Source organism: Vigna unguiculata, chromosome 1 (genome assembly GCF_037176805.1).
Source record: "Vigna unguiculata cultivar grain cowpea cultivar isolate G323 ecotype 2 chromosome 1, ASM3717680v1, whole genome shotgun sequence".
Taxonomy (NCBI): Eukaryota; Viridiplantae; Streptophyta; class Magnoliopsida; order Fabales; family Fabaceae; genus Vigna; species Vigna unguiculata.
Genome location: NC_140792.1, coordinates 40,272,079 through 40,344,167, shown reverse-complemented (window position 1 = coordinate 40,344,167; position 72,089 = coordinate 40,272,079). Strand labels below are relative to the sequence as shown.

The following is a 72,089-nucleotide window of genomic DNA, read 5'->3' as shown; positions in this document are numbered from 1 at the left end:
TAAAAAATACTATTTAAGGTTTCCATTCAAAGATAAAAGAACTTTCAACCGCAACTCTCAAAACAAAAATGAAATAAGACCTTATACAGATAGAAAAGATAAAAAAATTAATTTAGTTTTATGTAAAAGCTAAAGTAAAACATGTGTTTTAAAATCAAGATTTCTTTTTTTTTTTCACAAATATATATAGTTGTTTCTTAAAAAAAAAAAAAACTATCTGGTACAAGAGATATATATACAGATAGAACAGTAAAAGCTTTTGACGTCAACTTCAATGATCAAATGTGCCTTCAAATTCATCCCTAAATAAATATATAAAGAAAAATGAATCCTAAGAGATTATAGTTACGAGAAATGTTATAAATGATAATTTTTTTACACATAAAAAAATGTGAACAGTGACGTTGTTGGAGGAATGTAACAGTAAGTAGGAGGTGTGTAGATGGAGTGAATTTAGAGGCAATTGGATATCTGTCTTTTCTTTTGGTTTATAAAATTTAGCGTTATTTTTGTCACATTTTGTTAGGTAGCGTGATGATATACCCACACATTTTTTCTAGGTCAACTAGGGAATATAAATCTCCCATTTTGGCTATTTTATTAGGCATGATAGTTAGGAAAACAGACATGACGTATAATATTTTAAACGTTAGAGTTCAATGAGAACATACTAAAAAAGACTAGGGTTAGGTTCAATTCATGATTACAGAGGGTCCCAACACATAGCTAATGCAATAACGTTTTTATTAAACTCTCCCTCTCTCTCCTTCAAAACATTTTTTTAATATTTCAAACCCTCTTTCTAACAAATTATACATTATTATGGTCACAATATTAGTCACAGTGTTCTATTTTTCTTTAAAAGAATAATCCTAACTATTCTTACTGGAATCTTAAGGTGAATCTGTGATAGACGATAAGATTTGGATGATTTTTACACACTTTGATAAGGTATTTTTAAGAATTGAGACGCAGAACAAAATTTACATGTAACGAGACTCTTTAATATTCAGTTCAGTAAGAGAGTGATAATCTTGTATAAGAGTGAGTATGAATATATGAAAGTATGAATTAGAATGAGTATCGCTTGAAGAATACTAGGTGTATTTATAATACATTTTTAGACCTTTGACCCATGTGATAAAATAGGTAACATGATATTAACCAGTATCATCACTGAAATAAGAACTTATCTTGAATAAATAATAACAATGATTATAATGTGATACATTATAAAATATACCAAATATCCTATAAATATTTAGTATTAAATAATATCGAGATACAATCACACTGACGAGATTTGCTACTATGTTAAGATCTCTCCCAATAAACGTATCTTAAGATATTTTATAACCTTTTGGGATGGGGCCAATTGGGCCTTGTTGGATTGTATTGATTAACACCATTTATTAGGTCGGGTAAGTACACTTCATTTTTATAAATCCCTGATAATTGAAGGACATCGTTTGCAATAATCATGTGTTCAAATACTTATGTTGTACATTTGTTCACTTTTAGATAAATATAATTCCTCATCTACTCATTTCATATATATTGTTAGCGAAAAACAAATATGATTTGTGTACACTATTAAAAAAAACTTTTTACGTATTTTATTTTAGGATTTGTATGTTGCATGTCAAATGTAATTGTGGGAGATATGTAAATTCACGATTGTTGTAATTATAACTTACATAAATTTACTTTTATTGCACTGACAAATATAAATATTTATCCTTTTTTTTTCTTCTTCTTCCCTTTCTTTTCTTTTTTCTTCTCCTTCCCCTTCTTATTCTTCTTTTACTCGGTTTTCCATTTTCTTCTACGAGATCTAAAATTATATAAAAGTAAAACATCTAATAAATATAAAATTAATCAAACATATAATCTAATCTAAAAATCATAAAAAAGCAAATTCAAGACAAATAAGAAGGACATACATACATAATAATGACTTTATTTCTCCAAAAATAGTCACGTGCGCCAACACTATAGTGGGACTGAAATATTAACATTGATGCAAAAAAATATTGGGACAAAAAGATTCACGTGCCGAACAAAGTGAGGAGAAGTGGCATTGTAGGAACCTGCAGTGCTCACTGTTTGAGCTCTTGCTCAGACGAGAACGCCTAGCTTAAGAGGCTTCTGTCATTTAAGCAAAAGCTTCTAGCTTGAGCGATATTGGTGCATGGACGTGCCCCCATGTTGTTCTCTTCCATGTTTTGATTGTTTGGTTACATGATTGAATAATTTACCTTAAATGCATGAAGTATGATGTCATGAATGGTTTATGAGATTGAATGAGGCTGAGACCTTGTTGTACTGTGTATGGAATGAATCTTGATTAATTGGTTGGTTGAGCATTGGCTTGAAAGTATATGTCTTGAGATAAAAAAATTGTGGTTATGGTGTGAGAAACAAGAATGTGGTGTGGTGTGAGATAGACGTAATTCCATGAGACTCTTGGTGAGATTCCATGGTGGTGTTGTAGTGTATATAATTAGATAAGGATTGCATCCCGAAATTCTAAAGAATCAGTTAGTCTCACGTAGAGCAGACTGATTCAAGTGGTGAGAGTAGCGGGAGACCCTAGTCTTTGACTGGATAATGGCTCTAGATGATTGAAGGCTAACTTTATGTATGGTAGGGTGAAACTCATTGACAATGGCTCTGCAGAGCAGTAGAGGCCACCACAAGTGCAGACATCCAGTGAATCCAATCTTATTATATGTGTCCGGACAATTGACTCATAGAGTCCTCCTGTTTGATTGCTATCACATGTTTGAGTGTCTACTGTTTTGCCTGTTTGAAGTCTGTGGAATATTACTTGCTCAATGCTATGTTAAAAATCAATTTTTATCTCTAGCTTACCCTTTTTGTTTGTGTCTGTTTTCTTGTGTGGTGTTCCTTTTTGCGATGATCACTAAATCCTTAGTGTGAGCAGACGTGGAGATTTCTGGGGATCGTTCGGATGGTAGTGATGTTGCTGCCTAGTTTTGGGCATGGTAGCCGATGCTCTTTTGAGCAACTTTTGTCATACCGTTTTATTTTGCAACTCCTTGCTCTGTGAGCATAAGTTAAGTTGTTTCATGTCTAAGTTAAGCTTATGGCCAAAGTTGTGTGTCTTAGTACTCTTCCTTCAGTATATTATGGCTAACTTTAGAAGGTAACGCTTATATATTTTATGTTGGACTCTATTTTATACCATAAACATGTGATATTTTATTTCTTAAAATTATTTTACTAAAGTGAAATATATCTAAAAATAAAATGTGGCGATTAATGAGCTTTGTAAAGAGTTTATTTAAATGCCCGAAAATAGTTTATAAAAGTATAAGACATTTTTTAATTTATTTTAATAAACTTTATAGTGAGCTTATAACGTAAACTTTCATAAAATAATTTTTTAAGAGATTAATTTACCAATTGAATCTACAATCTATAAAGTAATATATTCCTGCGAAAAATATCAATGAGATAATGTTAATTTGATCCAACCATTTGTACATTTTTTTCTGCAAAAAGGTTTAGTGATAATTTACAATAATAACTCACTAAGTTCGGAATTATAGGAGAAGATGAAATTCTAGTTTTTCACTGTTAGCATTATCGAAAAATAATAATAATAATAATAATACCACGAAGAACCGACCAATAAAAACTAAACAAGATGACTCAAAATCAAAACTTCTTAAAATTTGGTATAAAATATATCCATTGGTTCAAATGGCAAAAGAAAAACTTTAGTTTCTTAAGTAAGGTGTACTCTTGTTAAAAATACTTTAACAAACTTGCATTAACTTGACTTTCAAAGAAAAGAATGAGACAAATTATAAAAAAAAAATTAAAGCCATTTAACTAATATTTATATTTATTTAACAAAAAATGGTGGCAACAAGAGAGAATCTCACGTCCTAGTTTCATGGTGGTGAGAGCAAACACTAAAAAAAATATTATTATGGGAAGCAATAGAGTCTCACATGGTAGAGCAGCATATGATGATAATTAGAAGTGACATATAAAAAAAACCGAACAAATAGGAAGAAGATCTTAAGAAATCTATGAGGTCATAATAAGAACCTTAAAAAGATTTTAGAAGATCTTCGTTTTCTCAAAACATGATTTGTTGTTCTTTTATCTCGTGACAAACAAAAAACTTACAATGTTTGTTGTGGTGACAAATTATAGCGACTTTTTCTGGAACGGAATATTTTGTGGCATGTGTTTGGATATGTGAGATGAGAGAACCAAATCTTAGTAAATATGATAGTTATTAAAATATAATTGGGTGGGATTTTTGTCATGGAAACCATTATCAATTAGATTGGTATGAAGATTAATGTAATGCTTACCCATTAATTAGACCACGTCGTCAAACAAATTCAAAGCCTAATTATTTTAATATCTTTATCTTTTATTTGTTATCATGACCATATATACCATTTTCTCCCACTTTTTACCTACAACAGTAATAAAGGCTATGACCTTTTTTTCAGTTTACACATTTTTTTTTTCAATATTTTTTTTTCAACTTATAAGAGTAGTTTTATACACTGTTAAAAATTGAAATAGTTTTTTTTATTACTTAGCTATTGTGTTAAAGAATAATTTGTATAAAAAAATATTTCAAAATACGGTCATGATATAATGAAAACTTTTGATAAATACAGTTTTCTTGATTTCTAGAATTATTTTCGGGTCTCATTTTATCTTTATTTTAAAGGTATGTTGATAAAAAAAATTATTGATCAAATTTACATATAATATTTTAAGTAATTTCATTAGAGATATAAAATATTCAAATCCGTAGAAATATTAAATAAAATTCGTGATAAATACTAAATGAATATACTTAATAATTATTTTTGGATAATAGATATCATAATTTTTCTTTTATAATTATTAAAGTTTTATTTTATTACTTTTTTTTAAAACATCAAGTGCGTAAAATAAAGTTATTAATGAAAAAAATATTAATTTATGAAAATTTATGAAAATTTAATTTCATATATATTTTTATTTCTTATTTAGATCTATGCAATTTAAGTTATTTTTAAATGATTAATTTTTTAAAATTTACATTTATGTGAAACACGTTCAAATTTGTATTATATTAATATTTTAGTTAGTATTTAATTTCAATTGTATTTCAAGTTTAATTTTTATTTGGTTATATATTTTAAAAATTTAATTTTAAATACGCTAATTTAAGATTGAAAAAAATAAAAAATAAAATATAGGTGTAGTAGTATCTATAGATATTTACAGATATAAAAAATTTGACCAATAGTTTTTCATAGATACCTAACATATACGGAATGAATAATGAGACATTTTTTTTTAAAATAAAACAAATAACTGATAAATTTTATCCGTATTCGACCGATTACGGTCTCTAAATTTTATCACTATGTCCAAATAAAATTTGAATAATCTCAATAATAATATAAGCTTTTATTTACAACTTTTATTATCAAAAATAGTAATGGAACATGCCAACTTTATATTTTCACGTTAGCGCGGTACAAAACACTTGACAAAATAATCATGATGGAAAGTTTGTTTTATATAACAAAAACATAAAATGCAAGAGAGAAAAATTCACATAAAGATAATTAATTATACCAAAAAGACTTCTCCTTTTACATACATTCTCACCTTTTCTCTCTTTTTGAGTTATTTTTGTACTATTTTTCCGAGAAACTGGTTTTCTTTTTCACTTCAAATACATTGCATAAGTGTAAAATCTATTTTTCAATAAATGTCACAAATATTAAAAACGAAATGGCAACATATATATTAAAACTCATGGTAACTTTTCAATAAGACATGTTAAAATTTATCTCTTCTACGTGTTTTCCAGTAAAATAAAACGTTTTTATGCCTAACTATTGACACTTTAATTATTAAAAAACACTTTATAGATGTTTTCATCGTGAAAATACATTTATTTATATAATATAGTTTATTAGTGTTCCACAGATTTTAAGTCTTAGTCATCATGAAAACAATAATAGTAAAAGTCGCCTTTGTTCGAAAGTTTTTCCCTTTTTAAATAGAGTTGTCCACATATTTCGGTCGTGCAATCATATGCATAATATTGACATTGATTATGTTTGTAAAAGTCAAAAGGAGCACATCATTTTTTAACCAAATACATTTCAGAGGACTTCTGCAACTTGATGTAAGCAAGAAGATAAGAGGTGGAAAAAATTGATACCAATAAATAAAATAAAAAATATTTTACGAAGTTAAATTATTTTAAACGAAATAATTAAGCGCACTCATAGTTGGAGCAATGCGTAACACAGTTTTTAATTAGACTAGTAAATATTTATTTTTTAAAATTCCACTTTATTAGTTCACTTATGGTATAGTGAGTTATACTTCATATTTTTCAAAAAAAAAAAACATTTTATGAATATTAAATGTAAGGGAAAATAATATGAAAAATAGCATGAGTCGGCAATTTTTTGACGAGGACATGAGTGGAAATGACATAAGCAACAGAAAGTAAGTTGGTGAAAAGAAATGTGAATGTGAGAGATATAATTTAAAATGAATATTCCTTCCTAATTATAATAATTTATTAAATACATATTGAGTTTGGCAATTAATGTTTTAATTTGAAGTAAGATTGAAGTGTTGTTGCAGTTAGTGATAAGCATGAGCACGTTAGGGGCATTGCACCTGGCACAACCATGGCTTTGCATGTGGCAGCCATTGCCATGATTTTAAGCTTTCATTCAAATATATTCCGTCACTGTATCCTAGGTGCCGCCCTCGTAGACCCTCTTCCATGGTTCCATGCGCACACATTTCAAATCATCCACTTTTTCCTATTAATCCAAAAATATTAAACTTATTGCTAAAAATCAAAAGAAATGTTAAGGGTCTTAACATTGTGACACTATTATCGATTAATGTTCCCACATATCGGGAGCAGTACTTAAGGTTAAAGAGGTTAATTTGTGCAATAACATGTGCAGAGTGAGAATACCTATGTATTACCATTACCGAGTCATCGAAGAAGGAGAGATTATAGTTTTTGTTTCCCAAGAAAATTCCGTGTGTGAGAACGAAGAGAGTAAGTAAACGTGGTTGAGAATGATAGAATCGAGAAAAAAAAGTTTGGATGTCTACGTGGCTCTTACGAGTGCCAGAAGATTCATGCACGTTCCACGTAGCCCTACCCACTTTCATGCACTTGCTTTCATTTTTATTATCATTATTTTGTTCGGTGCTTTATTCAAACCATCTTTTTTTTTTCAATTAATTATATTATATAATTACACAACATGTAGAGCAAATAATTAGCATCAGCACATTATTACTATTGATTAGGATTAGTGAGGAGTTTTTGTAGGTTATAATAAAAAAATATAGTATTTGTTGTTTGGTATAATTTTGATGCAGTGAGTGATGATTGTTGTTTATGGTGGCCTATTACTCTCCTAAGTGAGGCAATGAGAGTTATTAGGAATTGAATATTGGAGTGAATTGAGATTATGATAAAACAATAATGTATATGGATGACAACAACATACATTTCTCTAATTTACACACCAAAGGAGTTGACCTTCAGGGGTGGTGACGTTACCCACCCAGTAAGCACCTGCATTCTCTAAACTGTCAAGATCACTGAGAATTAAATATATTTTTTTAGTTAATGAGAAATTATAATTTCTTCTTATTACCAAAATAGTTCTAATAATTTATTAGTTGATATACAAAAAAATATATTATTTTTTTATTGATTATTTTCCTAATTTAGGTAATATTAATTATTTGATTTTTATTTAATTGTTATTTGACATAAAAAATATATTTATCCTTTTAATATTTAGATAATTGATAATATCATACTTTTTTTTGTAATTTTTATTATTTAAAAAATTATTAATATTTGAAATATTTAAAGTTGGACATTTTCATTTTTAAACTTTTAAAGATACGATGAGATAGTTAAATTCACCCATAATCTAATTATAATGCTTGTTTTTTTTAATTACTATTATATTTATATATATACACTTGGATTAGAATAGACTTGCATCTTTTATTGAAATTTTGGTTAGAGGGTTTAATTTTGGGATTTAATGTAAAGTTTGTTATATATTTAATTTTGACATATGAAAAGATATATTTAGAAGAAGGAGGCGTAATTTTTGGAAGCACATGGAAGGGCATTATCCGAGGAATGTGTGTGGTTGCCTAGAAAAAATCGTAACCGTCCTTTCACTTTCATGTGCATGTGATCCATTTCCTTCATATTTTCACACTTCCCAAATTACAAATTCAATTTCATACTTCTTTTCTTAACTCAATTATTATCCATTTCCTTTCTTTTACAACCTACTTTAATATTACTAATCAAATTATCCTAATCACAGCTTTGTGTTAATATGTGGATAATTAGTTTCTTTTAAGACTATACTGGCCATTCATAATTCTTAATTTCGAAAATTATATAATTATAAAAATAATATTTACAAAATTACCTTATAATTATTTTAAAAATAGGATTAAATATGTTTTTTTTTCATTGAATATTGAAATTAATTTTTTCTCGGAAACTTTAAACTAATTTAGTCTCTCAATTATATGCGTTTTTAACTAAATTTTACTAAGTTAAGTTTATTTGACGTATTTCATTATATAGTATTTTAGTTTGTTTACACCATTTGACACATTTTTTCTTCAATATTAACTAAAAAACGCATTTAAAACGTCAAATAAATATAAATTTTTTTGATTTAAATGATTAAATCTACGCATATCTAAAGATAAGATACTAAATTGGTTTAAGGTTTATAAAATGAACTAATTCTAATTTTCACCAAAAATTGAAGGAATCCTTAAAAATAATATGGAATTATCTTAAAATAGAAAGTGTTTTGTTATTTATTTTATTAAGTAAATAAATCATTTTTTACTTATTAAAAAGATTAAAATTATTCCATAAAAGATAAAATATTAAAGAAAACTACATATTTGTGTTTTATTTTAATTTTTAACATCATAATCGATATATTGTATTTATTTTAATAATTTATCATATATTATTTAATTATTATATTTTTTTATTAACATTAACTTGAATTTATTAAAATTAATATATATATATATATATATATATATATATATATAGATGTGTGTATTTGAAAAAAAAGAGAGTATATTTTAAAAATATTAAAATCACGTACAACATTCATTCATGGAACGGAAGATGTGTATATAGTTCTGTCTTCAAATATGTAAAACCCGTTATAAATTAATGAAAGATTAATAATTAATATTTCATTAAAGTTGAAAATTTCAATTGATTAAAAAGAAAAAAATAAAACTGCTTTGAGATAGAAAGTAGTGTGAAAGAATCCTCATTTCGAGTCATTGTCAAAAAGAACGAATAATGTTCAAATAAATATTTCAATGTGTGTAAATGAAAAACTTCTTCTAAAATAAAATTTTAATTATAATACTACAATATTTATAAAAATAATAGCGTATATAGATCCTATTTCGTGTGTCTTTCCGTCATTTGCTTCAATACTCTAATCAAATTAATCACTTTTTTTTTCTTTCTTATTTTATTCCATCAATTTCTTTGGTTTTACACTCCTAACGCGCTTTCAATACACAAATTAAGAAAGCAACTTTTGATCTAGAGAAATAAATAACCAAAGAAAATTAAACACTATATAACACAGCTGAAAATCATTATTTTTTTAATATATTTTCAGATCACTAAAACATCTTTGAATCAATTTGAAAAAGAAAAAAGCCCCTTAATTTTGGGAGATAAGCTCAAATTATAAAACTATGTATGATATATAGTTCAACGGTCAAACTTAGATTCATAATGTTCCTTTTCATTAATGATATGCAAATATAAATGTTTAGACCGACAGTTTATATAATAATAACATTCAGATAATTGTATTGTATTTCATATTCACATTCCTTTTGCCTTTATTCTTTATTTCTTTTATAACACTAATTAAATTTATTTATTTATTTTCTCTTCTCATTCCACACTAAGCTAAGCAAATATATAATGATAATTTGATTTATGTAAAGCCATTAAATTTTATATTGTTGGAGAATTTGAGCAAATGCATATATAAGAATATATAAGAATGATTGATTAAAATTTGAAGGTGATTTGGTTGTATTAATATAATAGTAATGATAGAAGAGTGTTTACTAATGACAAAATAACCACCATAACGGCAAAGACATTTAATGATCGATGTCTGAAGTAGTTAATTGAGAAGAAAGGAATTGAATATGGTTAGAACATGACCAGGCGTTTACCAAAAGAAAAGAAAGAACATGGGTGAAGGATTAGAGGGTTGTGAAGTAATTAATTAAATATTAAATATTAAATGCATGTTAATTATGAAAGGTGTTTTATGACTCGCCGGAGAAACACGAGATCACATGGAAGGGATGCTTAATTAAATTACAATTTGGAATATTTAAGCTTATTATAAACCATTCCTTTTATATTAATTAACAAACTACATGTGGACTCGCTACTTCCACTATTCTCATAAAATATTCTGTTTTTTCTGACCTAACTTCCACGTCTTCTCATTTTTCTTTTCTTTTCATCTCAAAATATCTATTCAAGTTTATTTGTGGGCAGTGTCAATGTAAAAGATTTTATTGTATATTTAATTTTGAATCGGATCAAGTCAAACATGAATGCCACATTTAAATTAAATTTATTTTAAGTGATTTGTAATATCAAAACAAATACGCAATTGTAATGAAAAATATAAACTTAAAATTGATAAGACAAAATGTTTGAACTAATTTAAATGTTAATGGATAGTCCGTTGGCTTAGCTGATAAAATATAATATTTTTAATAAATTTTACTAAGATAGACTCTGATACTATGATAGAAAGTGAATTTTAAATCTAATTCAATATCATAAAATCGATTTATAAAGTGAAATTTGTATCTTATTTATATACTATAAGATTGTCTTACTTCAAATAAATGTGAGACTTCTAACACTTATGGGAGTGAAGTAAAACAATTTGAGTGAGTGAAAATGTTCGTTAAATAACCTTTTATTTGTTTTGTTGCAAATAATTCATAATTATAATCATTACAAAATTAATAATTTAATATAAAATTTAAATAGTAAATGAACTGAAGTATTTAAGGGGAATTAAATAATATGATAAAAAGAAATTCTGAAAAAAATAAACTACCTCAAAATATAAATTAGAAAATACGAGTTATGTATATTGATAACATTCAGAAGAATATAAAAAGGAACACAAAATTTCCTTTATCTTTTTTTACCAAACGATTTCTATATATATATATATATATATAATTTAGATCAGCAATCATCATTTACTTAAAAGACTGTTAAATATCAATACAAAACTTAATGTATAATTATTATATTAATTTGTTATAACATTCATATTGTTACTCCTTGTTCCAAGTTTTCATATTTCACATCATGTTTTGCTTCCATATTTATTAATTTAAGTTTGTAGTCTTCTTCTTTACTTTTTAAAGGCAAATTTTAGAGATTTTAGGTCTATGTTAACATTTTTACCTTTTTTTGCCCAGACTTTTATTTTATTTATATAAACTTTAGAATTTGTGCATGGGCCTTGTGTAATATGGCTGCTGAGGATGATGGAAAGACTATCTTGCTAGTAACTTAACTATAGTGAAACTTATTTGCTCAAATTAATTAATTAAATATTTGGACATAAAATTATTAGAGCAGCAAAATGGACCGGTTTTTTTTATTTTAACTTTTTTAATTTGTTTTCAATTTTATAAATTTTTTTTATTTTTAATTTTTTTATATATACATATAAATTAACATTAAAAACAAATTTAATCAAATAAAATATTTTTTAATTTTTAATTGAATATTTAATGTTTTTAATTAGATAAATTAAAATAATTATTACATTTACATATTAAAATATTAAATTATTAAATTATAACTAATAATTAAAACTTAATTTATATGTGTTAATGATTTAAATTATAATATTATAATATATTTTTACATTTAAAAAATAATTAAAAAATAATATTTTTAATTATTTTATTTTATTTTTTAAAAACGGACCAACTGGTCCGTATTTTGACCCGTCAAATTGACGGGATGAACAGAATGGGTCATAACTGACTTATAAATTACATTTTTAACTCAAACCGTCATTTTTAACACGGACTGACCCGTTGAATCCAGTCTATTTTGCAATTCCTAAAAATTACATGTGAGATCATCTTGTTTTTTGATCATACTATGCACCTTAGGTACGAAAAATAGCACAACATCGTTATAATTAAATCAATACCATTAATTAACATATGCAATTTTTTTTTTATATAGAATGCATATTTGATGTTGAATTGAAATATACTTAATTTCATAAATACTGTTCGTTACAGATCCTTAATTATGGTTGTTTCCAATTCACAATTTTTGCTTACCTAAACAGTTTAAAAAATACCTCATGTGGGTGACCTTGTTGGTTAATTTTTGTTTAATTAATTCAGTTTCCTCTATTCATAACCCATAATTAATATACTTTTAAGTTTAAATAATTTTAAATGTACTATAAACTAATTTTGTTTCTAGTGGATATAAGATTTTCAATTTCCTAATATAAGATTTTTAATACACTTTTTATGATAAGATATTTATGTTTTGAATATTGAATTAATATTTATAAATAATTCGACAATGATTTGAAGTAAATAATATAATAAGTTCAATAAATAAGAAATATTAAGATAAATTCTAAATTAGTATAATAAAAAATTTAAGTCGTAGTTCAACCTTAAATTCATCTTATAAAATAAGGTTTATGAGTGTGAGATCTACAACAATGACTAATCTCAATAAACGGTCTCGATCTTCTTCCTTTACCTCTGATTGTGATCATTGGAGGTGTTGTAGCACTTCGTGCAATGTTGGTGGTTCAACGAAAAATGGATTAACATCAATTTATAGCGGTATTATTAAGCCGATTTTGACGCAATGGGGGACCACTACTTCAATCAATTAGAAATAAAGTAATGGGGATCATAACCACCACGGACAACCAATAAAGAAATAAACTAAAATAATACCCCACTGAACCCCACCTACTGACACAAACTACACAAAATCATGCAAGTAATTTATAAACCATGAAGAACATCACAACAATCCAACCACAAACAAACCTCAAAACAGAATTATGAAAACCATAACTCCAACTGATTCAAATGTGCAAACCCACGAGCAAACACAACTCCAAAAATTTTAAACCCACGAGCAAACACAACCCCAAAAAACCTAAACCCACGAGCAAACCACTTACCTCCTGATGATGATGATTTGTAAAATTGAAATCAACCTAACAAATCGCAAGTAACACCTGCTTCCTCTGCAAATCTGAGATCAAGAAACTCGAAGATGAAGAAAACGCCTCCAACGAATGTCAATCCCTAATTGCACTCGATAAAATACCTAATTAGAAATTTTTCCCTAAATTGAAAAGTTATCGTTAATAAGCTACATGTACAGTACACGTAACACATCCCAGTATAACATAATACAAACAGTGCCACCTATATAGTGCTCCGTTACTGATTTAAACAACGTCACATAAAAGAACTAAATTTAACACAAATTACGAAAATGAGAACCATTTTAAACATTTGGTAAAAATGATGACCAACAACAAATACTACGAAAATGACGAGGAAAAATATATTTAAGCCTAAAGTAAACAAACTGTGGTAATTAACATGTTATGCAGCTTTCACGATCTCTCTTTCTGAGCTAAGTGAATAATCTCTCCTTCTGTGTCTGATAAAAATGTTTACCAGCTGATGAAAGTGGATGATGGAAAGCACGATGGCCCCTCAGATGGAGAACTCTTCATGCATGCATTTCAAGTCAAGAAATGGGAACATATTCACTTTCTGATTTTGTTTTTGACGCAAAGCCACAAATTTTGTGAATGTAGAATAAGATGTGTGTGCTTATATATATAGATAGAGATATATGTTTCATAAATGTTACTGTGGAAAGTCATGGCTTCTGAACATTGAAAATGACCAACTTGGACTTTCCCATCACCATATTAATTAATATCACACATAAGACAAAAGCTAAGTGATCGAAACGATTGCATCTCTTATTATTGTGACAAGGAATTTCATGACACTGATTGCTTTTTCTCTCAACCTAGTTCATTATAGATTATGGTGCCATCATTTTCACAAACCCTAAGCCAAAAACTATTAATACCTTACTATAGCTACCCTACTTCAATCATATTTTCAGACTTTCATCATACCACAATTTTAGGGCATCATTCTTATCTCCTACACTCTTTTTTTTTTAATCCACTACCTAATTATTATTTCAATTTTTTTTCTTAACAATTTTTTCTTTCTAACTAATATGTTAATTAATTCATAAAAATTACAGATGTTAGGTTGCATATATTAACTTTAACTTACAGATATATATACATTTGTTTTGTTTTATTTTTTTCTCTTACTTAGATGTGAACGAATTAGAATATGCTGACAAAAATAGTTCTTTTAGAGACATTTAATAAAGAATTTTTTTTATATATATTTAGAGTGGTTTTTATCTAGTTTACGATTTGTTTAATAAATGAATCAAAATCAGCCTCTTAAAACTAATTCCTGAGCCATTTTAAAACCTAATGTTTACAGATAATTTTTTTTCCAAACTCATTTTTTACTACAATAACATACTATTTGATTGTTGAGAGTCTATACACGTTAACCTACCTTTTAATAATGATATTGAAGGTTCAATTTTAAAACTTTTAAAAGCTCTATGACATGTGTTTATAGATGATTTTCGTTTATTTAATTTTTTACGTTTTAATTGAACAATTATTAATGTAATTTTAGAAAAAACATATCTAATATTACAACGGGTGTCATTTTCATATCTAATGTTTTTCCGTTATCATTAATTTCTTCGATTTGCTTGATGCTTACAAAACTCTTTATCCTCGTGAAATTAAGCTTGAACATCTATGATGGTCCAAGTCGAGAAATTCCATCGTTTATGAATGATAAATATTGTCGATAGCATGTCGACCAATATGAAAACTTTTTTGATAGATGTAATGTCTAATCTTTTTCCATTGGCTAATGTAATTTTCTCATTTCTCTAATTCAATGACAAGAAATTATTACAGACAATTATGGTTGGTTGAACTTCATTGGATGGATGGTTAGAATTTAAGACTTGTCGACATTTGTTTCCCAGAATCATTTTCTGTCTAAATTTTAATAGGAACATTCTCTTCCGATAATATCTTTAGAAAATTCTATATATTGTCGTAATTTTAAAAATATATAGGTCGACAAATTTAACATAATGTCATGATTAAATGACAACATAAATCATAATACAGTATTAATTAATTAAAATAATAGAATAGTATAGAGTCTGATCATGAATAGAAAATTAAAAATTAGTGTATAACTTATTTTCTTTACATCAAATGAGCATGTTAGAGGTGATGTTAAAACTAAATAAATAAAAAACATGTATGGGAACAAATTGAGTACTTTTTTCTCAGAAAAAAAATACGTAACTTTAGTTAATTTTACTCAATTTTTAACTGTTTGATTTTAACTAATTTTTTTTATATAATTTATTTTTTAGATTGTTAAAATTAATTATTCAACACATGAAAATAAACTAAAGTTACGTCATTTTTTTCCGAGAAAAATAACAAAATTCGTTTCTAACTAGTACTATAAACTTATAATATAGTGAATAAAAATTGATGATAATGTGAACGAAAAGTATTGAGGGAGTTTGAAGAAGTAAAGGTGGTAGGATAGTGAGAGACATAGAAGTTATAGGTAGAATAGGGGGAGGACCTTGAAGCCATTGGTAATGGACCAAAATGTTGGGTAGCATTTCAGGGGAGCCTCGTGGAACAACAATAGTGGACCAGAATCTTAACCTAGAACAAACCAACTCTTTTCAATTCTTCATTCACAACAAAGCTTATCCAGATTCAAAAAATCCAATGTCTTCATCTTAATGCCATCATTGTGACCATCAGTTTATAAAATTAGAAAAAATTAACGAAATTTAGCCATAGGGTGGTCCAATTGAAGAATGGTCCCAAACCCTTTACTAGGGTTGCAACCCTTGTGGCAGCACCATAGGGGGAAATTTTTGGGGCCAGAGCCATGTGAATTCCAAATGGGTGGCCGAAAAAAGTTTCAATCCAAAGACTTTTTCTTAATTATTTTTTCAGAAATTAAATGTGCAGATTATTGTACCAAACATGTTTTACGTCATCAAATAGGTTCCTTTCATTAATTTTCTGTTGACTCCTTAATAGAGGAAAAACGTGGGTCTGCACTTTCCCTACGAATAAACAACACGTAAACAAATCAACACACTCAACCATTTTCCTTCAAAATCTGGACCACAGTTTTATGGGAAAAATTCAAACTCCACTCTCAATCTTTACATAATTTTGTTTGCATGGTTGACAAGTTTTAGCGTACTTGGCTCTTTTGGAATACAGAATATTATACATGCCTGAAAGTGAAGACAAATTTTACATATTTTGTGTGCCCACATCTTAAAGCCTGAAATTGAGTTATCTTTTAGTTAAACCCATTTGTTCATTTTTATTTCCAAACCACATTTTCACTTTTTTAGGTCATGATTTGATCATATTTAGTTTGGTAAGGTACGAAGCCCTAATTGGTGTCAAATTTGTAATCCCAAAGGTTCCATCCCAAACACTAGCTAAAAGACAAATAAAATAATGGAAGGACAATTTCAAATAGTTGATTTTAACGTGAGATGGACAAAAATATCCACATAGATATGTGAATAACAAAACACACAAAAAAATAAAGCTTTAAAAATAAAGCACAAGTACAGTTTGAAGTACTCTTCAATAACAGCTATAGTCCAGTTAGGCAACTTTTCGTCAGAAAGTACAAAAAAGAGGCTATTTAGTACATTTAATGATGCATGGTGGTCACTAACCTCTTTTTACATGTAAGATATATGACGTAGTAAATGTCACCTCCAGAAGTTACTAGTAACGTGACACTTTGATGCTAGAGTTCAGAGTATAGGTACACTAACATGCAAGTGTTTCTATATGACAAAGTCAAAAATTATAGTGAGCTTGGCCCCACAGAACATAAGAGTGAAACTGCTTCAATTGATCAGAAGGACAAGGAAAGAGGTAAAAAGGGAAAATACAAGGCAAGCTAACTGATGCTAAAAATATCCCTTGCCCCTATTAACAATAACATTTTACAATTGAATGCTTAACAAAAGAATGAAAAAATAACTTTACAGAATGCAGGGATATGGCCAAAAGGGTGTGAAGTTTTTCTTTTTTTTTTCTCTTTCTTTCTGGTGTAGAGAGAATAATAGAATGGCATTTACAACCAACAATGGCAAGGACCAACAACTGATTTTGTTGTCAGGCTTGAGAAGAGAAATTTAGAAGGAAGTATACACTAAGTTTTGTACACCTACTCATTCAAAAATTGGAAGGCTGGATTTTCAAGAAGCTCATCCGCTGGTTTCATGTCTGAGAAGTCCTTCTCTTGCAGTGATGTAGAAAGATCATCAACTGAGAAGGGGATGCTGTAAAGAAGCAAAAACCGTTTGTTGAACATATAAGATATTTCTTGTGAATACAAATTTATTAATTTATTTTACCTTCTTATTTTGATTATCCAATATAATCAGAAGATCATATTTCCCACTACATAGTTCTGTATTCTAATGGCAAAAGTACATGTTATTAAAAGAGCTCTCACCTAGAACTGTCATCCAACAAGAAAGAATCACTCTGAGCGTTGTTGGAGTCTTCAGCCATTAACATCCTCATGCTTGAAAGCACCTGGAGGAAGATTTGAGAGCATTAGTCAAGTATGTACAACTTCAGCAATGACTTTTGCTGTTATTGGAAAATATACACACAAACTTACATCTGGAGATACACTTCGAGTATTGTAGTTACCATCCCAGTAAAGTGTACATATTCTGTATAGCTGTTGGACACTCAAGATCTGGAGAAGCAAAAGATAAGGGGGAGAAAAATGTAAAGGAAAAGACATCAAAGAAACATATACACTATAAAAGACATTTGACAGTTTATCAGCAAAAAAAAAAAATGCTTTTGAGACCATGCACATATCAATATCCCTAGTCTCCTTTATCCACCCCTTACAACAACTGAATGAAAACATGCGTCTGAATTTCAGTCCTAGAAGTAACTTCATTCACTCCCCAGGTTGAACAAACTAACAACCTGGGCAAGCATGTCAACAACTACTAGAAGAAACAAACAGTGAATCCATAGACAGGCCATGGGTTAGGTGCTTGCATCTCCAAAGTTTTTTACAAAAAAGACTCCATAGAGAATTATGTTGATAGAGATACAGGCCTCATTCACTCACACGGAAGTTTGAGATGGATAAAGACTTACAGGACATAAATCGTTGATGATTTCATCGTAGGAAATCCTGTACTTCTGATGAATAACCTGTATATAAACATAGACAAGAATTAAACAAGATGGGAATAATTAAGACAAATTTAAATCTATATGATTAAGTCTCCAAAGGGATTTGTTGGGGGATGATTTTCTTTCTAGAACCAATATAAGAAGCATTTTTTACTAATACAGTAGTTACTTCAAACATGGAAAAGAATTTAGACATAATATTGATCTAAAAGTAAAAGCAGATGTCTTCTGTCCGTTATTTTTGCTAGATTTATCCTGTTACTAAAACTAATCATTTCAAGAAACGTCCAGATTTTTTTTATACGGTAAAAACAAAAGAAACTGCAACAGAGAATCATCATTTACCATCAAAAGAATGAACCACCGGCAAAATGTGAGCACATTGAAACCATGAAAAGGTTCTAAATAATCAAACGGTAAACTCTTACCAAGAATCCAACAGCCTGTCTTATGTGCTTAAGTTCATCCCATGATGACCCTGCATACTGCAAGTTTGTGCTCAAGGCAATTAGTTGGAGCTTTTACTAAAATGTGTACAGCAGTTCAAAAGGACGTGGAAACAATAACTTGAGATAAACACATTACGGTTAAAGAAAAAACAATTTACCTCTTCCTTTGCTTGGCAGCACCACAGCTCTAATTCAGCTAATCCAGCTTTCACATATTCCCCGTTGCTGAATGTGCAACAATCACGTCGAAGAAGAAGACTGTAATCATTTGAGAAAAAGAGGTCTTATTAGCCTTTCCACATTTCAAGGGGAAAAAAAAAAACAATCATGATGCAAAAAGAAAATGTGCTAATAGATGTACGCAAAAACTACTTACCTATTGAAAAGTTGCACATTAATATATGAGAATGTCTGACTGAAGATCTTTTGAATAAGAACTGGTGGCACCTGAAACAGAAAAGGAATATACCACATTTTAGAAATTTTCAGAAATGAAATGTAGGTGTCTAACAGAGGTAAGTGCTCAGTAATCAGAAGTTAATAGAGATTTATCTTCGTACAAAGTTCTCTTTCAATGTACAGAGGAGGGTATTTAGGGATTCAATAGTACTCTGCCAGTGAACCATTGGGGAATCTTTAGCTGAGGATCGGCTAGAACGTAACCCTCCCTTTGATGTTCTTGGTGCCTACATATCAACATGAGATTTGCATAAGGAACATGAAGAATGAAAAATATACAACAAAGATAATATTAGGCCCATAATCATTGGGAATTTCTAGAAAATGTATCTGGTAAACAATTATAACTACATGAACTAGATATATACGTTGTCCAGTAAACTTGAGTTGGAACAATTGATAAATAGATTTCAGCACACCTGGATGCATAATGCAAGGACCGCAGTTAAATCCTTCTTCAAATTATCCCGAATGATGCCATATATTTTCTCCAAATAGGCTGTCAACTGTTGCTTAAAAAGCAAGGCAGGATACTTAGCTTCTACCTTGCGCACAACATCGGATGGAGGGGCAGCAAGGTTGGCAGAAGAAGGGGATGAAAGAAAACTCTGCAATTTACCCTTGAATTAATCATTATAACATTCAAGTGTGAGATGAAAATCAGTTAACATACAATTTAAGAAATATTCATTACCATAGTCATTCTTCCAAAGAGAGATGTTGGATTAGGTGGTTTTCTAACTGGGGTAGCATTTGTTGAACTCCCAGATTTAAGACTTTGTTCAAGTAAAAACAATAACGCAGATGTATTCGACAGCCAATAGGCCATATGATCATTTCCATCTTGATTCTGTATCGTAAAAGAGAGAGTAAGAAAGAAGAAAGTCAACAATTTACTTTTGAAGAGTGCTCTAACACTTTTGTTAACAAAAACACAACTAATATTGAATATCACAAAATTAAATTCACACCATTTAACATTACAGTACCCACAAAATAATTTATTGCTCCATGAACAATACAAACAGGTTCATAAAGACACAAAGTCTACAAAGAAATGGAGGGAAGGATGACTACAACAATAAACCATGAAACTACCAAAGCAGCATTCAAGTCTGCTTATGTATTACTTCTTACCCCAGTAATTTCACAAAAAACATTATCCTGGAACGAGAATCAAACTAAAAAACGAGACACTCCCTCCTCCAATACAATAGTTGTTAACTGATAATGAACATTACATTTCACTAGACTGCTGTAACAGGTGTAAGGAGTGAGGAAAATGTGACGTCTAATGCAGTTAGAGAAAAAGTACACATAGTTAATGACTCACAACAAAGGGGAATAAGAAAAAGCACTAGACAGAAGAGAGAGAATATAAGGCTGAAGGATTATTTGTTTGGGGCATGTTGGAGGTGAACCTTCTCTTTGAATTCATATTCTGCTCTCCCTATCTCTGGACCTACTTTTTTCTAATTCTCAGGTGATCATTGCTGAATTTCATCAACCACTTGGAGCGCATTTAGTTCATATCTTTCATACTATTTCCTTATTTCATTGTATTGGACTTGGATACTATCTACTTTTCGTAGCTCAATATTAAACTATTTCGTTGAGGGTTTATACTGTTCCAACTGCATATTGAATAATTTTTGTAATAGACCACATTAGAATAATCAGCATAATTATGATGTGCAGTGAGAATCTAAAAGAGACTAATCATGTGATTTAAGTTTTCCCTAAGCTGCATTAATCCATGAAACACCCTCAGCAGGATGAAGAGTTGATGACAAAACAAAATCTTTTTGGTATAAGTATGATTTTTCTCACTAGAAAGCACTTGCTTTCCCTGGATTCAAGTTTTCAATTTTGGATTATCTAGCTGAAGCTTTTTAGTACCCAGAAATATCCAGTTTAAAGCATTAATAAAACATATACGATTAAAATGACTTTTCAAATCTTAAATCGATTAGAGATATGACTAAAATTATATGAGTGGATTCCAATTTTACCTTACAAATCAGTTTTGTAAGATTGACTTAAATTTAAAGTCCACTAAGATGCTATCAATTTATCTCAATGAAGTTTGTTGGACCTATTATGTCAACCGTATTAGACTCCCCTCTTTCTCATGCTTGAAATGTTAAATTATAGAATACAAGTAGATGCAAATCTTACTTTACAGTTTAGCTTTGTGATATTGAGTTAAACTTAAAATTTATTTTTTAAGAGTTTCATATTAATTAGTTAGTTTTATTGGTTATGGAAGAAAGAAAGAGTCCTCCATTTTGTGGTAATGGATAATCTACAGCACATATCGGCACATATTATCTTATAAAATATAATTTAGAATAATGTAATTACACTACCTCAATTTCAGAACCAATCATTTGAATCAGGCGATCAAATACACTGGTTCTTTCAGCTTCAAAAGATTTCCAGTGGAGAAGACATTTGTAAATGGTGAATGCAGCAATGGGTTTTCCATGACTGAAGCCAATATTTTTCATAACACAGTTAACAAGCGAATCAACACTCTCCTACAGTAAACAAGAGTTTAACTTGAGAATGATTTTTTGCATGAAATACCATGACAACAAACAGAATTAAATTCCTGATTTTAAGTACATACATGTTGTCGTTCAATGTAAGATCTCCTTAGTTTGAAGTCAGATTCTGTACCAAATTGTTTCACAGGCGTGACATATGTATCCTGCAAAGGTCGCTCAATTTATACTCCATTGGAAACAGTCAAGTGTTACAGAAGGCACACGAAAACAGTTGTAAAGAATACTTACAACAACTTTCTCCTCTTCTGCCACATGGTGACCATTTTCTAATTTCTGCGTAAAAAAATGTAATCATTTCATTAGATGTATATTTAGATTGAGAGCATGAGAACTTGTATACGTTAGCTACAACAAATTACCACGTCCACTGGGGAAGACAGGTGTTCTGCTATTGTTTTCACAGATGAGTTTAGTAGTGATTGCTTCTGAAGAATATGGTTTGCAGATTCCATGTCTATGAATTTCTCTTCAAGCCTATAAACAATAATTAAAGAAAAAAAAATGGCCATGATGATAGAAATCTTGTTACAGCAAATAGAGTACGAATGACAACCTTTACACTCAGGAGACAAAAAAAGGGTTCAAAACATCAAAGGATGTCAATTAGATATTTATCTTAAATCAACAAAGTTTAATCACAAATACAACCTTTGCATAGCAGTCTTCAACTGAATTACTTTTGATTCCGCATCCAAAGCTTGCTTTAACCTTTCTTCGCCAATTTTGCTAGCCTCTTCGTACTTTTTTTCTGTTTCATCAATTTTCTTTTCCAGTGAACTCACCATGTTCTGTAACAGAATTCACGAAGTACTATCTTAATAATACAATATGACAATATATCTTCCACAAAATGTATCAATATACAAATACTTTCTTGAAATGAAGCACAAATATCCATGTCATAACCACTTTACCTTGAGTTTCTCATTCTCACCACTGAGCTTCTCCAACAAAGCATGGTCAATAACTGGAATCTCCTGTATAACGGGAGCTCTCTCTGCTGCTACTTTTGTAGCCTCTTTCTCCTTTTCAAGAAGTAACTTAGTTTCTTTAAACTGAAGTTGCATCTCTTGCAAAGCAGATTGTAATCTTTGGTTTTCTTGAGCTTTTGCTTCTTCCATGTCAACCTATGCGTAATAATGCAGGCTTAAGAAGCTTTTCAAGATACTAACTAAATGATGTTTATCAATGTCATACATCTTTCTCAGAAAATGCAGAAAAAAGCTCCTTCTCATCAATTACACAAATTAATTTCACTCCAGTATGAAAAGTTTCTAAGTATTGCTACGGTGCTAAAAAGCACACTACAATATTTTGCTCTTACTAATTGGACAGGGTTAATTCATGCAACTTAAAATTGCTGGTTGACCACATTAAAGTTGCTTGAGTTAGCAGTTGGTACGAAAAATCCATAGTATATTACCCTCAAACGTTTTTCCAGCTGCAACCTTAACGTAAGGTCTTCAACTTGCTTTTCAAGCTTACTTTTGGCAGCTTGGAGAGCTCCAGTTTCTCTTGCAGCCTGCATAAAATTAAAAATCTCAATCACTATAAATTATCAAGGTCGTCAACCAGACGTTATCCATATTATAGATAAAATGGACCAAAGCGAAGTGGGATATTATTGTTTGTAGGCATAGAGTAGTGAAAATGAGAAATTTGCAGTGGAGGTAAAACCTCTGCTTGGAGTATAATTAATGTAGCTTTACAATGTTGCTACATGAAGTGAAAATTTCGTGCAGGCTAATGAAGTTTTGTACAGTACTACAATGATTATGGGTTAGCTTGGAATGTGATGAGAGAACCATAAAAAAGCTTTCATGTACAAGTCAATTCTACATATCAAAACTCAACATTTTTTTTGTCTGACTGTGACTCAAAAGTAGTAAAAATACTGCCTAGTAGTAGTAATTACTTGCTACTTAAAGAACATTATACTACAAATTCTAAAGGGCATAGGCCGCTAACCAATTTTCAATAGATCTATGAATTCACTGAAATCTAAATTCAATTTCCGTAATAACTATTATCCTGGATCCTATCAGTTGTATGATATTTATGAGCTCGCAAGTCACGACTTTCAATTTTCAAACATATTTTCATACATGGATTCAAAGGATTAAGGAGAAAAACATAAGTACATACCATCTTGAGCTTTCGCAACTCTTGCCTAGCAACTTTTCCTCTCCATGCACATTGTGTTGTAATTGCTGCTTTCTTTAGTTCGGTGAAATGAAGTTGTGCCAAGTATTTCTGGCAGTGGCTCTACAATGCACAATCATCAGTGTTGGGAATAACATACTATTTGAACCCAAAGTAAAAGTGCCAAGCTCAGTAACAATGATTTTGCAATAGAATCCATGACCAGAAATAGTAAAAGTGCTCAAAATACCTGAATGACAATTGCTGCTTTAGTCCTCCTTCTAAAGTATAGCTCACAACGAGCAGCCATTCCCCGCATACCCGTCTGGATAGTGACAGCAGTAGCATGCAAATCATTGTATGCCTTCCTAGCAATATGCATGCGGAAGCACCTCTGAATCACCAAACTAGAAGCCTCCTGCCGCATTCCCTCATACACTTGCCGAGCAAGTTGTCCTGCAGTCAGTACAAAGAAAGTCATCATACTTCACAAAGCACAAAATTTCTTCCCAAATCCAACCTGTGAGCTAATATTTCAATAAGCAATGAGCAAATACCTCTGCATGCAGCTTGAATCCTCAAAGCCGACAGACGAAGCAATATGAAACTTCGGCGTGACAAATATGAACGAACTTTTCTCTGAATAATGCTTGCTGACCTTCCTAAGATTTCACTTCTACGGGTATCTAGTTCTGCCATCTGACCAGCTCGAAGAAACACCTTTGTCTTACCAATCTGTAGCAATAAACAATACCACTAAATTAGCTAATACGTATCACCAGTATGCAATTATCTAATGCAATGGTGGATATCATTACAGTGAGTACAGATGAGCATTAATAGCAATTCATTTTTGTATATGCTTGACAAACACATGCCTTAGTGATCATTCCTAAACCTAAACTACACCTTCCAAATTTACTGGCAATATAATGGTAGTAGGAGTCAATTACACATGGGAGAAAAAGACTCCCATAGGATAAAAGATTCTCTCACATAGTAATAGTTACCTGACAACCTTCAAGTCCAATATTCTTTAGAATCCTCTTGCAAGCAGTGACCTCATCAGAACTAAAAGGAAAAATACAAAAAAGGTAAGCACTTTCAGAATAATGACTAATAAAAAGGATGCCGATTCAGATACCTTCCATCCAATGCTTCAGGTGCAAGAAGACTAAATCGATCCACAAATTCATCAAAGGTTTTTCTTGTAGGATACCCGGCACAACTTATCCTAATTGCCTCCATAACTCCCTACAACCAGACGAACTATGCTAATAAGCATAAACTTGCACGATATCAGGTTTAACTTCTATTACAGTACAAGACATATCATGCTAAAAGTAAATCAATAAAATACTAGCAGTCTTACCCCACAACGTAGTTGCAGCAAAACATTTTTATTCTCAAAAATTGCTGGCTTGAGAAGATTATTGGGTTTTACACAACGAATGTAGTGTGGCTCAGTGGAACTGAGAGTTTCAAGTAAAGATTGCAATTGTTGCTGCAAGACATATGAAGTGTTTTCTCAAACACATAGGTTAGGCAAGAAAGACAAATCAGTTGGTTTCCTAATAACCAACCTTAAATCGTGAGCCAATGGAGGAGAACTTTGATTGTTTTGAAGATTCCTCAGGTGAAGGAGGAAACAAACCCGATACAAAGGGGCATTTTGAAGCACAGAGAAGTGCTTGGTGCTCTGCAACGACATAATCTTTGTTCTTGTCGAGGAAAAATTCAGTTTGATAAGTGACCTACAAATTACAGATTAAATCACATACAGCATTCCAGCATGTTTAAATTATAAATGTATCTTCTTTATTTACTTATTATATCTGAATGAAAAAATAACAATATAACCAACTTACATCTCCAGCATAATGGCAAATTGTAAAGTCACTACGTGATAATTTAGGCTTGCTAAACCTTTTATGGTTTTTGAAGGTCTGATACAGCTTTTGGGCAAAAGTTTCATGTGTTGATCTAGGAAACATACTGCATAGAACAAAAACACAGCTATCAGAGCCTCAGTAAAAACAACAGATAGAATATGGGCTATCAGCATAAAATATACCAAGCTTCATCCAGAAGAGCAATAATGCCACCAGGTTTCTGCAAATGAATAAAAGATAATTCAAGACTCAAAATAAATTTCTAACTGTAAATAATAAATTCACTAATAGCAACCTGCACAAATACAACTACGATATCAGTGTGCTAACAGAAGCAATGGCAAAATAATGCATTGATAAAGTACATGATATTTTTCTATGTAAGGGATGCAAAATAAGGTCAATTTGGGTGAACTCAACTAGCAGTGATCATTTCAAGGTAATTAGATTTACCTTTTCTATTTCATTAAAAATTCAACCTAGTCCCTAAAACGACAGAAAAATCACATTCAATGTTTTCATTCACTTAACCCCCATAAACAAAACATTCTTCCTTTCATGTCTCTCATTTGCTTTCAGGGCAAATTTTCAAGCAGCTTCTTTCCACATCAACTTATTTTCAAAATGATTCCCCCAATGTAGTGCTTCTTTCTCTATAACCTTGATTTGTATGTCCACCCACCGATGTTCTAACGACAACACCTCGCTTATGCTCCACAAACCTATTAATTAGATTTACTAATAGCTTATGCTCCACAAAACTATTAGTTAAAGCTTCCAGCATTATGTATAATAATAATTAGATTTACTAAAGCAGAGTATACCATTCAGGGACACTTCAATCAGTTATACCAACTATATAATTTAATCCACCTAAATTGACTCCCGAGGATTACATTTTTTTTTTTTTATATCACTTTGAATGATATATGTAAGAAAACTAGATCAAGCAACCTATGCTATGTCATGATATTTTATTTTCACTTAAGCTAGTACTAGTTCACATCTCACATAACTGATATTTGTTGTTATTCAGTTTAACTACTGTTTAGAATGTTGTGACCAATATAGCAACAGAAACATCACAGCCAATTTTAAGACAAAAGCTCGATATGCCTCAACCAATGAAAATACACTACTGCACCGTCTGTCAATAAGCCAATTTAATTTACCAATTATATGTCTGTCCGCCACCACATTTAATATATAATCTTTAACCGAAATAAATGAATATCTTTGACTTAACCAAGCAACCTACAAGAGACCAAGCCAAGGATTGAAGAGTCAGAAAGGAAACCTTTTCAATGAGATCCAGAATATCTTGATTGTCCACAAATTCAATGTAACTCCAATCAATTTCCTCCTTTTTGTATTCTTCTTGCTCCATTTTGAAAACATGCTGCAGAAAAAAATATATTTGGGCGTTACAAGAGCATGAAAGTAAATTAAAAGAGAGAGATTATTGTTTGTTTCTTTTAGAAATTGGATTTTAAGCCTAATTCAAACTTACAAAACTGACTTATATAATAAAGTTTGCATCCAGTTATATACTATAATTTAGTGAAATCTTTAGTTGATGTAGAATCCCCAACACATACAACCATACCAAGGACTAAATATTTGTGTTTAGTTTGATAGCAAGTGGCACTATCTAATATTATCTTAGGGATTAAATATGTTTATAGTCCCTAAACTTGGACGCGAAATTGGACTTCATCCTTGTCCCCAACTTTAATACGTTTTGATCTCAAAACTTTAAAAATGAATGAATATAGTCATCTTAACACAATGACATTAGATTTTGTATACGTGTTAAACATTGTTCTAGAATGCATTTAAGCTAGAATGTGTCAAACGATGTAAACAACTTAGTTTAAAATGTCACTTGACAAGTCAAAAAATTTAATGAAATTAGATTAGAAACACTATATTTATTCATTTTTAAGTTTGAGGACCAAACTGTATAAAAGTTAAGGGACTGAAAACTAGGGGTGGCAAAACCAACCAATCTAGCTTGTTTTGGCCCAGCCCACCCTTGGCCTGTAAAACCAAGCCGGGCCGGCTGGACCGCCACCAAAAAACGGGCTAGAAACTGCAATCAGCCGCGCACAAGGCGGGGTGGTGAGGCTGGCAGGCTGGCACACCACTGTTTTTTTCTTTTTCAAATTTGTTTGCATATACATATAAATAAATATTTAAAGTATATTTAATCGTATAAATATTTTCTAAGCTTTTAATTGATTAATTAATATTTTTAATTGGATAAATTAAATTAGTATTGCATATTTACATTTTTATAAAAATATAATATAGAAAATTTAATCTTTTTAATTTTTAATTTAAAAAAATTAAAATAAAACAGGTTAGCGGGCCAAAGGTGAGCTAGCGCACCTTTAGCCTGCCAAATTTATCAGGCTAGGCGAGCCAGACCAAAATGGGCTGGCAAATTGAAAATTTCATCCCAACCCGTCCCGTTTTGATGGGCTAGCCCACAAGCCACAACCCATTTTAACACATGAAAACAAATTTAACCCTCATCTCAAAATCTAAACTTTAAGTCTAACTCAAATTCACAAACTAACTCATACGACAAGTTTTGCACTCACTTATATACTATAATTGATGAGATCTCTAATTGATATAAGATTTCCAACAATTTAAAATATACAAGCAAAAGGTATTCTCAATTATAAAGAAAAAGATATCTCTTTCAACAACAAACCTGATTAAAATGTTGCTGGAGCTTTTCATTGGTCAAATTAATACAAAATTGCTCAAAACTGCACATACACATAACAACCAGTCATAACATACAGAATCAGCATTTTTACAATAAAACTATAAGAAAGGAATAAAAAAGGAACGACATTTCCTGAAAATTTAGTTCAACAGCAAACCAAAATAACAAATGGATTTATCACAAACATTGCTACTACAAAACAAGTTTATAATGAACCAAGGATGGACTCAATGGCATCACAAATTCAATCTAGCATCTTACAATGTGAAAACTAGTGGAGGAGAACATCAGACTCCCAAACAATCTATAAGTTTCTTGGACAGAGTGTTCCCATGAAAACTCACAGATGTTAATTACACAACAAAAGTGCGCCAATTACAAACCTGTTAGTCTTGAAACTCTCAAAACCATAAATATCCAGCACACCAATTAAGGATTTTGACTCAGGATCCTGCCCGATAGAATTATTAATTTTATCAACCAACCTACAGAATCAAGACAGAAAATTAAAGAAACAGATTAACATGGTAACTGTAACAAAGTTCAAAAATATATATTTTTAGGGAATCTTCTTACAGGCTTACCAGTCAAACAATCGTGAGTACACAATCTTAGCCAAGGCATCTCGACTGAGTGCAGCAGCTTCTGGATCCAGCCATTTCGTAATTGTTTCATCTCGAGTAACAATTACACGTTTGCAAAGAGAATCTTCAAGTGCCTTTACATCACACCTGAATAAAAATTATGAGTCAAGGTCAAAAGGTGAAATGCAAAATCTTGAAATAATGCAAGTGCACAATGCTTTCTCACATGAAAAGCTCAGCAGCAGTCTTCAGATGGAACCAAGATTTTTCATCTCTGGGCTCAGATGAGTCTATCTCCTTCCCTTTCTTAAATTCAATGTTCCCAAGATGTAAAATTGCTGCGACAACTTTAAAAATTGCATCCTAAAGAGCAGTGGGGGAATTGAATCATAGGTCAAGCTTTAAGAAACTGAAAACAATCATAAAAAAGATCTCTATAAAATACCTGCTCCTCGGAACTTATTCCAACAATATCCATTGCTCTCCTTGTATCCCTATATTCCTTAGATTCATCAAGCCCCTCTAACTCAAAGCAATTTGATTGATTCAGATAATGAAACATTCTTGGATCTCCTAATTTGTACTTTTTAACATCCTGTCAGAAAGAGAGGACCAGATAATAAGAAGTAACAAAATAAAAAAAGAGCTGAGCACAAACATACCTATAAATAACTTTGAAAACATTTTGCCAATGCAAACACATATCTTACAACAACAAAAAAACCATAAATGAGCATACATAATTATTATGAGTGTTAAGTAAATCAGCTCTTATGTTCTATCAAAGTCCTCTATAAGTCAATTTCCAGACAGTTTTTTCTAATGGTAATTTACTTACAATTATATTGAATCCAGAAACAAATTAATTTTAAAAAAATAGCTTCAGTACCTCAGGAGGTGCAGCACAGAGCATGTAGAAACAATGATAGTTCCTCTCTGGATCTGACACCTGGCAAACACGTGATCTTTCAAGCAGATAAGTCCTGATAGCAGCCCCTGAAATTCTTCCCCTCTGGTCAAATTGAATCTCCACAAACTTACCAAAACGACTGCAGAAGTCACAGATGAGAAAATAAAATAAGACACGATAGCAAGATAATTGCAATATAACTACATAAGCAGAAAACTTACTATTATTTCCCACCTTGAATTATTGTTCCTAACCGTCTTCGCATTGCCAAAGGCTTCTAGAACAGGATTGGACTGCAAATCAATGAAGGGAAAACATAAGGGTAAAGTTGAATGAACAGAATTTAGGATTGTAAGAAATTTAGATGCAGAAAAAAGGTTAACAAGATAAATCAGCTTTGTAAATGTCAATTCTCTTACCTCCAGGACCTTTTGCTCGATAGTTCTACCTTCAGCAGCAGCAGCTCTCCCACCCATGTAAGCAAGATACCTCATGAGTAGCTTGGTACTTTCTGTTTTACCAGCCCCACTTTCACCACTAACCAATATTGATTGGCTGATTCCCTCATTTATCATAAGCCTAAATAAATACACAATAATTAGAGTAGTCAGACTCCAAAACTATTAGCATGATCCTTCTGCAGGAAAGATATGAAAACTACCTATATGCTGCATCTGCAACAGCAAAGGGATGCGGACTTAGCTCACCAAAAGCTGCTCCTTTATATTGGGCCATCATGTGGCTGTCATATAAATGAGGGAGCTTTATGAAAGGGTTCACAGCAATCAATATATTCCCAGTGTAAGTCTGGAAGCAAAAAATTAGTCAGCACTTCTCGATATGGTACGAAAGTATTTAGATACTAACAAATGCGAAATAAAGGAAACTATTCCCCCCATGCAACAGACACACACTTTGAAGAGTTGGAAACTGTAATGCATACATAAATTTCATTTATATCATATCTTGATCTCAGATTATCCAGCACTCCAGGTTCATGCAGGTATGCAAGCTTTGTCATATCATCCACGCCACTTGGTGGAACTTCAGTATCTTTATGATAGATACTAGAAGCTTCAACAACAACCTGCAAATTTCAAGACAAAAGAAGGTGCGTTGAAATTTCGCAAATTTAGGATTAAATTAAAAATGTATATCTATCATAAAAATGCAAGACAAGAACAGACAGTTTAAAACGTTCAATAAGGCACATATCTTCATTACACTATGCTTCAAAGATTTGAACCAGTTATTCATGTTTGAGAAATCAAAGCACTCAAAGTAAAAAGGACAAGTTTCCAAGAACATGAAAAAGCATTATTGAGGATTAGCTTTTAGCAAATATAACAAAGTACACTCACCGTCTTCCCTGAAGAACAAAGGACTTTAATTGCATCTCCTTTAACCTCCAAGACCTCACCATCTATCCAAGCCACATCAGGATCCTCCATCCAAATCTGGGACCCAACTATAGGATTGGCAGTAGCAGCCTACAAGGAAGAGTATCACAACTTAACTGTACTAACTACACAGAATTAAGTACCTATCAAATAATAGTTTACACATAATCAAACAACTAGAGTGAGACTCAAACTGTGGGTAAAAGGAAATATAAATCTTAAATTCCCCACAGTTGAAATATAAGTCTACACATGCAAACTAGAAAAGGTAATACAACATAACTGCTAGTTTATTACAAAAATGTAAGGGTTCGCTGTTGTGAGCAAATATGTTTTTAGCTTCATTTTCTATTTTTACAAATATCACCTTGTTTTCACTTTGCTTCCTGTTTCCAATGTTTGCAAAGGAAAGTGCAAGTGTAAAAAAAACAACCTTTTTTCCATAATTTTGCATTAAAAAATAAAAAATGGAGTAAACAATAAAAATGTTATTTTATTTTATATTTGGTAGTACACAAGAAACATTTTCTCAAACCAAACATCCCCTGACTACTGAAAAGACTACTGATATTCTAGTTCTTCCTCAAAGTTCATCTGCGTATCATAGCTTATCTAGTTGCATATACAACAAGCAAGGATTCAAGTCAAAGGAGAAGCAAAAGAGAGTAACTTTTTCATTATTGAAGGATTTGACATGAATTTTTTTCATTTGCATGAATTGTAAACTTCAAACCAAACATGCGCTTAACTACTTTCTTTTGTGGAATAGTATCTGTGAAATTTTAACTACAATTTCAGCAGTAGAGAATAACAAATTCAATGAAGGAGGTCAATCAAAGTTGCTTCACTAACAGCAATATTAAAAGCATGTTGCAACGTAATTAGAAGAAAACATATGCGCAACTACTATTGAACTCAATATCGATACTGACCAAAATATAAAACAACGCTAGTGAAATAGATGACAAACAAGCTAAAGATTCATGGATTAGTCAAGCTTCTCAGATAATAAGGAAGGAAACACTAAACAATTTTTATTAACTGAAAAATTAGTAACTCAGGAAACACTAAAAAACTACTATCACCCAATTAACTTTATTGATTGAAAATATCAACCAAGGAGGATAATAAGCAATAGCTACACCGCACAAATAGTAACAAACATAGGAAAGGAAATAAACTAGTCCTCCTCATTCACGCAGACATGCACATTAACCCATTAACTACGCTGCTTTGAAGTGAAGCACCTACATTGTCATAATAACGTCAGATCTATTCGATTAAGTTTCCTCAACACAAAATACAGTAATGTTTTATTATAATTTTGAACCAAATTCAAAACAATCATTGCAAAATCATCTAAGTCAATCAATGATACATTGCAACAAATATAATAATAGCAATTTTGCAGTACTTAGTTCAGAACAGAGGATTCAGAAGACAGCATTCACAATAGGCTTATTTTTCCCTACAAGTCCAGTTAAAATAACAGAAAATTGAAATAAATTATGATCTTCCCAGATTTAGACCTTGTGGCGTCATGTTTCTTCAAAGAACAAAATTAACATAAAAAAAAATATCCGCCATAGAATTGGACTCCTACAATGTCTGCTGGCAAAAACAACACATTCATAAAAAACTAGAAGTAATCGGTTCTAAGTAAAAGAATCGCCCAAACCTACTTTCTATGCTATAGCAGATCAGTCCACTAACAGAGAAAAACAAGAACCCCAATTTCATTAACAAAGAAGAAAGAAAGAAAACAATCTCATTTCAACAAAGTGAGTTTCACGGCACTGAAAGCGAATGGAGGACTTGAAATTGACTCCACCAAGACACCAGACAAAATTCAAATAAATGAGAAATGAGTACCATTTCTGAGAGAGATCGGATCAAAATCTCAGCTTGCAACCGGATCTACTGCCAACAGAGCCAACGACTACTCCACCTATCAAAATGAAAGATCTTGCCCCTCCCCCTTCACCACCACTTCCACAAAAAGACGCGCTTTGCAACTCCAAATGCAGAAAAAAATATATCTATATATAAATAGTATATTTACATATATGTCAAGTGAAAGACAATGCGGAGAAAAAGAAAAAACGAGTGAAGCTTAAAACCCTTCAACAAGACCAAAACTTTTGAAGAAGAGATTAAGCCCTGGTCTGCTGCGTTCAACGGCAGACCTTGCTTTGGTTATGGGTTTTATGTTATGCTGTGTTGTGTTGTTTACACTCTCTGTTTGTAATTTGTATTCTCTTCTTTTTGTTGGCTTTAAGGGCAAATAAGTTTATAGTAAAAAACAACAAAGAAGATGACGATGATGTTGGTGACATTTGTATTCAGAAGCACAGCATCGTAGGTAAATGAAATGTTTGCCAATGTGGGGGCATTTCGTAATTGCCCCTGGATGTTGGTATGAATTACGGTACCTTTGACAAACAAACGTTATTGTGTGAATGATACATTATAAAATCAAAATATTTGAGGCGCCTATCTCGGTCGCCAATATCTTCGGATGCCGGTTTAGTGGCCTCAATCCTCTTCTTTTGTCCTTACTTGCATGGATTTTCTTTTCTTTTTCTTTCCTCTAGCAGTAAAAATTTCCAATTTTTTGTGTTGCGTTGGACTAAATCAGATTAAATTTGGTGCAGAAGAAGTGATGGAATAAAAGGGTTATACTAAAAATTGTTTCTTTTTATCGACATTGATGGGTACAAGTGAAAACTATTTGTTTCTTTTAAGAGTTCTAATCATTACTAATCATGGTAATGATTAAGAGAAATTCTACATTCAAGGTTTTGAATGATATATTATTTAATCTATTATGAATGTTAAGTCCATAAATTCTAAGAATTCACATTGGAGTTGAAACAGTATGACATCATTAATGCAAGACTCCAACTTAATTATATATTTTAAACTGCATTAGCAACTTGATAATATATATATATATATATATAAATTTTGTTAAACTGTAACGTGTAAATTAATAAAATTAGATAAAGTTATAACACCAAACTAATTCTTTGACTCATTTGTCATTTTATCTATATTGAAGATCTTTGTTGACAGAAGAAAAAGACCTTTGAACAGTATGTGGGAATTTAAGAGGTAGAAAGAGCAAAATTTGGGTGGTTGAGTCACACCGAAGACAGGTTCAAACCAGATGGAGTTGTTCTCTAATTTTATATCAGATCAACTTTCAGTGTAGTAAGTAGTTTGAAATTATCTGAACAAAAATTCAGAAAATAATAAGTGGCTTCGTTCAACAACTGTTGCTTCCTATTTTCTTTGGATCTTACTTCTATTTTAATGCAGTATGAATGTGTTTTTTTTTTATGTTCAGCATCTTTTCACGTACTTTTAAAGGTTATATTTAAAATAAAAATACACCGAACTAAAAGTAAAATGAATATCGAACTATTAAAGTACTGGGTACAGTGTGGGTTTATTAGAAATAGTTGATTTATTTAAAGTGATAAAAATGATATTATAAAGATGTGTAATTACAACGACTCATATTAATTTTTTTTTTTAAGGTTAATTATGTTTTTAGTTCCTGAATTTTGATTTAAAATTGAAATTCGTCATTGGCCTAAATTTTGGTCCTTAAACTTTAAAAATAAATTAATATAGTCCTTTTAACTCAACTTTGTTAACTTTTTTTTTTAGGTTTCGAACGCAGTTCTCAGTAAATATTGGAGTTGTTTATGTCGTTTGACACATTCTCGGCTCAATATTTACTGAGAAATGTATTCGAAACCTAAAAAAGAGTTAACAAAATTGGGTTAAAATGATTATATTCATTCATTTTTAAAGTTTAAGGACCAAAACTTATTAAAGTTTTGACCAATGACGAATTCCAATTTTGGATCAAAGTTCAGGAACTAAAAACATATTTAACCCTTATTTTTTAATATGTAAAAACGTTTTTTGACCCTAATAAACCACTCTAGGACCAAACTCTTTTTTTTTTTATAAAAAAGGAAAAAGAAAGAATAACTCACATGACAGGAGTTACTTTGTTAAAATATTTTATAAATAATTTATTTGTGAAGTGTAGATAGTCTTACAGATAATTATTAATTGTTAATTATTTTGAATTAGTGACAATAATTGCTTTTTATTTTTCACAAAAAAAAAACTAACTATTAGTATTAATTAAGTGAAACATATATCATCACTTACCCTTTGGTTGAAGCCAACAAAATTAAGACTTAGATTTGAGTTTTATGATGTATGTTAAGAAAAAATTAACTTCATAAGTAAAGCTATTTAAAGTAAATTAAGAAGTCATTTTTAATAGGAAAATTGACAAAAGTATGTTGCAGAAATTAAAGATAAAAATAATAAAGATAATAAAATGTTTTATTAAACATTTAACCTAAACATGAAATGCCTTCACAATACAAGGGTATATTGGAACACGCATTCGCTCACAAGAGTGTTGCTTCTCAGTGAATTGCTTAATTTAAAATTACCCTTTTATTTAAATACTTCAAATAAATGGAACTAAACAAAAAGTTAATCAATAACAAAGCAAAATCTTGCATAAAAAAAGTAAAAGTTTTGGACAAATGTAGTGAGGTTGAGAACCAAAATTTGGGGCAGAACTAATGTTTATAAATCAAATTAAACGGTAGTAGTGATTTTAAGAACCAACTTGATTTATAATTATTAATGTTAAAAGATCAGAAGTAATTTAGATTTAACTATATTTTGAGGTTATTACCATTTTATTTGCTATCTTACTTTATTTTTGCCAAATTGATACCTTGAATCACATCACATGGTACCCTCATAAATATGACGTTAACATTTTAGTAAATATTAAATAGCAAGTTAATGGACAATAATTATGTAACTAAGATAAGTAGAATATCCCATTTGTGAAAATGTATTTAATAGAGACTAAGTCTACACAATGATCATAAAAATAAATAAAAAAACTACAATTGTGATTAAATATCTGCTTACAATTGGATTAATTAATTGATGATTGTATAGAGTAAAAAAATGCAAAATGTAAATAATCAAATATATGTTTTAGAGCAATGTTTGCTTAAAATATGTAAAAGTAAAAAAAAAATAAAGAATAAATAAGAAAGAAAATAAATATATATCTTCTCGTTCTCCTGTATTTTATTTGTCAATATTTTTTTTTCTCATTTCTATTGAATTTATCCTCAATTTTTATTTAACAATCTCTCTTTGAATAATTATGCATTAAAAATTGAATTTGTGATATTGATTATAATAATGATCGATAGATGTTTATTGTTGGACTAAAAATTATAACTATTAGTTAGAATATAACTTTTTTTTTAAAAACGTAATAATCCAAACACAATATCGATTGTAATTCAATTTATTTGACCTTCGTTACATAATAATTGGTGTCATCTCCGACAAATTAAACTATCTAACCATATTTTGCACTAAATTGGATGTGTTTTATGTGAATGTAAGAATGTATTTATAATTAGGATTATTCAAATAATTATTATCATAAATAGATACAACATTCTAATTGTATCGTTAATAATCTTTATCTTAATATTTAGCCGTGTTATATATAAATATATACAACAACTTACATTTTTTAACGTTATTCTTAGTGCAAATGCTTTCTCATTCCCCATAAGACTTAATGAAGAATCATCGAGATTGTATTATGTCACCATTGCATGCCCAACATTAAGTCAAATATTAAGTTTTTTAACGATTATCTCAATGTCTTAATTCGCAAGAAACTAGTAAGAAATTATCTTAATTTAATCTCGAGCTCATGTCACAAATAGGGATGTCAACGGGGCGGGTAGGGTACGGGTAGTAGCTCCCCCGTACCTTATTCGCTGGATAAATATTCGTCTTGTATCCGTATCCATATCCGTCGGATATCTGTTATACGTGTACCCGTCTATTTTTTTCATATCCGCGGGTATCCACAGGTACCCGCAAATATTTACAAAATTATTAAAAAAATAAACATTTAATAATAAATTCAAATAAAATAAAATATGTCATAAGTTTTAATTAAAGTTCAAACAAACTCAAGTTCATACAAGTCCAAATAATTATAAAAATAAATATAAAATAACGTTCAACATAATGGAAATTCTTTAATTAATGTTTTGATCAACAAACACACTTTTTTCGATTGATTCCTGAAAAAAAAATCAAATAATAAATCATAACTGCCACGTGCCAGATATTCTTATTTTGATTCCATCATTTGACAAGAAACATATCATAAACGTCACTGTCTTTTATGTATATGTCCAATTTTAAAGAAAAAAGAAAAAAAGAAGAATGTCAAGAGATACAAATATTTTTGACATACCTAATCACATATCTTTAGATTAATATCTATAGCATGACAAAATATATTGGTAAACGTATTTATTTCCTCTTTAAATATTAAATGGTTTAATTTCAAAAACTAATATTTGGTTTCCATTTAAATATATACCCTTATGTCTCTATGTGAACCTTGATATCAAAATACAGTAACATTTTTCAATATTACTTATTTACTATCAAGTCTTATGGGGAATGAGAACAGTTATTGGCAGTATCTCACTTCATAAATTAATTCGTTGCAGTGTAATTTTTTTGTCGTATTTATTATTCTCTCCTTTCACATTTAATATTATATAATATGCTTCTTAGTTTTGTTTTTTTTTTTACAATAATATGCTTCTCAATTATTACTAAGTAAATTACAAGCTGAATCGTAATAAATTTCACGTTAGAGAATTTATTGTATTTGTACAAGAAATAAATGTCCGATTCCTAAAATGTTAATTATGGACTTCCCAATATTATTTTTTTTTTCATATCAAAATAAATTTATTTAAAAAAACCAAATTCGCCATAACGTTGCCATAAAAAAATGGAATATTTGGGGTAACGTGTGGCCAAGCGACAACGTGTTTTAAAAAACTCAGAAAAATGCTTACAAATATTTAATGTTTGTTTGGCCATATGGTATGAACATGCATCCGGAATTAATGTAGCAAAATTCATAAATTAGACGATGCTCATGATCCTTTTTTTTTTCTATTTCGTAAGAACAAAAGAAGAAAATATTGAACTTCTTTAGTTATTTTTCTTAACATCTATGAAAAATAGAAAACCATGACGTAAAGTAAACATAACCTTTGTACCAAAAACTAAAAACAACAAGACTGAAAAGTTGAAGTCAATTGATATTTTTAACTTATTTCTTAGATTGTACGGAGAATATTATTTACAAAAAATGTGAAGCAAAATCGTAGTCATTAACATTTATTTAATTTCCTGTGTTCATTCTTTAAAATGTGTGTTCTTCTGTATTTATTGGTGTGCTGCTTTTTCAAACCACACTCAATGATACGTACCTTCTTCGTTCACTGTTGATGCTTTCTCTCACAAATTATGATTTTCATTTTTTTTTCGAGTCCTATTTTGCTATAGATTGTACGTATTTGTTAGAAGGCTCCAATTACGTGTTCAAATACTTCAAATAGTATGTTTCAAGGATCATAACATTTGTATCATTTCGCTTATGCAGCTATTGTTTTCACAAATAACAATAAAAAGAGTATAAACTTATTATTTTCCAATTACACCACGTTTGATAATTGTGTTTTCTTCTTTTGGTTGTTTTCCATTTGATGCAGTGGAAGGAAAGATCAAATTCTTTCTCTCTCTCTCTTGTTCCACATTTTTATTATAATAAACACCTCACTTGATTTATATCCCATGATTTTGGGTCAAGCCAGAATAAAGTAAGGAGAAAACTTCTATAAGAATTTTTTTTATTTTGTGATTAATTTAGTTTCTAATTTTAAAAATACATGAATTTAATTATTTTAACTAAATTTTGTTAAATATATTTGACGTTTCAAGCACGTTATGATAATATTTAAGTTATTTGACATATTTTTCTTTAATATTAACTTAAATGTTATTATGAGATGTGTTTAAACATCAAATAAACTTAACAAAACTTAGTTAAAAAGACTAAATTCAAGTATTTTAAAAGTTTAAAAAATAAATAGGACCAAAATTTCGAAAATGGATTAATTTTAATTTTTATTCAAAGTTAAGGAAAAAAAATATATTTAACCCCTTTTATAATTATAATTTTACAAAGTGTAATTCTACAATTTTATTTCTTATTAGTTTCTCATTTTTTATTATGATTTTTTATGTTATATTTCAGTTCTATTTGACGATTGAAGACTCAATTTAAAAAATCGTAAATATGATTGAATTACTAAATTTCTTGAAAAATGAATCTAGAACGAATAAACATTTCCTTAAACCAAGTGGACGACGTGTGGGCATCTAAGGAGAGTTTTGGTAGTTACAAAATGGCATCGAAAACACTTTAAGGTTGAACACATGCATTGAAACACGTGTTTATGTTCTCATTACTCATTATCATGCATCATCATTTTTTTATTGTTCAAGTTTTCTTCTAAAGAAATATAAGTAATGTTATTTGTAAAGAGTGTCACAGAACGTGTATTGCACCTTTCGCATATTTAATAAGTGAGTATCGACTGCGTATAGGCAATCATCAAACCATAAATAAAAACAATTTTTTTATTTTTTTTAATTATCAACTTTGAACAAATAGAATAAAGTAAAAAAAAAAATTGAAAACAAGAAATGTATTCTTAAACCAAATAACTCCTTAAGTTTTCAACAGATCTAAGTTTGTTTTTTCATGACGAAGATCCAAGCCTTGTACAAAAGATAATCACCCAAACTATCAAGTTGCCAAATGCAAAGCATTGCGATAACATGCGAGTCTCACATAATACAACCATTGTCAAAACAAACCAAACCTGAAGAGTTGTAATCATGTTCACGGTGTGGATAAATAAAAAATCCTCCTTGAGTGCTTCACTTGAACTATTTTTGTGATATAAAAATTCATGTAAAATGTTTTTTTTTTCAAACAAAAAGATAATGTTGCAATCTCCTAACTTACTCCCAGTCCCCATCCTTCCAATACTCTATATATGACAATATATTTGTATTGAGTAATTTGATAAAAACGGGCAAAATCTTCCATTAAATTTAAAGGGGCATTACCTACCCAACAAACTCAAGTTAGAGAAATCAATATTCTTAATTCTAAGACAACCATTTTTTGGTTTGGGTATCCAATCCCAACTCACCCTTGGGACTTTACAAGTTACCTCAGCTCCTCGCCAATTTTCTTTATGTGCCAACCAAGATGTTCAGCACCTTTTTAAGAACTCTGAAAAGAAAAGAAAAAATAAAACAAGGACAGCCTAGTTAATACATAAATAATTAAAAGAATTCGTGCCCCAAAAAGACAATTTATTTGCCCTCCCAAAACGTTCTAACTTTGTTCAGACAATTTATTTGCCCTCCCAAAACGTTCTAACTTTGTTCTCATAGTATCAATAACAAGTTGCCGAATAACTTGCATCCTAGAATTATAACAAATAGCGTTCCCAGAAATGTATGGGAGCTAACCTTCGCTACACGAATAAAGCGAGATATTACCCTAAAAAATAACCATCCACATTAATTTAAAGAGGTTTCTTTCGCTAAAATTGATCTTCTGGGCTGAAACCAACTCAAACTCTTAAGAATTGCTTTAATCATCCAAATATTTCAACAATCAGCTTCTCCCTACATATGGTATTGTCTGCAAATTGTAAAAGTGAGAATTTGACAACTGATTATCATGGTAATCCCGAAATATACCAAATTCCACAGCCTTAGAAGTAAGGCTAGAAGGCCTTTCGGGCTTTCAGCTACAATGTGAAAAAGGAAAGGTCAAATGAGAATAAGATGGGTAATTTTCCAATAACTTGAGCGAGTGAGTACTCACATTGAAAGTTACATTATGGTGATATGAACTCATTTTTCCAAACTCGAGTTTATCTTTTGACCATGAGATATTGTTTCTTAAGAATAGTTCTTATACCCGGAACTAACCACCGGATGAGTCTCATGCCCAAGATACAATAGGAGATGTAATAAAGCAAATGGTTACAAGAAAATTTTCCCTCTGCAAAAGAACAATTACAACTCCAACAGAGAAGTAAAATCACACAACTCATGATTCTGTACAAACTATAGGACATCTTAGAACAAGACATACACAGAGAACCAAACACAGTAAACGTGACTTCAAAAACAAGAGCGTTAAGCTTCTTTGATGGGGAATACCAGTTGTCTCTGTCTATCATAAAAAGGATGCCAATCGAGGATCTAACCGATGTGGAAGACCACTTCGAGCGCCCAAAGCTCTACACTTTGTAGCCGCCTGAAGTAATTACCATGAAATTAGTACTAAGAGAAAAAAAGTTCTTTCAATTTTCCCATTTTGGTTTGAAATACTACTCGAAGAATATCCTTTTATCTTGAGGCAACTTACCACTTGAGCAGCAAGTGGCAACATTTTCTCTGGTACCATGTTTGCACAGATAGCTAAAAAGTAAGTCAGGGAGCATAATCAATTACCCACAATATAAATCCAAAGCAACAAAGAAAAGATCTTTCAGTAAACCCAAACACGGAAAAATGACAATCATGTTAAGGTTAACTCCTTCACTGTCTTTCACCTGGGGGACTACATTAATTTCTTAGATCTGTTTAAGTGATTAGGTAGGAGTGTATTACTTTTGAACGAAAAATTCCCGTCCGTCTCTAACCATTGATACCATTGTTCTATTACCGTATTGCAGGTTTAGATCTGTTTGCTAACCACACAGCTTCCAAAAAAATAAGAGCAAAGTTACATAATCTGATTTTGTATGGTACTTCAGACAACAAAATCATGTCAACTGAATAGATACTACAGCAAAGTTGTTAATAAAACTGGTTCTATACTTGCCCCATTAAGATTTCTGAAAGGAAAATATGGGAAGGACCTCAGTTTAAGATAGAAAACATTGTAGATACACCACTTGCGTGGCCTAATGGGGATGTTCTTGCTACATTTCTAGCCTAAATGGTGACACAAACACAAGAACAAAAGAAAACAGGAAAACCCATTTGAAGTCTCAAGTAAGAAGCTTATAGATAGAAAAATAAACAACTTTTTTTAGGTCCTTGACCACACCTACCATACATAATCGCTCCAATAAATGCATCCCCAGCACCAGTTGTGTCAACCAGCTCAGAATCTGGTATCTTCTCTGCTGTTCCAATATAGAATCTCCCACAAATTGTTCCAATTCCATTTGCTCTGAATTTCTTCACTGCCTGAGAAACTCAACCAGTAAAGATAAGGGGAGAAATATCTACAATTTTTAATTTTTGTCATTATCTATTTGACATGGAATTGGACTTATTTTATGTCTATCTATAATGTATACATTCTCCCAACTCATATTAGTATATTTCCATTTTAACTGTCAAATTAGAATAGCATTGTAATCCACAAATACGTTTATTGCAAATTCAGTGATTATTTTTCAATGTTCTTTCAGTTCATTATTTTATAATTAATACACATTTAACTTCAACATAATTCATATGAAGCTAATAACAAAAACATATGTTGCATTTAACCAATTTTACCCATGTATCAAAACAAAAAAATTGATGTCAATTAGACTACATGACATACAAGGATGAACCTTGACTTCCGTTGTTATATTGAAAAGGCTTAATTACACCATTAATCATTGGAAAATGAGTAAGTTTTTTATTTTAAGCACTATTCTAACCTAATCTCCTAGCCCTGGACTAAAGCATCCAGGTGTGTCTGTTCTTCATATGATAATTCCAGGCTTATTTAGAGAAAAGAGGTTCCCCTCATTGCTCGAGTAATTGCAATCTATGACTCCCATAATCAAAAGGCAGATAAATAAGCCCATGGTTCTATTCTCATGCTTGTTTTTACATGATTTTATATGCTACGATATCTCCTGCATGTTTGCTTACACACTCAAGGTTGTGAAATACCACAAATCGTGTTTATACCACCCATGATTTTCCTTTCTCTTGGTAATTTTTTTCTCTTCAATACAGTAAATTCCTTCTTACCTGAAGAACAAAAATGTATATCCGTATACTAAATGCAAAATTGTAGAATATATCTTTACATTAAAATAAAACTTGTAGAAGTTTAGGTAAACAATATTTTACCAATGGTATGCAGGTTGGGATAGTCAAGCTATCACGTTTCCCTTTATATAAGAATTCTAAGAAACTCTCTACATCCACTTCTTCTATGTCAGCATCCTCTGCCAAAAAGAGTATTAGACTTGTAAGTTGCATATGCTTCTAGAAGAAAAAAGTGCAATCTAATGCAATAACTTAAGAGCATTATGGTGTCCTTCAAGAAGTTAAATTGGAAGGCCAGTGGTGCCTTTACCATTTTCACATCTTTCTAACATTAGACAACCATCTTCACCCAAAGTCACAATTACAAAGTTGATATTTGGAAATCTTAAAAGCATGGTAACCAGTGCACTCGCGATAGATGGTGCTTGCGTCCAAGCCTGGCACATAAATACAAACAAATCCTAAATAAACTACAAGAAAAAGTAGAAGCATATGGACACATCATTTACATAATCGGAGGAGCAGCTAACGTTAAAGCAATTAAATTTAATCATGGCATAAAAAGGAATTTTAAAGTATATGTAAATAGAATATTTGTTTTTGGGGAGCTGATGATTGAGAAGGGGAACATTTTGAAAACACGATGAAATGTATTTTCAAACTATGGCCTTCAAATAGAAATATCTCCTTTTTTTAAAGTTGAGAAGAGAAACGTTTTGTAGTAAGTCATACTGTCAAAATTCTAATGAATCCAAACTCGCATAGTTCAAACTAATTCAAAATACATCTAACCCAAAAGATAAGTTGATTAAAGATGAGAAATAAGTTCCTCATATTTACACTACCTGTGGAAATTTGGAAGAGCATACAACAAAATCAGCTAGCTTCATGAGCTCATCCAACCCTTCTCTTGGTGATTCTGCCTCAACTAAAATAGGAATATTATTACGAGCTGCCTGCAATTGAAAATCCAATGACTAAGACTATGGTTCGTTTGTTTAAGCTTTAAAAGGTGTCACTCTATGATTCAACTTACTTTAGGGCTTGCTTTCAGAGATACTACTTTTACACATCTATTAATTTAACAGGTGTTTTTTATTAAAAAAGAAAACGAAGGTCTGATATTGAAAGCCAAACTCTTGGTAATGACTCCATCAGAAACATCACCCCTTCCCCAGCACCTGAGGCAGATCAGGTTTAGGCAGACTAAGTGTATAAAGCATTTTTTACATCCAAATATTATAATTACCATTCACCAAGTTGGGTAAAAATAAAAAAGTTCACCTCCAAGAAAAACCAAACCCCCCACAGGGGATGCATCAACTGACAACCAAAAGTAATTTATCACTTACCAGTATGCATGCCTAAAAACTTGTCTCGCAATCATGAAAAACTGCAAGGAAGAAAAACATAATGATTACCTCTTGCGCAACAAATAGAGCAGTTTCGGGAAACATTCCATCAAAATAAACTAATCTTGCTCCATCGAATGCAGATAATAATGTTGACTGGGGTAGGTCATCTAGCATCATGGGAGGATCTCCAGGTGTGTAGATACTGGTGCGTGTTTTTCTGGAATTATTACTTATAATTTGTTAACTAAATTAAATTACAGAAATCCAAGGCAGATTACCTCAACTGTAAGCACATGTTTCTAATTTTCTATTTTAAAGCATAAGCTTAATCACACTTAATTCTGCAAAAAAAAAAATGAAAATAAAGGATACAAGAAGTTCATTGTAAAAATATACTTCCAGGATTATGGCAGCCGTTCTAAAACCAATAGAGTCACTAGTAATAGTCATGATGTGATAAACAAACTGAAACGCATTTCACTCAGGGCGGTAGTGAAAATTACTTAAACAGCACTTGCACGAGTAATTTAAAACAACGCAAGTCTTTGTCATAATATTAACAAACTAATAAACCTTATGCATAATATCATGTTCAGAACACAATAAACAAGGGAGGAAGTGGCTGAAATACCCTTGAGCTCAGGTATCAGGTCATGAGACTATGTTTTCTGAAAATCTTTTGCTGAGATCATCATATACCTTTTTATGCCTTAAGGCAGCATGTTTCTTCATATTGTTAAAGATACCAAAATAAATGTTAATCATGCAAAAAAAGTCGGGAAAAACATCCAAAAGCAACTCTTACGTTTGGTTGTCTACTAGTACATAAGAAAACGTTGAGCTACCACCCTTGGATACCTGAAAAATAAACGAAAAAATTTTTAATTCAATACACGAGAACTAATTAGGTTAGAATTGCAAATAGTTAAGCCTCACAATTCTTCTTCAACAGACAATTTTACAATAATACAGAAAAAGGTCCAATCATTACGGTGAAATTAAAAATTCAACCAAGAATTTTTTTTATACATACATCAAGTGTAGGGATTAAAAAAGAGAAGTTTTTTTTTTTTTTAATATATATATACATACATAGAGTACAATGAAGTGTAAATGTTTTCAGGTGCTGACTAAAAGAAAAACGATGTCAAGTGTGATCACTAAAGCCTACACTGTTCCATCTTTGCCAAACACTATGATCAATTCCTAAAATGTAGAGATTTCCATACATAGAGATCAAAATGAATTTGTCAACTTATTAAACAATGCACAACAAAACTCTCTCACCTAGCTACTCACCAAGTCTCAAATTCAGAACCATTAACTACGCTAAAACCATGCAATGTGTTAATTGATCTTCGTGCTCAGGGGATTTTATCGTTATTATGATACGAAGATAAAGTATTAGTGACGTAACAAACTGCACGCCTCGTAGAAACAGGAAAAACAGTACTACGTGCATGCATAATCACTCAAATTTGGAACGGCAGAAACGAAGAAAAAACTAGTAAAGAAGACTAATCTTACAACAATGAAGCTAGTATCGACGCCATCGGCTTCCAGCTCCTTCAATATAGCGAAGCCGTGCGCATCGTCCGCAATCTTGGAGATCACCTTCGGCTTCAAGCCGAGCCGAGCCACGCAAGTGAGCGCATTACCGGCATTGCCGCCTCCTTCAACCTTTAGCGAACAGCTTCGGACCTTATCGTCGGGGTTCGGAAATCGGTCCACCGTAGCAAGGAAATCCACCGCCGTCATTCCGTGCCCGACCTGTACATCAAAATCACATAACAACCTATGCGTTTATAAAGAGTGATACAGTGTGATGGACGAAACAACGCACGACGATGCGATTTTCGGGAAGAGGAGGAAGCGCGTCGGAGGACATTTTGATTAAATTGAAACGGCGCTGGAAGCGACTATGTGTGTCAAGATTGTGGAGGACGCTGCCATTGGTTACGCTGAACACCTTCGACATCATCGCAACGAAAAGAATCGATTGAGTTCGAGTTCAGTAAGTAGGTGACTTGTTGCTATGCAAGACTGTGAATAGATTTTGTTCCATTTCATCATATATATAAATACTTTTGAAAGTGAAAAATAAATAATAAGTCGTTGTAGTATAGTGGTAAGTATTCCCGCCTGTCACGCGGGTGACCCGGGTTCGATCCCCGGCAACGGCGATATTTTCGTTTTGTTTCGTCATGTACCATGTTTTTAGTTAAATAATTTCAAAAGTAAAAGTTAACATCAAGTCGTTGTAGTATAGTGGTGAGTATTCCCGCCTGTCACGCGGGTGACCCGGGTTCGATCCCCGGCAACGGCGATCTTTTTATTCTTTTCATCATATGTTAGATTTTTCTAGTTAAATTCTTTCAAAAGTAAAAGTTTGACATTTCGTTTTTGTAGTACAGTGGTAAATGTTTCTATCAGTCACGCGATAACTTGAGTTCGATAGCTAACAACAGCGGTATTTTGCCCTTTTTTTTTTTTTTTTTCTTTTATATGTATCTAAAATTCCTTCTCTTTTTTATATAATAATCTTTTGCAACATTTAAATCATTGAACACTTCTATTAAATTCACTTGTTACACAAAGCTCGGTCCTTCCTTTTTCTATATATCTGACCCATAAGCTTCGTGAAGGAATTAATTAACGTGAAAATGGAACTTTGAAAAGTTATATCAAGCATTATATACTCAAAGACCATGTGATCTTCAGAAGGGAATAAATTATAAAAAAAAAAGTGGAATGCTATCTTGGCACTTGCATAGACATAGCAGGGATTAATTATGTGAAAAGAGTTTGGAAGTAAATTTTGTGCACCACAAAGAAGGGTTAAAGTGGCTTTGCCTTCAAATTTGCCATTTGAGGAAACAAAGAAGAGTGCAGCAGAAATGTCCAACATTGCATCACTTCTTCTGACCAAAAACTTTATTCTTAAAACATATAGCTCACTTCAGTGGTATAGAATGCTAGTTCATGAAGGATGCCAGACATGGATCTGTGTGGTAAGGGAGACCAGTTCTTGCTCCTATAGCTCTGCACTTGGAAGCTGCCTGTAATCACCATCAAAATGAATGCATAAATCCTCTTGCACTATTCATTTCTATTAATTATTTATTTATTACTTTAGTGTATGAGTATTTACCACAGTAGCAGCAAAGCACAGCATTTTCTCTGGTGTGAAGTTGGCACAGATCGCTGAAACCAATAAAAAACAGCACACATTAATGAAGACTGACAAGTTACTATTGAAATGTAAAGGATGTAGCAAGAATGGCAAGGCAAATATGAAATTTGCATGTGTCCCTTTGAAGGACACGAGGTAAATTACCATAGAGAACAGATCCACTAAATGCATCTCCAGCACCAGTTGTATCAATAAGCTCTGATGGCGGTATATTCTCAGCTGTTCCAACGTATAACTTACCACAAACTGTTCCTATACCTTCTGCGTGCAATTTTGTCACTGACTGGAAAGTAAATGGAAAAGAAAGATATAAATAAAAAGTTTAGCAAATGCAAATAAGCATATAATGTTAAGTTACATCTTAAAACCCTTTCCATAGTTTCAAAGATGCAAGTGACCGACTATGTCACAACTTCCAGAGAAATGATTTTGCACTTCGTCATACACTCATTCATCAGTTTAGGTAGTTGGCTATTTGGCTTGGAAAAAAAAATTATATAATTAAGTAAAAATGTTATAATTGTAACTGGTTGATGTATAAAACAAAAACCATAACAAGGAAAAATAAATGCTAATTTTACTAGGATTTCCTTAAGGTTGCATATGATGTACATTTTTCTGAAACGATCACCTTAGCTGTTAACAATTTCAGAATGCATGTCAAATATTAGCAAATTAATGCAGGGCTGATAAAAGGACCAACCACTTGTGCAAAGGTTTTCCTGGTATCATTTGAATGCCTTTCCAATTTTGCTAGATCACTAACATCTATATTTTTACCAAAATAGACTTTTCGTTTTTAGTATCATAAAGAAACAAATAATGAGTTACACAGGTTATTACAAGATTAGTTTATTGAAAAAGGAGTTTGTTTGTGCTAAAGGGCATTAGACACCCATGAGGACCTTATTACTGTCCAAAGAAAACATACATCGGTAACAGTAATAGTTTTAAGCATGTGCTGCATTATTTGCAAACTGGATTTCATATCAGTAATACTAATACCAAAGCAAAGAAGAAGTGTTTAAAGTTTCATTGTGAATACTGATGATATGCAGGTTGGGATGTGTGAGCTTCTGTTCTTTCTCATCTCCAGGGATTCCAGTAATTGGTCAACATCCATTTCTTCAGTGGAAGGACCCTCTGTCAGAAAAAAAAAAAAAATCATAGTAAGTGTGGACTTGTTTAAATTAAAAGAAAAAATAAAATATACTTAATATGCAATGTAAACATTCTAATTCTGTCCAGTGATGGCATAAGACCAGCTTCTTCAAGATAACCTTTTCAACACCCTCCACTTTTGAAAACCTAACATTAAAAGAAAAAAAAAAAATTGAAGAAATGGGAATGTACCATTAAAACTTCTCTCAAGCATTATGCAACCATCTTTTCCCAAAGTTACAATCACAAATTTGATGTTGGACAACCTTAAAAGCATACAAACTAATGCTTTAGGAACTGTTGATGCCTCTGTCCATGCCTGTCATAAGAGAAAGGTACATCAGCCGTGTACAGTGAAGCCTACGGGGAAATGGAACAAGGTTTCAGCAAAAGTAAGGGACAGGAATTTATCCAAAACTATACTAGTTAAAGCAAGAAAAGGAACATGCATTTATCCTTGGTATCAGAAGGTGATATCCCTTCATCTTCACAAAAAGGAAAATACGATTAAGGAAAACATAGCATATGCAAGAACATATGATAGAGCATTAAAGGAATAAAACCCCAAATTCAGTTCTTGTTTTGTGTCTAGTGTGTGTGTGTTGTATGAGTGATTAGGTTTCTATCATCAAGAAACCTGTCAATATATCCATGTATAAAAATGCACAAAACTACTTTAGAATAACTTAAAGACGTTAGATGCTAAGACCGAGTTGACTCGGCTAAAAACACATTTATTGATAGACCAGTAAAATGAAAAGGCAGCATATTAAAATCAATTCACTTCTGAACATCAAATACAAGGTTGATGGGATATCTCTATATTGAACATTCTTACAGTATATCACTTCCAGAGAAAACAATACACATACCTGTGGAAACTCTGCAGCGCACACAACATAATCTGCTAATTTCAGGAGATCATCCAATCCTTCTCTCAGCCTTTCTGCGTCCATTAAGATAGGTATATTCTTCTTAACTGCCTGTACTGGAAAATGAGAATTTGTTATTTCCCATCAGATGATGCTCTCTTTCATTCTGAACCTCTTTTATCGGAAGAAAACAAACTAAAAGACATTAAGTAGATATTTCAACATACAACACAGTTGAAAAAGACAAAGCATGTTATATCAATGGATGGACTTGCAAAAATCTATTACCCCTGGCAGCATTTTCACCCTTATAAATTTATCCATCATGTAAGCTGTGGTTATATCATGTTCAACCATTAGTGATATAATGATTGGTACCATTTTAATAATACGTTACTAAAAGTTCAAAGTTGATTTTTCACTGAATTCTACAGAAAGTTTTTCATGCTTCACATTGCTTCTTTTATTTTATTTATTTTCTAGAGAAATGGGGATTAGAAACTTCAACTTCTAAATACGGGGATGATTAGACATAGAATTCACAACACGCATCAAATAAATTATAAAAGTAATAACCTCATGTGCAACAACTATAGCCGTTTCATGCAATCTTCCATCAAAATAAGCAATTTTTGCCCCATTCAATGCAGTTAACAAACTTGACTTGGGAAAATCAACTGGCTTCATTGCTGGATATCCTGGGGTATGAATACAAGTACGGGACTTACTGAAAAAATAGAATAGAAATTAGTCAAGTTACAAATATAATTTCTCATTACCAGCAACTGCTTGAAGATCTTACTATTATGAACCATTATGTTTTATCCTTGCTAAGGATAACCTATTTTTCCTTCTCATGCATGCACTGACTGCTGAGTAAAACAACAGTCTCAGGCACGCAAGTTGATAAACAGACGAAAAAAGGGGAAATAAATAGAGAAGTATGGGTTAGGAGGTTTAGCTCATTTCCTTTTTGTTTAAATTATACCGCAGTACCCACTATTTTCATGCTCAATACCAAGCAGGAGATTGTCGCCAGAATCTACTCCACCTAACCGATTTCCCTTTACTTCTGAAATTGGCTCATTATATTACTCAATGGAGACAGTGAATATGATGAAACCGTATATGCATGGGATACTAACTATGAATTAAACTGCCCACAGGAGAGTGCAAAGAACTAGCTGTATTATAAAAAAATTCATTGAAATACTGAAAAGGAAAAGGAAAAGGAAAATACAGCTAAGAGTAAGGGCTAAACAACTATAACGAAACAACCAGAGCAGAACCTCATGTCAAGTGATAAACATATAATAAATGAAAATATAAACATCATGTTTATTGTATTTTATGAGAATTTATTCTAGGAAGGGGGAGTTAATAAAAGTAAGAGGAACGATAAGTCAATGATCATTACTTTTGGCTGTCCACAATGACATACGTAAATGGTGTAGTTCCCTCCTGAGAAACCTGCATAAGAGCAAGCACTATAAATCGATAAAATAATAATGACAGCAATAAGTGAACACCAATTATATACATGAAAATTATATATAAAAACAAACACAAAAAGGAAAAGGGTCAAACAGTAAACTTTGAACAGAGTGTTTAAAAATTTAAGATCATAGAGGCACAGTCAATTCCATATAGTAGCCCAGTGCAATAAGCTTCAGAAAAAGGCTATATTGGTGCAGCAGATTACAGAAGGAATCAGATTTGGTGCAGTCAGCTTTTCCATACATTCACACAGTCAGCCATATTAACTAGTGGATGAAAACCGCACAGCTCATATTTCAAAAAGCTAAGTTCTTTTTGTGAGCTAAAATATTAGTCGTCGACCTTCCATCCAATGATTGAGATGCTGATTGTGTGAATGGGTGAAAAAAGTAACTGCAAGAAGTTTTTCGATCACAGAGTGGCTGCTATAGCAATGATAGCAAATTCAACGCAGACAATTTCTAACAACAAGCTATAAACAAAAAACACACTCCTCTTCAATACATTCTTTACTATTATTGAGTGAACAGTATGGTCAAAACTCTAAAAGAAGTGAAAGGTTAATACATGTTCAATAATCAACATCTACACTCAAAAAATCGCATGTGAAAGCCAAACAGTCAAAGACACAATCATATTAGACCACTATAATGCTATAAAAGAAAAAAGAGAAGACTGAAAGTGTGAGAAAATTACAGCCATGAAGGATGTATCTACCCCATCAGCTTCTAGCTCACGTAATACTTCCCTGCCTTGAGTATCATCAGCAACCTTACGGAAATGAAACAACATAATACAAAAATGAAAAAAAAAAAAAAAAACATGCCCACAGTGTGTGTGTGTGTTATAGATTAAAAAAAAAAAAACCTTGGAAATTATTCTTGGTTTGAGTCCTAATCGAGAGGCACATGTTAAGGCATTGCCTGTATTGCCACCTCCTTGAACCTAAACAAATAACGCACATATCCAAAGAAGAAAGAGGTGTTACATTATAACTATAACTATTGATTATCATAACAAGATGAGATGAAAAGAAAACTAAAAAGACCTTGAAGGAAGTGGTTCTGATTTTTTCATCTGGTTTTGGATAAGCTGCAACAGTAGCCAAGAAATCCACCGACACCGCTCCACACCCCACCTGCACACACTTTCACGTAGGGTTACAAACCAAGATTCCATCTTTCAGCTTCAAAAATGAAAAGGGTAGACGCAGAGTAAAGAAAGAGGACGCACAACAACGGTATTTTCACAGGCACGGGACATGGTTTTTGTCTGAGAGGCACTGTTAGTTGGCTCCAACTGAATCTCAAATACTGAAAGTCACGTTCATTGAGCATTTTCTGGTGTTTAAAGTCAGCATCAACTAAGCTTAAAATATTTGCCCGTCATTGTTACCTCAAATTGTTTATATTCATTTAACGAAAAGGTTTTTTTGTTAAAACTAGTATTTTATATATGATTGTACGTAAGGATATCAAAAAATCTGTACCCGGGAGTATATGCGGATATAACTCGCAATAGGAAATGGATATTAAAAATAGATATTCGCTATTTGTGGGTATAGATATTTTTGTTACCCGCATGTTAATGAGGTGGGTATGGATATCTGTACCTCCTAAATTTTAATTCAAAAAAACATCCATATATATATATATATATATATATATATATATATATATATATATATTAGTAAAAAACATCATGAGTCTTCATTTAATAATGGTGGTCGGATTAGAGTAGATTACTTCCAGATACTGTGAAGGCATTGATGTGTCTCCAAGACTAGTTATGGACCAACATGGAAAGTAATGAAATTAACACTTTTACTTAGATATTTTAATTAAGTGACTGTTAAAATTTGTTAATGAACTTCTTATGTCTTCGGGCTCTTATAGACTAAAATTGGACAACATGAAACTTTATACAATGTTGCAAGAGGTGAACATTAATGAAGTTAGTAATTTCTTTAATATTTCATTCAAAAATAAACTACAATATAAATTGTTAGTGATTTTTTATTTGTTTATTTTTCAAGAATCAATCGGAGAAATGAGACGTGTTGATTCAAGCACTAATTATGGTTAAATATTTGTTTTTTAAAATATTTTTTTAAATACTCGCGGATATCCGTGGATACTACCCGCGAATATGAAAAAAATAGGCGGGTACCCACACAACGGATACCCGACAGATATAGATACAGATACAGGACGAATATTTATTCAACAGGTAGAATATGGGGGAACTACTACCCATACTCTACCCGTCCGTTGACATCGCTAATTGTACATCCTATTGTGTTGTTTAAATGAATTTCAATTGAAATAATCTCTTACTGATTATTTAATTAATGTCTCTGGGATATTGTTAACAAGAATAAATACATGGTAAATATTTTTCTAATTTACAAGGACAAGAGACAAAATCTTGATTTAAGTAATTCAACATATCAAATAATATATTGTTAACTACTATAACTTAACCTTTCTATTATAGACTTAACTTTGTATATATATTGTTAATTGTTATAATATTTTTAAACGTTAACTGCTATAATTAAAACTTTGTATACCATATATATAAATAATTATTTTAATTAAACTAAAATATATGAGTAGTTCAAATTTAGATCAAGAATTGAAAAAAAAAACTTTCAAAAATAATAACTAATTTAATTTTATAAGAATTATCATGAAAAAATTATACTAATAAAAAATTTAAAAAAAATAAGAGACAAGATAACAAAACAATAAATTCTAATAGACCAAGAGAATTTAGAACACAAGTTTCTCTATGAATATTTTTAAAAAATAAAAATCATATATATATATATATATATATATATTTACAGAATTGGGGATGATTTGACGTGCAGTGACAGAGAGATCAAATGAAGGGCCAAACTAAGACAGATCATACTGAGAACCCAAATATTATATCATTAAAATACAAATTAATAGGTATTATTAAATCCTATATAGGAATAAAAGGGCCAATAAAAGAATTAAGAACTTAAATTAGATTATAGGTATAATTATTGATTTGGTCCCTCAATTTTTTGAGTTAGTTTAATTTGATCCCTGAATTTTTGAAATGTTTAATTTGGTCCTTGAATTTTTGGAAGATGTAATTTGATATCCTTATTTTCTAAAATGGTTCAATTTAGTATTTCTCGTTATATTTCAATTTTTTAAAATGGTTCAATTTAGTACTTCCTGTTATATTTCAATTAACGTCGTTTGTACACTCTGTCACTATGCAATAGAAATGTGAGTGAAGTTATTAATTGAGTTGGTTTGTTGGATGTAGTTAACATCATTTTAATCTCTCTTTTAATGTTTTCTTGATTATGTGTATTCAGTATGATATTAAGATTAAGGTATAATTAGTCGCAACGTACCCAGTTTCGTCCCAATGTATCTAAATGATACCTGCTTTTAACTTTGCATATACTTAGTACCCAAATTAGTTAATTTGCATCAATGTGGTCCATCCCGTTAAGTTTTCAGAAACGCCGTTAACATATCAGTAATGTGGCATTGCAGAACAGATACGTGTCAATGAAAATAATTGTACAGTGGCAATTTGTGGATAACATGTCATACCCTATTTGGATTGATTCTCCCCATTCAAAAAACCCTAATTTCCCATTCCTATCTTCTTCTTCTTCTTCATTTTTTCGTCGGGAAGCTGATTTGTTGCAGGGGTAAGGTGGCGAGTGAAGTGGAAAATGTCGCATGGTTTTAGTCATTCGTGGTCGTCTTGTTCGTGTGGGTCACATAACCACAACGTTTCTTCTCCTGGTTCTGTATCTGGGTCGTGGGTGGAATACCACATCTCCTTCACATTGGCATAACTCATCTCCTTCAGAATACCCAAAATACCATTAAATTAAACCACGCACAACACTCAACCACTAACCCTAAACCCCACCATCCCAACAACAAATAATGCAATCAACGACAAAAACAAATGGTTTGTGCACCTGCAATCCCAAATTGCTGCCAATTTGATGTCAATTACATCTTCAATTTTGTCCACAATGCATGAAATGGCCCAAATTTCGTAAACCCTAACTCCAGAAAACCCCTATTCTATTCTGTTCCCAATTCGTGTCTTTTTTTCTTTTCAATTTCCTCTTACGCTGCACTGTTCCACGTCACACACTACTCTCGTGCCACGTCATAACATTTTTTCTCACTTAGCTGGTCAAACATTATCTTATTTAACGGAGTTAACTAATTTGGGTACTAAGTAGATGCAAAGTTAAAAGCGGATACTATTTAGACACATTGAAACGAAACTGGGTACGTTACGACTAATTATACCTAAGATTAATTGTTTAATTTGTTGCACAATGATCATTTATCACTATACAAACGACGTGAGCTAATATAATAGGAGGTACTAAATTGATCAATTTTAAAAAATAAGAATGCCAAATTGAACCTTTTAAAAATTCAGAAACCAAAATGAACAAACCAAAAAAATTAAAGAACCAAATCAATAATTATTCCTAGATTATAAGATCTTATATTAAAGATACTCCGGTTCAAATTAAATAGACTCTAACATCTAACATTGGAGATACACACAAGAGTTCATAGTAAATAGGTATATCAAGGAATTGTCATAGTGAGTTCATTTTTGACAACATGGAACGTCCTTTGTGATAGACATGGAAACGGAAATGGAAAGACGCCATGAGATACAATTCAAGGCATTTACAACACTGTTTAAATTACACTTCCTCCTTGTATAATGAATCAATATTTCAAAATTTGTCAACGTCTCTGTATCTCTCCAACCATAACATGAAAACTGCAGAAATTTGAGATCCCTAAACTAAATCAGTCACTTAATCATTAGTTCTGATCCCTTTAGAAACTGTACATTTAAAAAACAGTGGAAAATCCCCCAAACCTCTTAAACCCAGTAACCATCATTCCAATTACGCTTGGAAGAAGGTCCTCCATGCTCACTCCGACTTCCTGTAAATCTATGTAAGGAAAGTTTGTTTCGGACTGTTCTTAAGGGGCCTGATCTATTCCCATGCCTAATTGGTAACGATATCTCATCTCCAATCAAGCTTGATGTTGAAAACGGTCTGTTTTCCATTTCTTCAAGTGGACCAGAACTGTACTCCATAGTAATGAAGGAAGATGCTTGCCCATAAGTTAATCGAGGGGTTAACCCTCCCGCATTCCACCAACTGCTATCAGAAGGGGCAAGGTCACCTCTAAAATCGGACTCCTGAGCAGAGGAATCCTTCTGACTACAACAATCTCCACAAGTCTCATCTGTGTCATTGTATATTAACTTAAGAGCCTGCACAACTTCACCCATAAAAGGTCTCTGTGTAACCTCCGTGTGAACACACATTGAAGCGATTGCGGCAACCTTTGCCATGTCATCAAAGTTGTAACTTCCAGCCAAAGATGGATCCACCAGCTGTTCTAGTCCTTCTCTACTGGTCAACATTGGCCGTGCCCAAGTTACAAGATTCTCCTGTCCCTGAGGTTGAGACATATCCACTGGCTTTCTGCCTGTGAGAAGTTCAAGCAGCACAACACCGTAACTATAAACATCACTCTTGACCAGTAAATGCCCTGTCATTGCATATTCGGGAGCAACATACCTACAAAAATGAACACATAACATAGAAAAGGCAACAAATTAAAGCCTGGAATTTTCAGAGAGCGAAAAAAAGCACTGAACAACAATTTATTAGACGAATGAATTATTTAAAGAGGAGATAAATCTCCGCATGGTTAATATGAAGTACGTAGAAAATGTGTGCTTAACTATAACAATATTTACACTGGAAGTCATTGAAGAACTTTACAATTTGGCACTAAAAAATGTTTAGGACCGTACTTCATCAAATACTGTAGACAAAGTCTGTTTATACACTCACCCAAAAGTTCCCATCACTCGTGTTGAAATATGATTACTTCCTTCAGTTGCTTCTCTTGCCAATCCAAAATCAGAAACTTTGGGAGTGAAGTCATCTTCTAGTAACACGTTACTAGCTTTAAAGTCTCGATGGATTACACGGGGATTGGAATCCTCGTGAAGATATGCCAATCCTCTTGCAGCTCCTAGGGCAATTTTCATCCGTGCTTCCCAATCTAGCATCCCCTTTATCTTGTCATCACCTATAAGATCATTAACAAGCCTTTAAATGATTTAACAGATAACACAGAAAGATTAGTAAATGGGCTGAGCGTTATGAGCTGATGAAAATTCTACCATGCAGATGGGACTCAACACTTCCATTGCGAACAAGTTCATACACCAAGCAACGCCTGCGCCCCTCAATGCATATACCAATCAGTTTCACTAGATTCCGGTGATGTAAACGGCTTAGCATCTCAACCTCTGCAATAAATTCACGGTCTCCATTCTGATTATCTCTTGTTAGAAGCTTAACTGCAACTTCAGCGCCATCTTCCAATGTTCCACTATAAACACGTCCAAATCCTCCTTCGCCCAGTATCCGCTTTGAATTAAACTTATCTGTTGCTTTCTCAAGCTCAGAAAGTGAAAATGTTTTAACAGAGAGAATGGAAGTAGCCATTGTGGACATAAGTGACACTGATGTTGAGCTAGTAATACTGCTTGACAACATAGACCCCAAGCCTGCAGTGCACGACACATCAACCTTTTTATACTTCAATTTTATGATATAACTAAATAAATATAGGTAAGAAAATAATAAAATTACTAAAAATTACACAAGAACAAGTAAATACAAGACTTGCACCTCATAAATACAAATTTAACCACTAGAAAAAAAAGGAATTTGCTAACAAAATGTTTCATTGCTTGGCTACTGTATTTGAGCAGCAGATATGTATATCAATCAGTAACCACCAAGGGCAGAAAACATCTCATCCATAGTATTGATTCTGTACACGACAATAATAGGATAAATTTGGTATAACAAATCTAATTTAAAGCTGTCCAATTTTCATATTAAAAATTACAACACATACAGAAGTTAACGCATAAATCAACCTAGTTGATGTGTAACACCAAGGAGAAGTGACAGTAGAAAATTTTTCCAAGTAAAACAGATCATCAAACTGCAAACTCGTATTGTATAAAAATACCATATTTACTTGGCCAAAATAGAGCTTAACAAATACAATTGTTTTCACATTATAAGAGTAGCATAGAAAATAAGAAAAAGAAACTAAAAAAGCAGCCACAATCAATCAACGAAAAATTTAATCACCCAAAAAGGCATAGTTCTGTAAACAGTAAGTGATTAATAACCAAACAAAAATGATCTGCCAATTTAAACATCATAAAATTGTTTTTAAATGTGAAAATATTTCCAAAAGTATACCTGATCTCTTGTTCAGAGATGATGTGAATGCAGGGCCAACAGCATTCGATGGTCTCCTAGTCTTCTTCCATTTCAAAATAATTGAAAATGCTCCCACCAAAACCAGCAAGAGTACAAATGAAGATAAAGCAATGATGATTATGGTTCTCACATTCATTTTCTGGTTCTTGCCGACAAAGTTGGCACTGACCGGAAGAATGCCCTCAACACTTTGACTGGGACCACTCCCAACTAAAGATCCATATGGGGGTGAAGATGGCATTCCTGATACCAACAGCTTTAGACTCAAACAGAAACATTATACCAGTAAAATAAAATCTTATGAGGAGAAACACAATTACCTGGATAAGTAATATACACAACGGCATAATCACCAAAAAGGCTCCTATTTAGAGGAACCTTCTTGTGCCAAAACCTCTCATATGTCAAAGCTGCGGTTGTATTGTCAAATTTCTCTCCCAGAGGAACCAAATTAATATCAACAACAGTTCTTCCCTGATTTTGACTGTCAGCAGTGGCACCCATTATCTTCACCTGACTCTGCTCTAGATACGTGCCTAATGCAATTTCATTCTCTAACTCAGTCATTACTGGAAAAACAGCATAAGGTGCTACATCCAGTGTAAGTCGAACCTTCATGGGAATTACACAACCACAAGGTGAACCAAAGGGAGTTGATGTAAGTGGTTCAGTGCAGATTTGGTCGCAAGCTGCCAGAGTTTTCAGTATAAATGAGTATATAGTATGAGAGACTAACTGGGAAAGCCAAAAACATCAAACGTTAAGTTTAAAATCCAATCAATCAGCGAAAGGATTTTTTTAACAGAAATCACTAATTTGACTTTGCACAGAAAATGAATACTTAGGCCTATGGTATTAATTAAATCATTAAACCATTCTGTAACTTTGAGACACCCAGAAAGCTTGAAAAACATCAAGAGGCAAACACTGTAAAATAAATAATTTTTTCTGCAAGTTAGATGCGTTTCATCTAAGGAAGAGAACTGATCCAGTAAGAATTTCCTTCCAAATATTATGTTCTAGACATTATTTTTATTTATTTTGCCTTACCTATGAGTGGTAAAACGGGTCAACTCAACCCTTCCCTGTGATTAGGCAAGCTGACAGGTCAGCCCATTAGTTTTTTTTTATTTTTTTATTTTGTTACTTATATATATATATATATATATATATATATATATATATATATATATATATATATATTAAAAAACACACTTAATCAAGAGGATTATATCCTTTACATATTAAATTATTCTATTATAATTAATAATTAGAATTTATTTGTAAGTTATGATTTGAACTATAATATTATTGCATATTCATATCTTTCGAATAATACAATATAAAAAAGTTAAATCTTCTAAACTATATTTTTATTAAATTTTTTATACCTAAAAACGGCTGGAAGGACAATCTACCCCACCCCGTCCTACCTCTGACCCACCAGTCAAAGCAGCTGACAGGTTCAAATTGTAAACCTGCCACGAAAAATTAGATGAGGACTGGCAGCTCATCCCACTTTGTCACACCTAGTCTTACCATGGTTGACATACACCAAAAACACCGAGAAATTAACATGACTATAGAATTTGGATTACTACATAATGAAGAATCGGTTCTGTTGATCATCTTATTCCACTAAATAAAGAGTTCAGAAAAACATATAAATATATATATATATATAGTAACAACAAAAGTGTAAAGAACAATAGTTGATTAGATATTATAAATAAAGTAGTGTTTTGCCAAACTTTTTTTTCTCTTCTTAAAAGTAAAATGCTCCACTTATCTAATCTACTTTTTTGCTTTTGGCTTTAACCTTCATTAAGAAAATATACTTTAATATTAGAGATTTTCCAGATTTCTGTTCGGGCATTGACCAGCTTCTCTTTTTAAGGAAAAGAGAAGACCACCACTGCAGAGGCGGGGATATTACGTTATAACTATTTCTACCCTCAAAAGTGTAGGGGGAAGGGGGATGACTGTCTAAATTCCAAAAGCTACCTTTGTCTTCTGAAGGGGGTGGAGCCACTACATAAGGTCTCATGCTGTGATGGCGACGGTGATGATAATGATGTCTCTGTCTTGGAGTCATGTAAGGACCTAAAATAAAAGAATATTAGCCCTTATACACAAAGCTAATTTATGTTTACAACAAGAAGCTATTGAAATATATGATAAAATAATATACCTTGATGGTTTGGAGATGGAATGGGTGCAGAAGAAGGTCCAAAAGAAGGTTTAGCAAACCACATTTTAGCTTGTTCTGATGAAGCAAATGACACACTCAAAGAAAACGACTTCACTGCATGCAAAAAACCTATTATGTCATACATTACACTCAACAGTAAGTCCATTGCGGACCTCTAGGAGTAATAGCCACATAATTGTTTTCATTAATAGCCGAAAGTGTGATCATGAATGTGAATTATGTTTTCTGAGAACAGTCAGTTTGTGGATATTCTAGCTAAATGAGGGGCTCAACATGACGAGTCCTGGAGAATCTGGGTATGACAATGTTTTCCGGGAATTTTGCTGGTTGCAATTACATTGGGATTAGTTTTCTTTCTCTTACCATTTCTACCACCAGTACGATCCAACATATACTGGAGCATAAGCACACATAAATATCACATTGGATTCATAATGATAGAAGCTTATCAATCAAAAAGGGAAATATAGTTTACAGTATTCTCATCCAATCCAAGACTTTAGCCAATATCCAAGTATACTTCGCAATATACAAGAAAAGAACCAATTCAAAAAATGACCTTTTTGTAACAATTAATAACAGGGACTGAACACATAATGACCAGATTAGTCCCAAAGAAATACTTATAAAAAGGGATTAGATCAATCCATTCGTCTTTTAAGATCTGAGAAGCCAACAAGATGTGATGTGTTATTTGAATGAGCAATTCAATGCTAGGTTCAGTAGCGTACAACATAGAGAGATAGATGTCATGACGGTATATCAACATATGGATCAAATTTGACGACATATGAGATGATAAGGGGAAACAATGATATGCCACATGTAGAGAATGAAGGCAAAATAACTTGAGCTCCTCTCTCAAGCTAAAACAAATTTATACACTGAACTTTCATAGAAACGCTACCATTTCACTTTTCCCAATGTTGATTTTAGCTTATGATAGAAGCTCAATTTATTTCACTTTCTTATTTTCTTCTCCTACAAGTGTCTGTGTAAAAGTGTACCGAAACAAAAAATTTAGCACAACAAAACAACCAACAAACTAAAATTCAAACAACACACCACAAGAAAAAACCATAACATTCAAGAATTCAGTTACCACCATACTACAACAAGCAAAAATGTACAAATCCAGACTCAAGTTCAGTGACATTGAACCTTGTAGGGCACTGCTACATATTAACTACCAGTCAGTCAAGATAAAGCCATAACATCTAGTCAACAAAGCACACGTGCCAGCAACAAAAAAAAAAAACAAAAAACAACAGTAGCACAGAATTAGAGCTAAATAACCAAATAAGACAAACTCCTTAACTTAAGTTGTTTCTTCCATTACTCCACAATTAATTCTATTTTAACTGGTACAGCTTACAGTAGAAAATTAAGAGAGTGAAGGAGGAAGGAAGTGAGAGTAACGTACCTTGAGAAGAGGAAAGCAAGTTGAGAAAAGCAAGGAAGAAGACGACCGACACCGGCATTCTCTCTAGCCGCAGTCGACACCGGCGTTGAGCATCGTCAGGAGGAGAGAAGAAACTGAAAGAGCGAGAGGCAAACGTCGAGATTCCGGCAGGGCGTCCGGTCATGACGGATACGGCAGCAGCAGGCCGAAGCGCGAGAGAGAGAACGCATAGCTTGTAAAAAGGCGAAACGTGAAACGCGAAACCCTAGGAGAGAGAAGACAATGCAGGAGAGTGTGTTTCCGGATCCATGAAACGCGGTGGAAGATCTAGCCGACGAAAGCGGTGTGCATGCAGAAAGTCAGAGAGAGGAAGAGATCTCGAGAGAGAATTTGGAAGCGGAAGAGAAGGAGGTGAGTGGAGAAGGGAAGAGGAAGAAGAGTGGGGTGGGGGAGTTGAGAGCTTTTAATGCTGGTGGGAGTGTTGTTGACAGTGATACACTGAGTGATGATGCATTCAGTTTTTGAGTTGTGCTAACTTCATCATTCATTCACACACACACTCACACTCTCTTTCGCGTGCCTCAGACAAAAGGTTTATTCACGAAACGACACTGCCTCAGCCCGTTTTATTCGCTTCTCAAATGTCCATTCCTCTCGTCAAAACGCGCCATTGGGGAACATCTCTTCGTGGTGGGACTCTCCTCATCGCATATCATATAATAATAACAATATTACCCTAATTTTTATTTATTTTTTAATTTAATTTAAGATAAAAATTAGGTGGGGATTATAAAATGTTGTCTTCATAACTTTGTGGTGACAATCTTAATTTCACAAAAAGAAAGAGTGTCTTACTCGCGCTAATGTTTTTGAATTTATGAAAAAATAAAGTTTTAGTTGGACTTGCAGGTCATGTTTGTTTTTTTCTGAATTCATTTGCCGTGGAACACTTTTTTTTTTCTTTTTCTTTTTTTGACGAAGACTACTCGCACGTGTGTTTCTTTATATATCCCGAGAGGAATCTTTGATTTCAAAATTCAGGGTTTTCTTTGTTTTCATGTGCAGATGAACTACATTAGGGTTATTTATTTTGATTTTTTTTTTCAAGAGATCATTAACTTTTTATAATTGTTTTATAGTTATGGATGACAAAAATATAAGTGAATATCTTCATATAATTTAAAATTAATTTCGTTATTAAATATTTACAAATAGTTAAAGCGAGTCATTGTGTTTAGATCTTCTATTTTTTTAATTTGCAAAAAAACAAATTAGATAGCAGGCACTCGTTATAATGTAGCTAGGAGTCCTAACCTATTTTGTTGAAGAGTGTGGCAATATGTTTAAAGTTTGAAAATTTTATCAAAAATTCATTTTTTATAGTTTAAAATTGCATCTAATGATATTAGACCGTTCAGGATAATTCAGCATATAGTTTTAGATATTTTGTTCTAGATAATTCAGGATAAAAACATAGATTAAAAAAAATCATAAAACTTTGTTCTAGATATTTTTCAAAAAATACATGTGGGTTGACGGTTTGATAGTAGCACCACTCGTTAAAATAGGTTTTGAAAACGTTTTTGTAAAATGTTCGAAAATATAAAAGCACAGTACAACTAGTTGCATTATAATAAAACCAAGTTACCTTATGTATTTATTATTTAAAGGAATTCGAAAATGATTAAACTTCATATATAACTATTATTGAGACATAAAATATACTATTAAACGTAAGATTAATTTGCAGTGGATTTATCAAGTGATTTCATTTCTTAAAAAGACGGGTTTCTTGATAGAGTTTATTAAATGAGCAACTTAACATTAAACTGTATTGTTTTAATTAATTGTGTGGTAATTGTGAGTTTAAATTTAATTTTAAGTATGGTTAGTATAATTTATTTAAGTGAATAATAAATATATTTTTATTGTGTAATGTTTTATATGGATGACTCTTAAGAATGGGTTAGTGAGATCTTAAAAATTTTAATAATTAGAAAATTATAAAAATGTGATTAAATATTTGAAGTAAAAGATAAAATAATTTGTTAGTTATAATTTGAAGGATTTATTTTATTGTAAAATATATTTTAATAAATAAATTTTGGTGAATAATTATTTAATAAAAAAATATTATTGAATATTATGAGATGTTTTTATATGTTATTATATATTACTGTTAGAAAGAAATTAGTGATGATAAAATATTGTAATTTCCTCGAGATAAAGGTGGGCAAAAAATCCAATTTTTCTATGATCCAATCCATTTAAAATCCATTTTATTGGATATAGATATCAGACGTGAGACGTGGGACATGAGAGATGCGATGTGAGACGTGAGAGTCGAACGTGAGACGTGAGACGAGAAACGTGAGACGAGAAACGTGTGACGTGAGACGTGTGACGTGAGACGTCCGTAAACACTAAACCTTTAAATTTATATTCATAAACTTTAAACCTTACAATTTAATTGAAAATTTTAGATGTTTAATAAAATAATTATTAATGTATCCATAAATTTGTACTAACAAATTTAAATTGTACTCTTCTAAAAAAATACATTAATAAAAATAGATTAAATACATATAAAAGTGAAAAAATAAAAATATGAGGGTAAAAGTAATAATTAATGTTTATTTAACACATAAAAACAAAAATTATGAGGATAACAACAATAATTTATATTTATGAAATTCTTAAATGAGCGGAAGGAAACAGATGATGATTGAAAAGTTAAACTAAGAATAGGTAAAAAATTAATTTTCATGATCCAATACATTTTTGCTATGATCTAATCCATTTAATATTCATTTTATTAAAAATCCAATCCATTTTATTGGATTTGGATATCAATCTGATCTACATTTTATATATTTTATGGATTGTATATCCATACTCTAAATCTAGATTTTCAAAATGGATAATCCAAAATTTTAGTTTATACTTTTGGTTAGGTTAGGCTAAAGGTTGAGACAAACTAGCCCAAATTTAGTCGTATTTGATTGAGTTGGCGTGACCTTATACAAAATTTGGCTGAATTAGGCCAAATTCTGTCAAGTCAATCCCGATCAGAATTTGGCTCAGCTGGTCCTGGACAAAATTTGGAAGTATTCGGTTGAGTTAACCCGACCCAAATTTGACTGCATTGGGCTGAGTCGACCTAGACAAAATTTGACTGCATTGGGCTGAGTCGACCTAGACAAAATTTGACCGTATTCGGCCGAGACAACCGCGACCAAAATTTGACAGTATTTAGCCTAGTTGGCTCCAACGCCGTATTCAAATGAGTCGGTCACGATTGAAATTTGGTCGTATTCAACTGAGTCGGCCACGACCGAAATTTGACTGAATTCATTCGAGTCGGCTTCGGTCAAAATTCGGTCATGTTGGCCTCAACCAAAATTTGATTGAGTTGGTCCTGGTCTGAATTTGGTCGTATTCGGCAGAGTCAATCGCGACCAAAATTTGGTCATATTTAGGCGAGTCGGTCATGACCTAAATTTGGCCAAATTCAATCGAGTTGGTTATGACCAAAATTTGGTCGAGTTGGCCAAATATATATATATATATATATATATATATATATATATATATATATATATATATATGTCAATCCACTTCGCAATTCACAAATAAACAATATAAAAATCGTGTATATATATATATATATATATATATATATATATATATATATCAATTAAACATCTTTGTATTTGTAATTGTGAAATTAATGTAATTAATTATAGGTTAAATAATTTTGGAAGTCTCTATTTTTGTAACGAAATCTCAAGTAAGTCTCCTCCTTTTTATTTAACTCAATTGGTTTCCTATTTTGGAAATTTTGTTGTAATTAGGTAATTTATGTTAGTAATATTATAACGGTGTTAATTATGTGTCATGTGTCAGCACATTATTTTTTTTATTTTTTAAAATTTTTATTGGTTTTTTTATAATTTAAAAAAAAAGTGTCACATGTCAACCTAATATTGTGCCACGTGGCAGAAATAATGTGATATGACAAGATAGTACCACGTGTCACTATTGGATTGAAAAGTTTTTATTTAACTCAATTGGTTTCCTATTTTGGAAATTTTGTTGTAATTAGGTAATTTCTGTTAGTAATATTATAACGATGTTAATTATGTGTCATGTGTCAGCACATTATTTTTTTTATTTTTTAAAATTTTTATTGGTTTTTTTATAATTTAAAAAAAAGTGTCACTTGTCAACCTAATATTGTGTCACGTGGCAGAAATAATGTGATATGACAAGATAGTACCACGTGTCACTATTGGATTGAAAAGTTTTCATGTAGTCCATGTATTCGTTGTTTTATTTCAATTTGGTTCCAATTTTTTTAAAACTGAATCAATTCCATCCTTATATCAAATTTAATTTTTATATAAATTTTACAATGATATTTTTATTATAATTGATATTTTTAACAAAATTAAGTTTATCTAAATGTATATTTGGCATTGAAATTTATTTAAATTTTGTTTTAAATATTTATAGATAAATGTTAGAGTTTATCTAAAAATAAAAACTTTATAAATTCAAATATAAAATTTTTAAACAATTTTATAACAATTTAAAATAAATATATTTATTTAAAATTTTACAATTCAATATATAAAGTTTTTATTTTTAAACCAACTCTAACATTTGTCTATAAATTATTTATATATAATTATTTCAAACAATATTTAAATAGAGTTCAATGCAAAATATACATTTAAATAAATTTAATTTTGCTAAAAGTATTAATTATAATAAAAATATCATTGTAAAATTTAATAAAACTTAAATTTGATATAGGGATGAAATTTATTCAATTTAAAAAAATTGGAACCAAATTGAGATAAAATAACAAAAACAAATACTCCATTGAGACTTTTCACATACAACAATGACACATGGCAATGTTACTGTCACATCACACTGTCTTTGTCACGTGGCACAATGTTAGATTGATACGTGACAATTTTTTTAAATTAAAAAAAATAAAAAAAATAAATGAAATAAAAAAACCACATACTGACACATGACATATAGTTAATATTGTTAGAGTAATCCTAACGGAAAATACACAATTACAACAAAATTTCTAAAATAGGGACCCAATTGAATTAAATCAAAATATAGGGATCTACTTGAAATTTCGATATAAGAATGGAAACATCTGAAATGATTTAAACTTAATTATATAAAATTTTATATGTGTATAAGAATATATATTAATAAAAAAAACATATTAAGTTAAATATGGTGTGAGAAATATACCTCAAATATTTTCGTGACTTCAAATTCCGTTATATTTCTTCATTAATTCATACGCTAAAATGTTATAAGTAATAATATATTGTATTTAAAGAAGATTATGGAGAATACTTATTCAAATTTGATTCCCACACAATCAAAGTTAATGGAGCCACTAAGGATGTCAACAGGACGGGTAGGGTACGGGTAGTATCTCCCTGCACCCTACCCGTTGGATAAATATCTGTCCCGTACCCATATCCGTCGGGTATCCGTTATGCGGGTACCTGTCTATTTTTTCAATATGTGCGGATATTCACAGGTACCCCGCGAGTATTTACAAAATTATTTCAAAAATAAATATTTAATCATAAATTCAAATAAAATAAAATACATTACTGTCGTAAATTTTAAATAAAGTTTAAACAAACCTAAGTTCATACAAGTCCAAATAATCATAAAAATAAATATAAAATGACGTTCAACACAATGAAAATCTTTTAATTAGTGATTTGATCAACAAGTCCACTTTCTCCAATTGATTTTTGAGTAAAAATTAGGTCAAAATGTTTTTTACTAATATATATATATATATATATATATATATATATATATATATATATATATATATATATATATATATATATATTTTTGTGAATTAAAATTTAGCGGGTACGAGTATCCACGGATACGGATACTATGATACCTGTACTCGTCCCGTTAACATTCGGGTATCAAAAATACCCGTACCCGCAAATAGCGGGTATCCATTTTTAATATCTATTTCCTATCCATTGCAGATTTTATTTGCGGATACCCACGGGTATGAATATTTTTGACATCCCTAGAAGCCACTATCGTTATTCCTATGTTTGAATTTATTCAAATTTGAAGTCTTTCAAGTACTCCCAAAATAATTAAGTTACCCAAATAGATAATCAATCAAATAATAAAATATAGTAAAATGTGACAATAAATAAACGAGGGAGAATTAATAATGACACACAAAAAAATACAATATAAATAAGAATTTCATTAAAATTATAATGATTTTATTTAATTATAAAAAGAATAGAGAGATTATCCAAGCCTAATCATGGAGAAAACAAGAAAACAAAAATCATTTAAAGAAAAAAGAAGAAGAAACATTTATAATTTCCTCCTAAGTTATGATCTCACATGAGTTTCATTCCATTAAATTATCCAAACATTTATATTTTAACTTGGTTAAATATATTTTTGTTCGTTCAACTTTTGGTAAAAATTGTAATTGGTCTCTCTTAAAAACCTTAAATCAATTTAGTTCTTCAATCTTGGAAATGTACGAATTTAATCATTTTAATTAAATTTTATTAAGTTTATTTGATATTTTAAACACATCTAATTATCGTAGTTTAGTCTGTTTACACTGTTTGACACATGTTTGCTTCAATGTTAGTTGAAAAACGTATTTGAAACGTCAAATAAGCTTAACAAAATTGGTTTAAATGACTAAATTCACAAAATTTTAAAGATGAATGATTAAATTGATTCAAATTTTATAAGAGTAATTTCAATTTTTACTAAAAGTTCAAAAACAGAAATATATTTAACTCATTCAACTTTCTTAAAATGTAGAAAGCTATAAATTATCTGTAGATCATATTTCACTACAGTCAAGGAAGTTTTATTTTTTCTCTAGAAACATCAAAAAGAGAGATTTATGTGTAGTTAGTTATTTCACAAATTGCTTATGATTGTTGTGGTCTTGGCATGCATAAAATGCATCATCAGAGTTGCCATATTGTGTAGAATTAGATTAATATGTTTTTGTCAAAGCTGTAAATAATATTCTGATTGACACATACATAAATCATTTAAACATCATTCCCATATTGCTTCAGTTCCTATATAACACATACATAAACCATTTTCATATGATCAAATCTACATTCTTTTAGTTTATGAACAAAGCCCAAAAAAAATAGTTATGTTAATAAAAATAGATTAGAATGCAAAGTGGTGGATCCAAACCATGGCACACGTCACTTACTGATAAGAGTGAACCACGCGTCCACTTTTCTTTGTTTCATTCTAATTTGGGTTTGAAGTTCGGTTCGGAGTTCTACTACTCTTGATCCTATTCTTAACTTCGATCTTTATTCGTTTCGCTATCTTCTAGATACTTCTAGTTACACACTCTGTTGCGTTGCTTCTAGTTTCGAACTGTTGTAATAATCCCTTCCAAAGTCATGTCACTCCTTTGACATCTAGGGTTTACTCTTTTCCGATTTTCCGAATTTCTTAAACCAAATTGTTAGCATTTCGAGTTATTCTTGTTTTATTCATGCATTTTATTCGTGCATGGAGAATCATTGCGAGGTACTTGGTACCGAAGGGTTGATCAGAAGGCATGAATTTGTGAGGATCATAATTCAGTGTCTATATTCATTAGGTTACACTAACTCTGCGGCGTGTTTGGAATCAGAATCTGGCATTTCGTACAAGTCCAATGAGTTTAAGTTGCTTGAATCATTTATATTGAATGGGAATTGGGACGATAGCATTGAGTATCTTAATTCGATAAAGGATGTGTTGGGGGAAACAAGGGAATCGGCCATGTTTCTTGTTTTCAGACAGTGTGTTATGGAGTATTTGAATTGCGGTGAAGATGAGTTAGCTTTGGCGGTGTTAAGGAAACAGGTTTCTGCCTTGGATGTGGACAAGTGCAAAGTTCACAGTCTGGCTATGTGCATGCTTTCATTTAAGGATAGGGAGTTAGCTGTTATTGACGAAAACGATGCTGTTGTACATGATCTGAGAAGAAAGCTGTTAGCGGATTTGGAAAGTTTGTTGCCTCCTCCGATATCAGTGCCTGAAGCAAGGCTGGAGCGCTTGGTAGAATCTACTGTTACGGCCTGGGTCGATTCGTGTATGTATCATAGTTCGTCGAATCAGATATCGCTTTATGAGGATCATCGCTGCAGCAGGGATCAGATTCCTACTAGAACGACTCAGGTGAGTTGTCACAGCATTGAGTTTGGTGTCTTGATCGATTTATATGTCCTATTCAGTTATTCATCATGACTACTGTCATTTGTAGCAGTTCCTCTATTTTAGAAAAAAAATTCTGGAGGATGATGTAATGGGCTTCTTTTGAAGTCCTTTCAGGGTATGTTGTGCTGCTTACTGATCTAAATCAAGAGTCTGTGTTATTGAAATTGACATATGTGTGTGACGTGTGCAAGTGTTCTATTTACATCATCTGTTGGCTATGGTTTTTTTAAGATTCTTTTATTTTTTTTTTCCTTTATGGTCAGTTTTTGGCTTAGATTATCTTTTGGACTTCCCCTTTAGAAATTATGTAAAAGGGAAAATTATTATACAAAGGAGAGGATGGATAGTATGTAGCTGGTCAAGCCAGCTCCCCTTACGAGTTTCAGTTATTTATTTTAAAAGGGAAGGAAAAATGCTTATGCTTATGCTATGCTCGCTCGAAACCACCACCCTTTTTCTTGCACCATAGTTTGATGACATTTTCTTTTCTATATGTACAGTGTTAGATATATTGTGTCCACATCTTTCACTGTTCTGTTCTCTCAGTTAGGTTTTTCAATTTCTGTCGTAACTGTTCACATCTTATAGCTCACTGCAGACTCTTCTAGAGTCTTACACCTCGTGTATAAAATACCAGCTGTCTTATATCAACTAATTAGAATACACTTTCACTTTCAGATTTTTCCCCCTCTAAGATTTTTATACATATTAGGTAGTCATGATACTGGTAACGGTTTTTTGATATATCATCTGATCCCTAATTTGAAGGTTTTTTTGGGTATATGGCAAGAGATCGAGTAGGGTAGCAGCTTTTGCATGACAAAAGAAGATAAATCAGATTTTGAATCATGAACATAAGTTCCAAATTATTCTTTTCTAACATGTGATATTGCATGCGCTACATATTTAATAACAATTTTTTCTTTCTATTGCTGCAGATACTGACTGGACACAGAAATGAAGTTTG

General features: G+C 31.4%; 5 protein-coding genes and 2 non-coding genes across 10 annotated transcripts in view; 3 read left to right on the top strand and 4 right to left on the bottom strand.

Moving 5' to 3' along the window:
• Window positions 1–17,155: 17,155 nt before the first annotated feature.
• LOC114185721 (myosin-6-like) lies at window positions 17,156–34,027 on the bottom strand. Of its 2 annotated transcripts, XM_028073600.2 has the most exons (39): window positions 33,582–34,027; window positions 31,671–31,799; window positions 31,253–31,396; window positions 30,971–31,116; window positions 30,729–30,888; window positions 30,544–30,602; window positions 30,289–30,448; window positions 29,845–29,994; window positions 29,626–29,762; window positions 29,400–29,546; window positions 29,199–29,300; window positions 28,798–28,855; window positions 27,373–27,474; window positions 26,258–26,295; window positions 26,052–26,178; window positions 25,767–25,937; window positions 25,556–25,687; window positions 25,328–25,437; window positions 25,194–25,254; window positions 24,741–24,918; window positions 24,434–24,639; window positions 24,187–24,306; window positions 23,465–23,563; window positions 22,956–23,168; window positions 22,690–22,829; window positions 22,401–22,515; window positions 22,270–22,314; window positions 22,104–22,184; window positions 21,841–22,011; window positions 20,166–20,321; window positions 19,891–20,079; window positions 19,573–19,698; window positions 19,389–19,459; window positions 19,171–19,270; window positions 18,992–19,048; window positions 18,525–18,581; window positions 18,025–18,105; window positions 17,854–17,936; window positions 17,156–17,677 (listed from the first exon to the last, which is right to left on the bottom strand). In XM_028073600.2, the coding sequence occupies exons 1-39, from the start codon at window positions 33,582–33,584 to the stop codon at window positions 17,563–17,565; spliced, it is 4,539 nt and encodes a 1,512-aa protein (XP_027929401.1). In that variant the 5' UTR covers window positions 33,585–34,027; the 3' UTR covers window positions 17,156–17,562. The 2 variants fall into 2 exon arrangements, with proteins under 2 accessions (XP_027929401.1, XP_027929410.1); XM_028073609.2 differs by lacking the exons at window positions 30,729–30,888; window positions 30,971–31,116; window positions 31,253–31,396; window positions 31,671–31,799; window positions 33,582–34,027 and having other exon boundaries at window positions 30,531–30,588.
• Window positions 34,028–40,728: 6,701 nt separating this feature from the next.
• LOC114164193 (uncharacterized) lies at window positions 40,729–47,134 on the bottom strand. 2 transcript variants are annotated; one of them, XM_028048766.2, is made up of 10 exons: window positions 46,959–47,130; window positions 46,643–46,885; window positions 45,921–45,973; window positions 45,182–45,332; window positions 44,606–44,716; window positions 44,071–44,197; window positions 43,842–43,939; window positions 42,815–42,953; window positions 42,124–42,176; window positions 41,525–42,012 (listed from the first exon to the last, which is right to left on the bottom strand). In XM_028048766.2, the coding sequence occupies exons 1-10, from the start codon at window positions 47,094–47,096 to the stop codon at window positions 41,932–41,934; spliced, it is 1,194 nt and encodes a 397-aa protein (XP_027904567.1). In that variant the 5' UTR covers window positions 47,097–47,130; the 3' UTR covers window positions 41,525–41,931. The 2 variants fall into 2 exon arrangements, with proteins under 2 accessions (XP_027904575.1, XP_027904567.1); XM_028048774.2 differs by lacking the exons at window positions 41,525–42,012; window positions 42,124–42,176 and adding an exon at window positions 40,729–40,971 and having other exon boundaries at window positions 46,959–47,134.
• Window positions 47,135–47,226: 92 nt separating this feature from the next.
• TRNAD-GUC (transfer RNA aspartic acid (anticodon GUC)) lies at window positions 47,227–47,298 on the top strand. Its single transcript has one exon. It is a non-coding gene; the product is annotated as a tRNA-Asp (tRNA).
• Window positions 47,299–47,369: 71 nt separating this feature from the next.
• TRNAD-GUC (transfer RNA aspartic acid (anticodon GUC)) lies at window positions 47,370–47,441 on the top strand. The gene has a single exon. It is a non-coding gene; the product is annotated as a tRNA-Asp (tRNA).
• Window positions 47,442–47,828: 387 nt separating this feature from the next.
• LOC114176911 (uncharacterized) lies at window positions 47,829–53,221 on the bottom strand. 2 transcript variants are annotated; one of them, XM_028062116.2, is made up of 12 exons: window positions 53,072–53,221; window positions 52,887–52,976; window positions 52,706–52,783; window positions 52,535–52,609; window positions 51,759–51,811; window positions 50,918–51,068; window positions 50,342–50,452; window positions 49,662–49,788; window positions 49,354–49,451; window positions 48,453–48,591; window positions 48,267–48,319; window positions 47,829–48,174 (listed from the first exon to the last, which is right to left on the bottom strand). In XM_028062116.2, exons 1-12 carry the CDS (start codon window positions 53,099–53,101, stop codon window positions 48,091–48,093), a joined length of 1,089 nt encoding a protein of 362 aa, XP_027917917.2. In that variant the 5' UTR covers window positions 53,102–53,221; the 3' UTR covers window positions 47,829–48,090. The 2 variants fall into 2 exon arrangements, with proteins under 2 accessions (XP_027917917.2, XP_085529047.1); XM_085672921.1 differs by having other exon boundaries at window positions 52,535–52,783.
• A 3,352-nt stretch (window positions 53,222–56,573) lies between these two features.
• ALE2 (Protein kinase superfamily protein) lies at window positions 56,574–63,395 on the bottom strand. The gene is made up of 8 exons (XM_028073395.2): window positions 62,849–63,395; window positions 61,405–61,518; window positions 61,218–61,316; window positions 59,534–59,902; window positions 59,193–59,456; window positions 58,091–58,480; window positions 57,756–57,996; window positions 56,574–57,476 (listed from the first exon to the last, which is right to left on the bottom strand). Exons 1-8 carry the CDS (start codon window positions 63,009–63,011, stop codon window positions 56,765–56,767), a joined length of 2,352 nt encoding a protein of 783 aa, XP_027929196.2. The 5' UTR covers window positions 63,012–63,395; the 3' UTR covers window positions 56,574–56,764.
• A 6,725-nt stretch (window positions 63,396–70,120) lies between these two features.
• Window positions 70,121–72,089, top strand: part of LOC114187005 (transducin family protein / WD-40 repeat family protein) — a 5,689-nt gene continuing 3,720 nt past the window's right edge. Inside the window, exons 1-2 of the mRNA XM_028075109.2 lie at window positions 70,121–71,083; window positions 72,061–72,089. The exon at window positions 72,061–72,089 is cut by the window's right edge and continues 73 nt beyond it. Coding sequence (XP_027930910.1) covers window positions 70,430–71,083; window positions 72,061–72,089 — 683 coding nt within the window. The 5' untranslated portion in view covers window positions 70,121–70,429. The remainder of the gene's footprint in view (window positions 71,084–72,060) is intronic.

Coding starts and splice junctions, on each gene's coding strand:
- LOC114185721 (XM_028073600.2), bottom strand. Junction 30,603..30,728: donor TCGAGCAAAAGGTCCTGGAG/GTAAGAGAATTG, acceptor ATTGATTTGCAG/TCCAATCCTGTTCTAGAAGC. Junction 25,938..26,051: donor TTTGCCATTATGCTGGAGAT/GTAAGTTGGTTA, acceptor TGTAATTTGTAG/GTCACTTATCAAACTGAATT.
- LOC114164193 (XM_028048766.2), bottom strand. CDS start 47,096: ATGATGTCGAAGGTGTTCAGCGTAACCAATGGCAGCGTCCTCCACAAT. Junction 45,333..45,920: donor GTACTAGTAGACAACCAAAC/GTAAGAGTTGCT, acceptor TAATAATTCCAG/AAAAACACGCACCAGTATCT. Junction 43,940..44,070: donor GTTAGAAAGATGTGAAAATG/GTAAAGGCACCA, acceptor TCTTTTTGGCAG/AGGATGCTGACATAGAAGAA.
- LOC114176911 (XM_085672921.1), bottom strand. CDS start 53,101: ATGTCCCGTGCCTGTGAAAATACCGTTGTT. Junction 51,069..51,758: donor GTCATTGTGGACAGCCAAAA/GTAATGATCATT, acceptor CTATTTTTTCAG/TAAGTCCCGTACTTGTATTC. Junction 50,453..50,917: donor CTATAGTTGTTGCACATGAG/GTTATTACTTTT, acceptor TTTCCAGTACAG/GCAGTTAAGAAGAATATACC.
- ALE2 (XM_028073395.2), bottom strand. CDS start 63,011: ATGACCGGACGCCCTGCCGGAATCTCGACGTTTGCCTCTCGCTCTTTC. Junction 61,519..62,848: donor CTTGCTTTCCTCTTCTCAAG/GTACGTTACTCT, acceptor TTTTGCATGCAG/TGAAGTCGTTTTCTTTGAGT. Junction 57,477..57,755: donor CGAGTGATGGGAACTTTTGG/GTGAGTGTATAA, acceptor TCATTTTTGTAG/GTATGTTGCTCCCGAATATG.